Here is a 72089-nt window from a genome sequence, read left to right as displayed (position 1 = left end):
AGTTCTCACTTCCATGGTCCTTTGGAGAGGGTCGTGATCCCTCATCTGCCCAAGTTGCTGTCTGCTGAGTCTCTGCCTTTTTTTCTTACGGTGTTGCATCTTTGTATTTTCCTGTATTTTCCAGCTGACTATTACTGCCTCTACAATTTCACTTCTGCCTGTGTACTTACTTTCACATGGCTTTAGTTTACACTCCTTTTTGCAGCTAGACAACAACTTTCTGAGCAAAACTCAGCCAAGGTGTCACAGCTGTGTCACTGCAAAAGCAAGCGTTGGGTCACAGGCAGCTGAACATCTGGGCTGCTCTTTAGCGTTTGAAAGTTAGCAGCCCATTCCCACCAGAACAAAGGTAAAGGCATACTATTGCTGTCTCTTGTGACACCTAGACTTGTGTCATACTGCTCATTAACAGTGGGTCTTTTTAAATTATGATTAGGGCAGGTTAGACTACTATCTCTTTGGATGTTTTTGGTACCGTCATGAAGAAGTTCGGGCTAGACAGCTCGTCATAACACCAGCAACAGAGTCCTTGAACTAACCATTGATTATACCACAGAAAGTGTTTCAGATAAGCGCACTGGTTTTGATTTCTGCAAAAATCTTCTAGTGATAGAAAAAGTCCCACAGGCTCAGACAGATTGTCCAGATAGGGACAACTGCCCCTTAGGAGGGACCAAGTGTACCAGAACACTTTCAGCAAGACGTGCTGGTTTTAAAACAGGCTGTAAAAGATCTGAACAACAAATTTTGCGGTGGAGTCTTTTGTAGAGGACAAAGAGAATATTAGAATTCACCTTTTGAAAGTTCAGACATACAGGAAGAAGACCCAGCTTTTTGGACAGCAGAGCAGAAAAGACCCCAGGTATCTGGTAATGAAAAGAAGCACTTACTTATCAGAAGCCACACATACGATGAATGAAGAATGTGATCTTGGTGGGGCAGCTGGAAAAAAACCTCTTTGATTTGCTGGTTAATCAGAATGTACTGCAGAGAAATCAATATAAGGATAATCTCATTTGCTATTTATTTCTGGCTCGTATTTTCACAGGCTTGGAAATGTGCATTTCATCAGTCGTCTGCTCTGGAGAGGAACGGCATGAATTTCAACACTTCTGCTATTTTTGCCTGCAAAATATTCAAAATTGTTTCTGCAGAAGCTATGGGCAGCAGTGGGGGACATTTATTTAAAGAAATTTGGAACAATGGATCACTAGTGATTAAAATAAAAATGGAAATTACATTCTGGATGCAGGAGTGTTACGTCCCCGAGTAGCTGCATTTTGGAAATTTTGAAACCTGGTTGTCTTGTGAAACCTATGAAAAATGCAGATTCAAGCTCCTCGTTTTATTCTAATGTGAATAGGTGAAGGAGAATACCAGTTTGTTGAAACAAGGGAATTAGCATGTGAATGGGGAGTATTGGACTTCCCCCTCTTGAAAAGGCAGCTTTCAAAGTAGAAACTAGGATTTACATCTCACACTGTGATTCTTCTCTTTTCATATCCCCAAATCATGTTACTTGTAGCGCATTAACAGCCTTCCATCAGGCTACAGGTGCTGTCGTTTTAACTAATAGCCATAATCTACAAATCTAACGATCGATGACCCAACCTGTTTTCTCTCCCCTTTCCTGATTGTTCATTTGGATCTCAGCTTCATTTTTCAGGACTAAAGGTTATAAAAATACTCACAAAGAACCTGGCTGGGAGACCAGCCTGGACTCTCTCCTTCCTTGCATCAAATCCTTTTTTGAGAGGACTGCATTGTCAGCCTCGCCAGAGAGGTTTGCCTTTGGTGCTGATGTATCCTTTGCAAACAAAACAAGCTTGCAACAGTATGTTGCTGAGTAAGCTGGACTGCAGTGACACAGGAGAATTAGTGCCTACTGAAAGGAAAAGACTTGTGAAGATAGTTGCAGGAATGTTTCCAGCACAGGCAGCCATCCACATGTCTAAAAAGGCACAGCTCAACCTGGTTCCATACTGTAATGTGTCAAGCCACCTTCAGCAGAGACTATGACGTTCGTTGCTTACATGAGGTAAAAACTCAGGAATCTCTGCTGTGAATGCAATTCCCCAATGAAAGGAAATTTTTGCCGTTCCAGCTCTTCTCCTCCTTCTCCCCCATTTCCATCCCGCTGAATTAGCCATGGTAACCTGCCCTGCATTTCAAACACCTGCTTGCATTTGTGCGAGGGCGTGCATGTTTGCTCTCCTTCGTTGCATTTTATTTGCCTTTGATTAATGATTAAGGCAAAACAAAACCACTGTAGCTGGTTTTAAGTGCCTCCTTTAGCAGTGAATGGAGCTTGCAGTAAGTCTGCTCTGGTGGCACGACTACTCCTGCCTCTCCCAGCACCAGAGCTGGGCCACTCGGAGGTACAGAGCACAGCACCACTTTCCAGTCCAGTCCTGCAAATATGACTTGATAGGATACTCTCTGCCCCACCCAGCCTGCTTTTATCTGTGAATACATTCCCATGATTTTGAAAACAACATTTTATTTGACAATAACATGGAGTTTTTTCAGTTTCAGTCTGCTTATTTGTCTGGGGTAATCGTGGTAGTCTTTTTATGAAGGAGCACTAGTATGAGCTTTATAGCAACTGGATGCTCCCACTGCAACACCCGAGAGCGGTGGCTAAAATCCACTCCTGCTGCACTGCCAGTTGGAAAGGTGGCAGGAGGTGCAGTTAGATTATACTGCTTTAAAGGTTATAAAGCTCTTCTTTCTCCTGGCAATGCCAATGTTTGCCTTTCTGACTAAATGACTTTTTGATGCAGTAGCTGCTTTGTTCCATAGGGGGAATGTTAAGTCACTCAATAAAACAAGTGTTTACAGTCATAAGATTACAAAGGTTGTTTGTTTTTGTTTGTTTTTAAAATAGATGTGTACTTGTCTTGATTGCCCTACTGGGCAATAAAAGTTTTCTAATCACTTCAGTGAAAATCTTGATTAGCACAGGACTGGTGTTGTTCCTGACTTGTAATGAGATGCAGTGTCTCGAAAGGATTTAGCATGATACCTGTAATCTTCTCAAGAGAAGGCAATTTAGGTGGTAGCTGGTGGGAAAAAGCATGACACTTTTCAGTTCAAGTCGCCCTGCCCATCCTTTGAAACCAGTAACTGGTGTCACGTTCCTAAATCTGCTTTGCACTGTGCTGATTTAAATTACGTCTCACCTGATGTCTGAATCAGAACGCTACTTGCTACAGTTACAGTCAGGCTGTGCTTAAAGAGGAGATACTTTAATATGGATGAACAAATCTCACACTGAAAAGAGCAGCTCTACTATTACCCTGGTTCCTTCGCAGCTCTGGAGAGGATATGTAACCTCTTCTCTTTGCTGTTTTGGTGAGGGATGGGGAAGTAGGAGCACTTCCCTGCTGCTGCAAATTTACCTCCCTAAGATGGCACAGCCTGACACTGGGTTTGTGCCCTCCGTGGGGCAAGGAGGAACACCCAGGAAAGGGAGGAGGGGAGGTGGGGACAGCTACTCGCTGCGGCTGAGGTGCTGTGGGAAGGTGTGAGCCTGACACAGCCGCAGGCGCCAGCTGCACTTGTCACTCCTTAGACCAAGAGGCTCAAAATTAGGTGGAATTGCAAAGTCCAGCTGTTTGCAGACAGCGCTCCATGACAACTCAGTACTGGCTTATCTAGAGCCGTTAACTGCTGGGCGCCCTTTGATTCTTAAGCCTGAGCATTAGCAAGGCAGCCTAGTGACTTTCAGCTAGGACCAGGGTGCAGATTCTTCCATCAGAGCTGTCTCACCTTCCTATCTTCCTTGAAATTGTTTGCCAAGAGATGTCTTGAGCTATTTTTCTATATCATCAATAGTATTCTTAGGATCTCCTTTTGGTTTGTTCAGTGTGGCAAGGCAGAATACTGTGCTGTATTGAGCTGAATGTTTTAAGTGCACTTTTCTCCCACACCCTGCAAGTGTACATGCTTATACAGACGTGCCTCACATTTGTCTTTGTCTCTACGTGAACCTACATCAAATCATAAAGATTGAGTGGAATGTCTATATTTTATTAAAGAGAAAAAGAAGCTTCTGTGATATCAGTATATATAGTCAGGAGACTTTTTGGGAAAACATTTTAATAGAACACAATGAGCAGGGACATCTTCAACTAGATCAGGTTGCTCAGAGCCCCATCCAACCTGACCTGGAATGTTGCCAGGGATGTGGCATATACCACTTCTCTGGGCAACCTGTGCCAGTGTTTCACATACATTAATAAGGTCTCCCTGGAGCCTTCTCTTCTCCAGGCTGAGCAGTACCAGCTCTCTCAGCCTTTCCTCATATGAGAGATGCTCCAGTCCCTTCACCATCTTTGTGGCCCTTCATTGGACTCCCTGCAGTATGTTCGTGTCTCTCTTGTACTGGGGAGCCCAGAACTGGACACAGTACTTCAGGTGTGGCCTCACCAGTGCTGAGTACAGGGGAAGGATCACTTCCTTCAACCTGCTGGCAATAATCATAACAATTTAAATATTTAATTCATTTTCACAAATAAAATTATTTAGAAGGACGATACTAAATGATTTTGTGGAAGAAAAACATTTTCTATTTAGGTTTTCTTATAAATTAGTGAACTGAAACCTGTAAGATCAAAATTGCAACTATGATATTTATGAATACGTGAGACGTGATTTGGAAGGGAGATGTAATTTGAATGAAAAGGACAGGAAAATAACTTAGAAATGGTGTGCAGTGCCTAATGTTTCTACAGTCAGAATCTAATGCCTTGCTGACCACCACTGCAGCATATCTAAAACATTTCACACACATAGTAGTCACATCATCAGTTTGTGTCACTTATAATGTGTCTGTGAGAAGGAAAGGGGCTCAGTTTCATTTGTATAGTAAGGCATGTCTTTGGGAGGATCAATATTTAATATTCTTATGGCATTAAGTTTTTGGCTGTTTCTGAATAGTGATGAAAACATTTTTCATGTAAATATACAAACTACAGTAAAATAATCAAAGTCTAATGTTAACAGGTGAAAAATTAAATAATAGATCGAAGTGTGACAAACAAGCTGGTAAATACCATACCATTATAACCAGTGAATCAGGAGACAAAAGCAAAACACCTGAAAAATGCAGCCTTACACCTAGAATTGTTATCCTTCCCTTCACTGTGCCTGGCTCAGGAGGATTATTTTTCATATTAGCAGAATTGGACTCCAGCTTTCATTTAGAAACATTTAAAAAAGGTAGTGAGGAGTGACACTAGTCCCCTTATGTCCCCGTCAGAGTGATGTGAAAGTATCAAGCAAAGGACAATTTCTTAGAGCAACTTCCTCCAGCGCTGCTTTATCTTGGGTGATTGCTTATCCCCAGGCTGCTTGGACACTTTCTGTAGAGAAGTCCAGCTCATATTTGACACTGTCTCTTATCTGGAAACGTGAGATTCAATAGTTGTGCTCCTCCCAGGGTAATAGCCGTAGCACAAACAAGACACAGTCCCTCTGAGCTACTGGCTAGAGATATCTAGGCTTGCTTATGCTGTAGCTTCAGTCATGAGTACACCTGATGAACTGTTTTTCCCTTTCCTCTGACTTAGAAAAGTAATCTTGTATTTCTATCATCTTATTCATTATGCATGTATAACATCAAACTACCAGAAGTCAATATTGGTCAACTGGCTGGTGAACGTCTGCTGAACACAACTGAAAATGGCTTCTAAAGGCAAGCATTCAGCAACCTTAATAATAAAAATGGACTGTGCTCTTCATTCTGCTTTTTGCTGTGTCTATCACACACCTCTCCTTCAGATGAGATGAAAAGCATTAAAGGCTTCAGATGAGATGAAAAGCATTAAAACTACCGGGATGTGGAAATGTTGTTAATCATCTGAGTGTGACACCCTCATGTTTAGTATTCGGTTGCTTAATGAAGTGTAAAGGTGACCTTGGACCATCAGTAATTCCATTCTTATCCATGTCCACATCCGTATCCATATCTAATCTTTCAAAGCTAATCCATCCTACAACAAATGTGTAGACCTGAGTGATGGTGCAACATGGAGAAAGTTAAGACTTCCAGGTACTCAGGTCCCTGCACAGAATCTGTTTTTCACCTAAAGATTGGCAGTTTATTACTCCTGTTATCTCAAAGCACACATCTACAAGCAAACACTGAAGCAAAAGTTTTCTCCCCATCCATGAAGCTCTTGGGCTATGCTTTCCTACTGATCATCAGGATAAATTGCAAATTAAGCTGCATATTATGCTCAGTAGGTAGAACAGTTAAAAAAATCTTTATTTCTCTTGTTAAGTTCTAGTATTTTTCAGTTATCTTTTTTGACAAAGCTCTCTATAGACACCCGGGATATTTTGCCAAATGGTATTCCTTGAAAAGCCACCAGCTGTTGACAGCAGGCATTCAAGCTTGAATTGAGGCCTACTACATTTACCAAGATTGGATGCATGGATTTGCCAAATGAACATGATGCATTTACTTCTCCCTTGGACTATGTATATAAAGACGATTAAAAGGCTGTGGGATTCTTATTTGGCATTGGTCTTGAGCCCCACTATAGGCGCTGATCTGAGCAACCACACTTGGATCGTGATGTGACTCCCCACTGTTAAGAGGAACTGGAAACTAGGATCATGATGCAAGAACAGCTGTACAACATGTACCGGAAAAGCTTATCTCTAATTAAAAACTAGTGCTATTAAAACCCTGACAGAGGTTTCTTGTATTAGTGAGGAGACGCAATCTTCCTTTAATGGTTCTTTTCTTTATCCTTGCAGAACTTCATCTGCTGAAAGTTATGCTTAGGGATAATTTGTTAAGTCACTTTAAATAGACATAACCATTGTGTTTGCCTATTTTCTCATCTAGACCTGCCTATGAGCTACAGTTTCCAAACTATTGCAGAAAATCAAACTGATTATGTCTTGCTGTTCACTGTACAGTGAAGAGGAACTCCAGAATCTGGCAAAAAGCAGTATTGGCAAAAAGCAGTATCAGCAAAAAGTGCAAAAGTATATTTGAAGTCCAGGATGTCACGGAAAGGTTAAAGATGACGTTTAACTTGTGCTCTGTAAACCAGTTCAGTTTCTTACTGTGCACCTCCAAATCCATAATAAGTAAACTGAATAAATACATGAAAATGGGTACATTATTGGTTGAATAAATGCAGAAAAGTGTGTTTAACAGAGAAATTGAAGAAACTACAATCATTAGTTTAAACTTTCCATGGGCTCAAGTTAAAGATTAAAAAACCCACCAATTCATGTGTAAATCTATAGATTGGAAAAGCCCAAAGAACAGTAAGAACTGCAAGTTAATAAAACATATCAGGTCAGACAAATCTGATACCCAAACGCACTGTAATTGCATGTGTGTTACATAAAGGCATTCTAGTGCAGGTAATGCTTATTGATTTCAGAAAAGCACTTGATATGATACTGAGTTATAAAACTTCTAGCATTTTACAGGGAAATATCATAATGGGATGAAAAAGAGACTGACTGATACGGAGGAACAAAGTGATGTATCGCTGCATCCTCACTGGGCAGAAGTGCTATTGGAACAGAGGCTCTTCTCCTCAATAGAAGGTGGGATGACACTTTGCATTGCCAAAAAATGGGAGAGGAGGCAATGAGAAAATGCATTTGTACTTCCCTAAAATGTCATCTTTTTTTTTTTTTTTTGAGGAGAAAATGGCTGATAATTCACTACAAAGGGTGTATTTGGACTCAGAATTTTTTTTAATTTGTTTGTCTCTTGGCACACAGATACCTCTGGAAAGTGCAGCTCAGGAGCAGGAATTATTCTCCAAAATATTTTTAACATTCAGACAGCTCCACAATGGCAAGCATGACAGCTCTTCCTCCCAGTTTTTTCTAGAGCTGAACTTCTATACTATTTTGTTTAAAGAATCCCATGAAATGGGTGCACTCTCAAAGGAGAACGTTTTGATGTTTCTATAAAAACTATCATGTTTCCTGGAATCTTTAGTTCTCAATGGGTTGCAGTGAAACCCAAAAGCCCCAGCTGGAGGACAATACATATGGCAGAACTGTGGAAGATGGGGCATGAATGGACCTGGACAAGCTCGAGGAATGGGCCCATGTGAACCTCATAAGGTTCAACACAGCCAAGTGCAGGGTCCTGCACCTGGGTCATGGTACCCCCCAGCATCAGTACAGGCTGGGGCATGAAGGGATGGAGAGCAGCCCTGCTGAGAAGGACTTGGGGGTACTGGTGGATGAAAAGCTGGACATGAGCCAGCAATGTGCACTCACAGCCCAGAAGGCCAACTGTATCCTGGGCTGCATCCAAAGCAGCGTGGCCAGCAGGTCGAGGGAGGTGATTTGGCCCCTCTGCTCTGCCTTGGTGAGACCCCACCTGGAGTCCTGCATCCAGCTCTGGAGCCCTCAACACAGCAAAGACATGGACTTGTTGGAGCGGGTCCCGAGGAGGGCCAGAAAAATGGTCAGGGTGATGGAACACCTCTCCTGTGAGGACAGGCTGAGACAGTTGGGGTTGTTCAGGCTGGAGAAGAGAAGGCTCCGGGAAGAGCTTATTGCAGCCTTCCAGGACTTAAAGGGGGCTTGTAAGAAACATGAAAACAGACTTTTTAGCAGGGCCTGTAGCAACAGGACAAGGGGTAGCAGTTTTAAACTAAAAGAGGGCAGATTCAGACTAGATCTAAGGAAGAAAATTTTCCCCATGAGGGTGCTGAAACCCTGGCACGGGTTGCCCAGAGAGGTGGTAGATGCCCCATCCCTGCAATGTTCCAGGTCAGGTTGGATGGGGTTCTGAGCAACCTGATCTGGTTGAAGATGTCCATGCTCATTGCAGGGGGATTGGACGAGATGACCTTTAGAACTTCCCAAACTATTCTATGAAAGCCTTGGGAAACATACTTCTCCAGTCCTCCAGCCTGCTTGATGGGGTGCAAAGTACCAGCATAGACGGGAACAACTTGCTGTGAGGTTACGGTGATTTTCAGACAAAACTGGCAGTTTCTTCTTGATGATTTGAGTGCATGGAAAACAAATGTTATATGCAAAATGAACAAAAAGTGCATTTCTCTCCAGTTGAGAATTGAGCCAAGAGCTCCAGAGCCAAGATGGTTTAAATCTACTCCAATAAATGGCAGACTTTATTCCATTTATCTGAGGATACAAGAACTTCTTCTGCTGGGTGGTAAATTCCATGCAGCAAGATCTAACTCCTTTTGAGCTTTTTCTTCGCAAGGCCCCTGCAGTCTTTGATTTCTGCAAACAAAAAGGTGCTGAGATGATTTTCCCCAAACATAAATGTATGCCAGGGTGTGGTTACAGCAATTAAAACTGAAATAAAGTTTTAAATTTTCCCATAGGAGACTCCCTAACAAGGGAAGAAAAAAAAAATCAGGAGATGGATTTTCTTTCAGGGGCACTCCCCTCCTACTAATGCCAAACTAGTGCTGTCCTCCTCCTCAAAGTAAGTTGACAATCCCATTTTAAAGGATCTAGTACAAAACCCAAAGATGTATTTCTTATGTCTACCTAGTGACTCTTCCTCAGCTGGTGTTCCTGCAAACTGTTTCTGGAAGAGAAGATTACATGTAAATCCTTGGCATGTGTCCTGACTGCTGGTTAGATTCAGTTTTGCATGTTTTAGATACGAGTTAGGACCTGGCTGTGGGGTTTTTTGTATATTTGAATGGTAAAAGGAGCACCAAGACTAATCTTATGGGGACGATGTTGCTCTGGTTTGGTTCTGTGCCATGCAATCATACCTCTAACTCACTTCTTCCAATGGTCGGTCTTAAGGCAGAGATAAGACAAAATACCGTGGCAATAAGGATATTCCTCCAAGACAGCTTCCTTGCTCCTTTCTGACAACAGTCACTTTGCTTTATCCTGTCTGTTAGGTTAAATGGGACTTTCCACCTCACTGACATTTTTACCTGCCTGCTGGGAGAACAGCCTCCTGCCACAGGAGCGTCGGATTCAGAACTCTGCTCATGTCTTTGGGGCACTGGTGGGGCACTTGGACACCCACAAAGACTGGCTGCTGCCCGGAGCCCACAAAGGCTTGTCCTCCTTCCCCTAAAATGTATTTGAGAAAGGGGCAGATGTGAAACTCTGTTGAGGAAAGAGAGAGGAACACCCACAAAACAAAAGGGAAAAGTGTGGCTAATGGTGTAGTGTTAAATAACAGTGGGTAAACTCATAAACTTAAAGTGAGCTTTCCTAACTGCTGAGAGAAGTGGGTAAAGTCTTTTTCTCTGCTTTGCTCTCAGTTATTTCAGTGGCAGGGATTTTTTTTCCTGTGTGCCTTAGCAATTTCAAAAGAAAATCACCTATTTGTTTTTCCTTAGCGATGACATTTTTATGGGCTATTAGAGCATAATGCAGCTCTGCCCATTAATATTAGACACACCTGATAGAGAGCTGACATCACCACCATGGTGGCACCAGCTCTACTTTAAAGCAAAGTACTGAGGATAGCCATGTAACTGAAGGTGTCATGGAGTACATACTCTAAAAAACCCTAATACATCTGAGATGGCTAATTATAAAAATTATAATAATACTTTGACAAGCCATGGTATTTTAATTTACAAAGAGAGTCAAGAATTTCTTGAACTTCCTAACTCTTAGATTTAGATTAGTAGAACGTATTTTTTGATAGTCGCTGATGGTTCCTTTAGAAAGACTGCTGAACTTTGCTGGTTAATTAACTAGGATGAGGAACACTAAATGCAATCACTACCAGCTTTTCCTGGCAAAAAACCTTGGAAAAGAAACTCTGTTTTCTTGGGTATTAGACAAGAATGGCTGAAAATGTAAACTATGATAGTAAGAGAATCTAATACTACATGTGCATTCCCAAATGTAATGACCATATTTACTTTAAACTCATGCCTTTGAGTGTTGTCAATCTTCTGACCATTATGGGTAACAGTCCGTCCAAACTTACCCATCTGAGTGCATAAATACTACGAAGAGATAAATTATTAAAAATAAAAACAGATATTTTTTGAAGTTTAGAAAAGCTTCATTAAGAAACCTTATCCCTTTCTAACCCCATGTGTTCCCAATGTGGCTTTACACAATCTGCTACTTGAATCTACCCTTGAAAGCATGTGACTGCAGGTGGGCAAATACAGCAGTGTTATTGAGAAAAATTAGTACTATGAACAGAAGGAATTTGTATGAAACATCACACTACCCTATACTAGTTTTTCCTGTTCTGTGCTGTTTTTTCTGACATCTCGTAAGATATACTTTGGGACTATAATTCTTTGTGTGAATATCCCGCAAATAACTGTTATTGGTTATTGTTATTGTTAGTGTTTCAATTGTATCATACCCATTCTCAACGAGTGCTTGCTGAACTTCAAGATACAGGGGTTACAATAACTTCAAAACAGTTTTTTTTTTTTGTTAAAAAATTACTATGAATTCCACAACGTCAATGTGTCTAGAAAACACTAATAACCATGTTTTCATCGTTTACAGTTTAACATTCCTTTTCCCCTCCATTGACATCCATACAAAGAAGTTAATTATGCTGAATCCCCTGCAGCTATTTTATAGACCTACCGAGTATTCTACAGTGAAGAAAAACAAGCTTTGTTAAGGAGATTATGGCTCTGGTGTTTTAACAATCTGAAATTTTCTCTGAGAATAAATCTTAATTGGACAAAACATTAAATGCAAAAGCTTTGATCCCTGAAAACAGAAGTGCATGTAATACAAAGGTCCAGAAAGAATGAGATCTGAAAATGTAACAAAAATATGTCCTTCTAAATGTGTCTTCATCCAGATGAAGTTTTGCTACAAATTTCTATAGGAGTGAATCTCTCATTGTAACTAAGTGTTGAGAAAACTCAAACTTAGGGAGACCTTTCTTTTCCAGTAACTTAATTTTCTGACTACTAGTCGTATAAGTGTTCCTTATTTATCCTTGTGGCTCCACTGAATTAATGTATAAGGACTAGTCCCGTATATAGAGCAGCAAAGGCTCTTCCATGGACACTCGGCCATTAGGGTACACTCCCCCCATCATAGCCAAAACTCAAAACTACGGGAGACCAGTTTTTAAATATCAACACTGAATTCAGTGGGAAACAGTCAGCACTTAACATTTCTGAGGCTAGGAAACACCAAAAAGCTTTTGGTTATGTAAATATGCTCTACATCAGAACCCCTGTTTTAGGGAATCACTGCAGCAAAACCTGATGTCACTACTTTTTCCTCTCAAAGTTTCTGTGGTTTGCGAGTCAGAAGCATCAATTTTACACCAACTCAAATATAGAAAACCAAGAAAAATAATTAAGGCCAGATTGGCTACTCAGATTAAATCATGTCACAGTCCTTTTTCACAGTGACAACCCAAACAAAAACTGAAGTGTCGGTGTGCTGCGAAGGCTGGGGCTCTCCAGGGCTCCCTGGCAGGGGCGGGCAGAAGCAGTGGGGCCGGGTGGTACCCTCAGGGCCAGGACACTCCGGCTGTCTCATCCTCAGCGTAGGGTTCTGGCAAGCACCCGTACCAAGACCCTAATTCACTTACAGGTGATGAGGTTTCCAATTGCCTGCACACCTAACATTTTTTAACTGAACGGGGACTAAGATGTTCTGGCTACCAAAGGGCCATGTAAAACTGGGGCATCTTTGACCCCTAGCCTACTTCTAGTTATTCTGGCTTTGAATTTAACTGGAAAACATGAAAATAATACCCTTGATAAAAGCGAAATGCTAAGTACTCAAGAAATTTGGCAGTGTTAGCTGTATTATCAATGTTAAAATTAACTTTTCCTAAGAGGCAAATCCTTTCTTCCCTGCACACCTATAGAGGCTCTTTACCATTCAAACAAAAATTCTGGGAGGCACTCGCAGAATGAGCTGCAGGAAGCATTTCTGTACCAGGTACGTGCTGAAATACATAAAGGAGGGCAGGTATGAGGTACAAGAAATCCAAATGCTGCAAAAAACCTGCTCTTAGCAAAATTCAGCTTATACTTTAAGCCTATTGATCCCTGTGACATTTTTGGTTTTGCATGGTTTATACCACTAACTTCTCTTTATTTAGGCAAATTGTTTAAGAACTAGGTTTACATGTATACTTGTTGCTGTCTTGCATTGGTAAGACAAGCATAGATTTACTTACGTGCATTTTATGTTTTCTCAAGCAAGTCCTGCAGTCTTCTTACACACAACGTTAGGCAGAGTTCGTATTTGTCTTAAGTGTGTGTACGGACAGTTTTCAGAGAACTTGATCTACTGGTTACATCATCAGTTTCTCCAGTGTCGAAGGAAGCTGTCCATTTGATGAGTCCATTTGATCAGAAGAGCACACCTCTGTTTTCCAGGGACTTTGCTCATGTCTTCGTTATGGTTTTAGTCCATATCAGCATAGACAAAAACAATTCCAATTTTCACATGGGGTGGTTAATATGGGTTAAAAAAATTCTCAACAAAGTGATGCTGTGACACCGTTTATATTGCAAAAAAGGTTTTGTGTTTAGAAAGACAACTCAGTAGTTAACTGTTGTCTTGCTGTTTTTGAAGCTGAAGTGAAATCACACTAGGACTACTTAAAAATGTGAAAGGTCTATAAAATCAAGTGGTTTAAATTTTGACAGTGTCATCCTTTGAAGTTGCTACTTTAATCTTAATTTGGAGAAACATTGTTCTGGCTTTAGCACAAGAGGATATTATTTTCTGCCAGAGAATTCTGCAACTCATTTCAGAGTCATGCTATAGATAAATCAAAATCAAATCTCGAAGAGTATATAACAAAAGTTTTAAAACACTTTTCCTCATCTGCCAAGAAAGCTTCAGAAATACAGGAGATGATGTTTCATTTTGTCAGTCTTGATTACATGACATGCCTCTCCAAGGCGGTCATTTCTATAACTTGCAATTGAAGTGATTTTAAAATGTTTTCCAGCTATTAGCAGTTATTTGGTACATTAGGTCAGGATTTCTCAATCTCAAATTCTGTAAGGACAATCATGATAGGAAGGATGGAGAGAGACTTTCAGTAACTGAAGAGTACCTGTTTCTTTTGTGAGTCAGTTATAAAATTAGAGTAATATTATCTCATACGTGCTGAAGTTTATATTGAATTGGAGAAAACAAAAAGGAATTTGTGACCATTTATTTGTCATCAGATGTGTTTGTCATAAATGTACCTAAATCACATCATAGTAAAGGAGGAAAAAACAGACAGTGATTTCATTTTAGTGGTACATTTTAGGCCTCAAACGCCTGGCTTCACTTTTGATTTTAGCGATTAAAATTGATTTAACTGTATTCAGGTGCTTTCTCAGATAAAAATGGGCTTTTCAGGAAATGATAAGTATTATCAAGAGTTGAAACTTGACAGACACTGGACATGGATTGCCTTCCTAGGGAGTACAGGGTTGGAAGAGATTCAGCAGGATCCCACCTTCAGCCACAGTAGGCCTAGTGTTACGATATGGCGGAGTCTTCCACCCCTAACCTTGTTCTCTCCATTCCTTACAACTTGCTTTGTTACGTAAAGAGGAGGCGGCCTTTCTTCTGCCGTTCTCGCACAGACTGTAAAACCCATGGAATACTGGTACCGTGAAGGCCCAACGTCGGCTTGAAGCCACCCGTGCACGCGACATTTCATGGACTGGCTGAGGCAGGTTAACTGACCAATTCCACACGCCAGCCCAACGTTTGCTGCTGAATGAACGTCACAGGGTGGAAACGGGCTGTGCCGGGGGCGCTCCGCCCTGCGGGGGCACGACTCGCTCCCTTCCGTTAGCCTGGCTCTACCCGCCTTCCCACCCCAGGGGCCGGGGCCCGCTCCCGCCCCGCCCGCCGCAGCGATACGCCTGCGCGTTAGGGCGCCCCGGCCGTTGGGGAAGGAGAGCGGCCGGGCGACACGCGCGAGTCACTCGTGCCCGCCCCTCCCCTCCTTTCCCTTCGCGGGCGCGCGCCTGCGCCAGGCCGGGCGGGCAGCGGCGGGGCGGCTCCCTCCGCCCGCCCCTCCCGCCGGGCCGGGCCGGGCTGCAGAAGGCGACGGGCGCCGCCGGGCTGGCCGCTGCCCTGGCATGAGCGCGGGTGGCTGCGCCGCCGCCGCCCCAGCACCCTAGTGCCGCTGCCGGGGAGCGGAGTGGAGCGGCGGAGAGGAGCCAGGCGGGCCGCGCCATGCGGCTGTGCGGGGCGCTGCTGAAGAACCCCATCCCCAAGCAGATCGAGTACTACTCTCGCTTCTCCCCCTCGCCCCTCTCCATCAAGCAGTTCCTCGACTTCGGTGAGTGGCGGGTCCTCCCCGCGCCGCTGCGGGAGCGGGGTGAGGAGCGTGGGGGTCACCCTGTCCCTCGCGCCGCCCAGGAGCGGCGAGGGCCTGCTCGGGGCGGGGGGAACGGCGGCGGAGGCCGGCGCCTAGGCCTCGTCTCCTTGCCCGGCATCTGGGCGGCGGGGCCCGGCTCTGCCCGCGGCCTGGGGAGCCCGGGGTGCGCAGTCACGGCGGTGCGCCTTGCCGCGGTGGGGCCGGCCCGGCCTGGCCTGGCCGTGCTCCCCCGTCTCGGGAGGCCCCATAGGCTGATGGGGGCCGTCGTGTGGCCGGCGGGCGCCCGCGGTGATGGTCGGCAGCCGGTGGTAAACACCCTCGCTGCTCCGCCTGGCCACCTCGGCCTCCCGAGGTGAGGTTCCAGGAGGCTGGAGGGGCAGGCTCGCCTCTCTGACCTTGCCTTATTCCCGGGCAGCAAGTTCCGTGGGGAAGAGGGTCAAAACAAGGGTTTCTGATGTGAAATTTTGTGAGGGAGAGAGTAACTTACCATGAATGTGAAAGTTCTCATCTGCCATGCAGAGATTGGCATAATTAAACCTCTGGCGTGAGCTTTGACAGTATTTGTGTACGAGACCTGTTAATGGAAAATTCATGTGCTTTCCGAAGGGTTGCCGATGAATAAATAGCATTTTTATTTTCAGAAGCACTGGCCTGAAGCACAGGAGTGACTTGCGTTGCTGTTAGAAAACTTGACGTTTTGATCTAGATGACAATAAACTTCTCGTATCTGTATCAGAGGTTATTTCATTCCTGCTCTCTGACACAAGAGTCGTTTAGATTTTATTATCCTGTGAATGTCGCTGATAGAGTAAATATAAAGGCTGTGCATAACACCATAAAGTTTAATAGAGCGTTCCTTCATTCCAGTATTACGCTAAAGGTGCATGAAGACAAAAATGAGCCAGTAGTGTTAAGCCAGAAGGTGATTAAAACTGGAAAGAATTGCACATTTATGGCAACAGTATTAGTGAAAGAATGCTGCAAGTATAAAGAGACAGCACTGGGCTTGCTACCAGATCTTGGCGAGGCAAGGTTTTCTACTGGTTTTAAAAAAAGATCACACCTTGTCCTGCGTTACATTAAAAGGAGAACCCGACTAGAATCCATGCTTTCCTTCTCTGGTCTCTGCTCATGTGAGTCTGTTCTCACTTCCCCACCCCTTCCTTTGCTGCTGGGCTTTCCCTACTCTGGCATTTGTGCGTCTTATGCCATGTCTTTCTGCACTGGCAAGAGTAATGGCCTAGAATATCTTAATTTTAGTCCTGGCACTAAAGAAATAATTTCACTGTTATCTGTTTGAAAGTTGGGTTTGTAAATTGTTGCTGGGGAAATATTAATTCCATGAAGCCTTTCAGTTGTGACTAGAGAGATGTAAAGATTTCAGTCTTTGCTTTAATGACTTGGGTGTTGGGGCAAAACTTTGCTTTTTGATAAGGTTTTCTAATGTTCTAGGTTGTCCCTGCTTGCCTTTGGACATCTCCTGTGTGGCAGCCTTTTAGTAATGCTTTTTTTTTTTTAACCTTGTAGTATCTGTATTACTTCATGGTTTGAAAGGTGTCTCATGATTCTCGAGGAAGAAGCGGTCCCATTTCATGATTTTAAGCCAGTGGAAATGACCAGGGTAAGAACAGCACATGTTACAGCCTGGCCAGCCCGGTTTTTTGGATGTGCTCCAGTCTATTGTCACTGGATGTGTCTGTGGAATCTTGTGTGTGCATAGGCTATATATTTAAGTGTGTTCGTGTTGTAAGACTAACAGGAAACCATATAGCTGAAGAAAAAAATGCCTACAGTTTAGGCTTCTAAGATCACCAGGAGTTTCTAAGATTAGTAGTCTCATGTCAATCAGCCTTGCTAAAACTATCAGCTTGATCTTAATAAGCCTTATGGGCCACTTAACATCTCCACTTACTTTAGTGCCTGTGTTTGCTCAGGAAACCTCAAGTAGGAATATTATAGCAGTTTTCTCAAATAGATTAAAAACAATGTAGTTACTTAACTTGTGTGATCCTAGATGCTGATGGCTTTGGGTAATTTCAAGTTCTGTTGGAGAATTCAGGGGCCTAGAGGAGAAATTGGCAACAAAATGTAAGATGTTGGTGCAAGAATTTTACCACTTGAGGCGTGGAAGGCCTGGACAATATGCACTGTATCAGGGAACTACATTACTTATATCTGAATTTCCCAAAAAAGAATTTGCTGGTGGCACAGGACACGAGTATTCAAGAGAGCAAATATGCCAAGCATAAGGAGCATGATACTCAAGGTGCAGTTCAGTTGTGTGTACCTAGCCTGAATATTTGAGGGGAAGACACTGTTCGGTAGTCAGCTTATAGAGGCTACTTAATGTCTCACTTGAAATGGTGTTTTTGTTGAGTTATGTAAATGTTGTGCTTGTGTTACAAAAACATGACCACATTTTCAACAAATGTTAAAGAAGAATAAGCCCAAAGGAAATGTGTGAATTACCCTGTCATGGCAGTCTGTGATTTTTGTCATTTGATGTACATGTGTTTCTTGTATTAAAAAAAAAAAGAGGGATTTGCACTTACTGTAATTCAAATTTATTTGGAGAAGGATTTTCAACTTCATTTCTGACAATAATGAAACTACAGTATGGTCTTTATGTCTTTTTTGTATTGGTTTAGACTAAACTGGCTTCTAAATTTCTCTCTGCAAAGTCCTGGTGAGCAGGGGGAAAGAAACTTCATATTTCTTGTGGGCTGAAGAGTCTCTTCAAACACAGTTGGTGGCAATGTATATTGACATACAGCTTAGACTTTTTTTTATTACTGAATAAGTGTGGGTTGTATGGAATACAGTTGTGTGCACAGTGCGGCTATAGAGTCTCTATTCTTTTCCAGTGATAGAAATTAATGATGTTTATTTAAAAACTTTCTCAGGTAGCTTAATTCAGTTAATTAAACCACTGTAAAAGACGGTTTGGCTGTTTAAGCTAACTCACTAGTACTAAAAACCTGTGAAACAAAACAGAAAACAATACTTAAAGCAGAATCAGTTGGTTTTTATAGCTGAGTCCTATTTGTGTCTGCGTACCATGTTCTGCCATATGTGATTTACTTAATGTTGAGCTTGTAGCTGTCACAACTATGCAAGAGGTTACTGTGTCATGGGCTCGGGACCTCTATGTTGCAAAGTATGAGTGCTCAGATTGTCCTTTTTTTTTTTTTTGTCTGTGTGTGTGTTTTCCATTTGGACATTCTTCTTCAATACTGTTCATTCAATTTCTTTCTTACAAAGCGCAATTCCCAAGATCCTTGTGTAATCTCATTCTTTTGCAAAAGAATGACCTTCTCTAAGTGTGTTTTAATATAAACAAGTTTTGACCTTGTTTAATATTAGCATGTCACTCCAGGTTTATCAAGGCCTCCATTATTATTCTGGTCTGGAAAAAACCAAAACCAACCAACTGAATTCAGCTGCATACTTCCAAACTATGTAGTTACTCTAGAAGTTACTGTGGTAGATTTCGAAGTGCAGGCATTCCTAAATGACCCAGCCTGATATAATTACTAAAATATCTCTACTTACAATTTCATTTCAGAAAAGATATAGTTTAACATTCAGGTACATGAATCTTGGTACACTTGGGGGCTAGACTGTTTGAGGGGAAAAAAAGTGCTTGTACCGGAGATCCATATTGATATAGCATCTCAGTTTAGATTTGCTTCAGCGTGTAAGGTGGGTCTTAGAGGATCACAGGTTAATCCAAAATACCCAATAATCTTCATCAGCAGCTACATACATGTGTAACCAACTGATCACATATGCCTGGGGAAAGTAAATAACCCATCAGACAGATCTGTTTGAGGAAAGTAAAGTTTTTATATTAAGGAATGCCCTAGCATTTAAAAAAAGGCACAGAGACTTGAACTCATTCTGCCTGTGCTGCAACCCAGCTTGATAAGGGCTAGGTGTGAGCCAAAACCCTTGTAGTTGTACTGATGCTGAACCATGCGGAAGCTAGCAAGCTCCATGCAACTGCTTGGTTTGGGTCATGACATTAATGAACGTTTCATGAAATGAATGGTTGTACTGAAAAGGCCAGTTATAAAATAATTAAGCACAAATAAAGACACAGGTGAAATATAAATTGTGTAAGCCTTTGATCATGCATGAAAGAGTCATCTGAAATTGTGCTAGTGCTATATTGTGAATGTATGCCAGTATACAGTACTCATGTAATACTCTCATTGCTACTGCTCAGCTGCAGCCTGAGACTTTTACCTGGTGTTTGTTTCATCAAAAACACGTACCGTCTGATTTTGGAGCTTGTTTACTACTAAAGCTATCTTGGCCAGTTGTGCTTAGCTATATTCTATCCTTTTCTGTTTCAAGTCTCAAACCAAATGTTTTGGATGAATTTTGTAGTGTGAGGTTAAGCTTTACTTTTGGTTAGCTGTTTGTATGTATAGGTAAAACTTAACAAAATGGCACTTATTCCTCCTTCTTTGTCATTATGATAGTGTTCATACACCACATAGTTACTGATGAGTTTGGACAAAGAGTCATGTATATACTTAAGATAGAAGATAGCGATTCATAGAATAGTTTGGGTTGGAAGGACCTTTAAAGGCTATCTAGTCCAACCCTCCTGCAGTGAGCAGGGACATCTTCAACTAGGTCAGGTTCCTCAGAGCCCTGTCCAGCCTGACCTTGAATGTTGCCAGGGATGGGGCATCTACCACCTCTGTGGGGAACCTGTGCCAGTCTTTCGCCACCCTCATTGGGAAAATTTTTCTCCTTAGATCTAGACTGAATCCACTCTCTTTTAGTTTAAAACCATTACCCCTTGTCTTACCACAACAGGCTCTGCTAAAAAGTCTGTCCCCATCTTTCTTACAAGGCCCCTTGAAGTATGGAAAGGCTGCAGTAAGGTCTCTCCGGAGCCTTCTCTTCTCCAGGCTGAACAACCTCAACTCTCTCAGCCTGTCCCCACAGGAGAGGTGTTCCATCCCTTGGATCATTTTTGTGGCCCTCCTCTGGACTCGCTCCGACAGGCCCATGTCTTTGCTGTGCTGAGGGCTCCAGAGCTGGACACAGGACTGTAGGTGGGGTCTCACCAAGGCGGAGCAGAGGGGCAGAATCCCCTCCCTCGACCTGCTGGCTGCACCGCTTTGGATGCGGCCCAGGATACAGTTGGCCGCCTGGGCTGCAAGCGCACATTGCTGGCTCATGTCCAGCTTTTCATCTCCCAGTGCCCCCAAGTCCTTCTCGGCAGGGCTGCTCTCCATCCCTTCATCCCTCAGCCTCTATTGATACTGTGGGGTGCCCTGACCCAGGTGCAGGACCATGCACTTGGCCTTGTTGAACCTCATGATGTTCATATGGGCCCATTCCTTGAGCTTGTTCAGGTCCCTCTGGATGGCAGTCATAGTGAATTCTTGTTGTGAAATGTGGCTTAGGAGATCCTGATTTCATAGGTTATAATCAAAATATCTGTGGCAACTGCTACAGCTACTGGCATTGAAAAATATCACAAAGGTTGTAATTTAATAATCTCACTGTACTGTGAACAGCTGAGCATGCAGCAGATAATCATAGTGAGTGCATGCAGCTTGGGAACTGTTGTGTCCTCGGGCGTATCTGTACAAAAAGATGAGCAGTGGATCTTCCCCATTTTTAAATATAATTTTTTGGTATGAATTTGTTTACTTTAAATGGTGCCTATTAAACTTACCTGTCTTGAGAAAACTTGTAGGCCTCTTCCAAAACTGATACAAAGAGTAAGCCGGGTATTGGCATGGCTGTTGATTGCTGTCAGCTGTTACGTGCCGTATTAGATCAGGTTTCTGCAAGAGTGTTTACACTGCATGTTGTCTTGTGGGCAGCAGGTATGCATCAGCACTGGAACTGAAAAAGTACCATTGAAAAGGTAGCTAGCAGATACAATTTGAACAAGATGTGGGGGTAGGCAAGTAGAGATTCAAAGCAGCTTTATGTCTCCGAATAAAATTATTAATGTTCTGATGGAAGATGATGGTTAGAAGCTTTTTTAACAGAAAAAAATAGTAGAAGTTTTGTGTTTTTTTTAACAAAACGTTAGTGGAGAGACTGTACATCTAAGACTCACAAAGTTTAGGGCTCAAAGGTACTATTAAATAATTACCTGCCATTTATTGCCTGCAGCTGTGTTTTTTCTACTGCTGTCTGTCCACTGACCTTAAAACTTTATGCTTGATTTAAATGCATCTTCAGAAAAATTTTCCTGTTGACATGAATGCTAACCACTGAATCAGATCAGAAAGATGAATGCTAGTCAGACAGTACTGTCTTTTATTTTCATCTGACTGGCTTCAGCTTCCAATCAGCAATTTTGTTATAGTTTTCATTGGTAGGTTGGGATCCTTTGATGCCTGGAATTTTTTCACTATGAGGTATTTATACATTGTGATGGAGTATTTTGCCTTGATTTTGTGAAGTTCAACACATTCTTTAAATGAGTTATTTCAAGACTTATGAAAATACTATGGAATGAACTTGTTTAGTTTTTCCAGGATTTTCAATATTATTCTTCAGGTGTGTCTGTTAGGGATTTAAATAGAATCCTGATAGGAGTTTTGCCCAACATTCGAATAGAATAATTTTACTGCTGTTTTGGTTTTACCTTGAAAGGCGAGCCTTTTGTCACAGGTGAAAGCTGGCTTGTCTGTCTGCTTTTGTTCTTGAATTATTTTGGGGTTATTGCTTTTCTGTATCCAGTTCTTCATTCTCTAAATCTAAGCGTGGATAAAGTTTGCATGCAATATAAAAAAGGGTTTTCTTTGAATGGGCTGTAGCACAGCAAGTAGCTGGAAGCCTTTATTTGATTCAACTGTTATTTATAACCTGTTACTATTTACAACTCTGCCAGTCTCTGACAGGCAGTGATATTCCAATACCAAATATAACATTGAAGGTTTTTATAAGGCCTAATATTGATTGTTGTGAAGGTCTGGAAGAGTCATTATGATTAGAGAACTTGGGTCAGCAGTCACTATTGAGCTGTGATATGGTAGAGATATTTTTGTGTGTGAGTGTTGGAGTACTATGTAGTATTAGACTGTGGTCTATTTTGTTTGCAGAATTATCTGTATCAGTCACATTTGGAGGCTGTTTCAGGGATTAAGTGTGCTTGCTTGATGGTTACTTTTTTTTTTCAGAAAATGTTTGTTTTCAAATTTTATGCTGCTAGTTGAATCTTCGTTATTAAGTTTTGCAAAGTTCTCAAGAAAAAATTAGCTTTGGTTTAAATTTTAAACTATTTTGATTATGCAGTGAAGGAACACTTATTTAATTTCTATAATTGAGACTTCATATATTCTGAATTCAGTGTTTTAGCATAGTTATAGTACAAATTCTGTAAGTTGCTGTGAATGATTGAACTGGATCACCAAGGCAATATTTTTTTTTTTTGATATTATAAAGACTAAGCACAGGAAATTCTGCCTTCAGTAGGTGATTTGACTGGCTGTTTGTTGCCTGCAAGCATAGGCTAGTAGTCTGCAAGTAAGCATCCTCCAACTGGTGGGATTGATAGTGTTTTGTTTCCCTAAATGGCTGAAAATTTCTTGGTTTGCGTTCTGTTTGTCTTTGGACTGACCAAAGGTGTTGCTTCAGTCCTCTGCCTTCAGGTGCTCAGAAAGGGAGGTGATGTTATGCTGCACATGTACACGTGTGTTCATTCTCATGCATTTTTTTGCTGAAGTTGATTTGGAGTTGAAGCAGACAGTTGAATGTGTGTTGGTGACAGAAAAGAGGACAAGAATGCCTAATCTATATGCAGCAGTAAACAATGTGGGTTTTTTTGTTTTTGTTTGGTGGGTCTTTTTTTAATTTTTTATTTTAGCAAGTAACAGAAGTGATAGAGAATACAGCTTGACAGAAATTGGTAACTTGACAAAACTACTTTCTGGAAGGACAAAAAGATAGGATTTGCAGTTCTGGAAGATCTAAGAATGTTTGGAATACCTTTTTCTTCCAGAAACAGGTAAAATTGTTGAAGTGCCTGCTTTGGACTAGATTTGCACTAATAAGGAAGTGCTTGAAAATCGGAAACTTAATTAAATTTTTATTAAAATGATCAAGAATTGATAGCATTGCTTCCCCTCAGGAATAGAAGAAATGACAGCTAGTGATTTTAAAGTAGCATAACTTTTACAAGCTAAGCAAATATGTAGGTAGGGTCTCTCCTAAGGCATAAGGAATACAAGATGATCTGTTTATTTCTGAAAGAGAAATTCTGATGCAGGGAGAAGATAAGAGAGCAGTAGAGCAGTGTTAGGAATTGCAGAAATACTGTTCATTAAAAAAGAATCATATGGAAACTGGAAGCAAGGACATATATCTCGGGTTGCAGTACAAATAGCAGCTAAGGTGAAAAGTCAGGGGTAGAAAAGAAGCGAAAAAGATACTGAGATAATTTAGAGTAATTGGGGAGAACGCTGGAGGTGAAGGTGGTGAAACTCTGGCACAGGTTGCCCAGGGAGGTAGTAGATACCCTATCCCTGGCAACATTCAAGGTCAGGTTGGACGGGGCTCTGAGCAGCCTGATCTAGTTGAAGAGGTCCCTGCTCATTGCAGGGGTGTTGGACTAGATGGCTTTTAAAGGTCCTTCCAACCCAAACTATTCTGTGATTTTATGATTCTGTGAATTGTGTTCAGGTAGTCTGTTTTCCAGGTTAATTTGACGTTTGCTAAGGCAGTAGCAGTAGATGCTCTACCTGACTCTTTATAAAGTTTCGTCACAGTCCCATGTGAAATTCTTCATTAAAAAAAAACAAACATGCAAGAAACTATGCAATAACTTTGAAATGAGATTGCTATATAGTAGATATGCAGTGTTCTAGTGGGTTGACCCCATCCAGCAGCTGATCCCCCATGCAGGTTCTTGGCCCCCTCCCCCTACCCTACATTGGCATGAGGTAGAGAATAGGAAGAGCAGAAGTGAGAAAAGTCCTGGGTCGAGACAAAGACAGCTTAATAAGGAAGGAAAGAGGAAGAGGAAGAAGTGATGCAAAGGCAGTCACTCGGCACCTCCCACAAGCAGGCTGATGCCCAGCTGGTCTTGGTGTAATGGCTGTCTGGAGAGACAGAGCCGCTTAGTTGTTTATTGCTGGGCATGACGTCGTGTAATATGGAACATCCTTTTGGCCAGCTTAGGTCCACTGTCCCAGCTCTGTCCCCTTCAAGCTTTTTACCCACCCCCCAACCCTACTCACTGGGGTGGGGGCCCAGTGCAAGTACTACTCAGCAGTAGCCAAAACACAGGTGTGTCATCAGTACTGTTTTAGTTGCAAATCCAAAGTCTGGCACCTTATGGGTTGCTGTGAGGAATGATGATTCCATCCCAGCCAGGCGCAGTACACAGGTTTATGAAGAACACTCCATGTAGACTTTACGTTTCACTAGCAGCCATTGGTCTTCACAGTGCTGTTCTGTGGAGAGAGTAGTATTTCTCCATTCCTCATGGTCCGAAACAATATAATCTGTAATAGAATTAGGCATAGATTTAGGAATTGTTTTATCTAATTCCATAGTTACTATATTAAAGCAGCTTTTCTTGATGCCAGTTATCCTTAATATATTAGTGTTTTTTAAAACCCACCTTTTCCCCAAAATTGCTAATGTATTTTATAGGCTGCTTATCCTTTTAAAAATATGTTTATGATTTTGTGGGTGTTCCTGGAGTCAGTTAAATGTAATTTTTCTTCTTGGAGTAGTAGGTTGAAAGAATGGACTAGAGCACTGAACTGTGACTCTGAGATACACAATTTCTGTAATTTTTCTGATGCTTTGTGTGTTATAAGAGACTACTATAGTGATGCTTTTTTCCTCTGAACCTTTCTATGTAAATGTGACTTTGTCTTTTACATGTTTCTTTGCCCTGTTTAAATTATTTTCTTTGCCTGGGAAGAGGCTACTCTTACTCTGTGTGCATATGTGTATGTATATATATACACACTGTCACATTAGTTTGTAGTCAATGTAAAATAAGTAACACAGTATTGTAAACACTTCCACTGGCTTAATTCCTTAAAATAATACACTTGTGCAAATTTTAGTTGATATTTTTCAGAATTAGAAAGACTGTATAAATAGAGAAAGAAGCAAAGTAAAAAAGTTACAAAATTACTTTTTCTAAAAAAAAATTACATTTTAACTGCTACTTCTTTGTTTTAGTCCTTGTTTACGCTTTTCCTAAAGATTTTACAGACTGGATAAACACATTCAAACCCTGGTAACTAGCAGTGCCATAGAGGAATCCTCTAATATTTTTTGCAGTGTGCTTTGTTAATGATCAAAGCATTTTGCAACAAGATGGTAATAGTCCAATACGTTTCATCTCACTGAGACAGAAGGGAAACTGGACCATGTGGCATTGGCAATATTTTTATGTAATTGGTATTAACTGTGTGAGTCTTTGCTGTTCATTTTATTTATGCTGGAGATTTGGAATGTCTTTCTCTTTGGCAAGTTGACAGGGACTGAACGATAGAGCAGAGATTTGTATATTACGGATGTTTTCCATAAAAGTTAGGGAGGAAGTTGTCAAAGCTGTGAGAGCTTAGGGAGAGTGTTAAAAATCTGGAGTATCTAATTTCAACCCTCAATGTGAACTAGATCTTCACCTTTTTTGGCGGGGAAAAGGTGATTATAAGCTCAAAGGAGCAAAACTGAGTCTTTTCTGGTCAGTTTATTGTTACAGAATCTGATCAGAGAGCAACAAATGGGGAATAAGATTTCTTTAGCTTGGTGTTTTAAGCCTCATCTACATTAAAAAAGTTTCAAATTTGGTTTAAAATTCCGAGTCTCACTGGAACAACACACTAAATTTGTTTTGTCCAAGGTCTCCTGTTTGAAAGCCATAGAGCCCCTTCACAGTGTAGGCAAGGGCTGATGTGCTGCACAGTATGCACACCTCTGTCCTGCTCTTGGACTATGCCCTGCTGAGGTCTTGGGAGTGTTAGTGGAAGAGGAGCTGATATAGTCTGAAGAGCCACTTTTTTTAGAGGCTGCTTGCACTTTGTTAGGGAGGGAGGCCTTGGATTGTATGGATAACTCTAGGATCAGGAACCTGATCTGGGCGATGGTTTCTCCTACGAACATCTTGGCTCTTCGCCTCTCATACTGGGGGGGCGGTGTCTGTGATACAGGCAAGACAAAGCTTAGCTGCTAAAATGATTCATCCGACTTCCAGCCTACTCCCAAAATGTCCTAAGGAAAGGCAACCTATGTGAAGTGGTCTAAAAAATACTGCCTGTGGGTAATTGCTTGAGCACCTCCGCATTAAACTTTATAGATTCTTTTGATTACTGTGCTTTCTCTTGGCAAATGCTTTAAAATATATTAAAAAAAACACTCAAAAAGGTATTTCATCAGAACTGAGTGGTAAGCAGTTTGATATTAGTTTTAGAGCAGAGAAGCTTATTTTTAAAATTCTTGCTTTTATTTTAATTTGGGTAGGTTTGTTTAATATGTGGTACTGGTTTACAGCTTTTAAAAGTGGTTGCTAACTTAGAACTCTGAAGCAAGTCACACTTTTTGCTTGTTTCTCTCCGTGTGTGAAACAGCACTGCTTTCTTTTTGCAGATGATTGACAAGATATGTGGTGACCACCTTCTTCCGCTTGGGTCATGAGGGAATTAAGGCTACAAAGAATGTTAGGCAGTGTTCAGTCAAATCTCCAGTTCAGAGACTGAATCAGCTAGTTTAATGTAATTTTGGGCAGATGTCTAACTTCACTCGTAAAAGAGATGGCAAAAAAGCAGCAGGTTTCTGTTTTTTATGGTGTTTACTATCTGTCAAATTATGAATTGAATTTTCTGCAGTTTGAGCCTAATACTTGTTTGGTCCTTGACGGACTAGGTTACTGCTGCCTTCTCTGTAGTAAGCTGTAATGCTTTGAAGAGTGTTGCAGTATTCTTTGTCTGTTCCTTCTCAGGTAGATCTAGTCAAATTCATTCATCCTTTTGTCACAGACTGTTCTACTGTTGTGGTCATCTGGATTTCTGCTTGGACCGTATACCCTTTCTGAAGATGCTCAAAAATTGGTGTAATCCTCCAGCTGAGTCTCACCAGTATTGAGTAGAGTGGGTTATTTTACATGTGCTTTCCCTTCATCCTCTTTGGTCAAATTCTGGGTTTAAGTTGTAAGCACCGTAGGTATGATCTGGGCGTTTCTTAAACAGCTTGAAAATATAACTTTCATTAAGAAGAGTGAAAATCTAAAGATAATCTGGCCTCTTGACTCTGAATTAGAATCTAGCCCCTTAGAAACCAGAATTACTTTCTAGGGTTATTTTCTACATGAATAGTAGTGCGGGGCTGCTTTGTTCCTTAGAGCAGAGTAGACCTACAGCAAAGAGGTAGTATGCTGTATGGTTGGTTCTTTGTGTTACCTTAACGTGATACTCATTGAAGGAAACCTGTTTCAGTGCCTGATTTAAGAATTTGGTCTGCACAATTTTTTCACTTAAAGCGACAAAACTGAATTATTGTTCAACTGAAATCAAGTTTTGCTGTATTGTAAGCACTAGAAAATAAATGTTGATGGTGCATGTAAAATTGTGAAACCCATATATCATGTCATGTCTTCTTTTGTTTTCTTCTTGGCTTTGTGGATAAGAAGTGTTTCACTTAGAGTAGTCTTCTAACAGTTTCATTTTTTTAATTCAGTTTTTTAAAAGCATGCTTTTAAAGAACTTCATTTTTGTGTGTGTGATCTCCATTATCCAGAAGGTAGAGATCTATTTGCTTTGTGTGTTTCTGGTTATATAAATGTATATGTATGGAAAAAACCCCAATGCTGTCCACTAGAATGTCCTTTTTTGGCTGTTCTGCCTGCATTAAACATTGATTATCAAGTTGGGCAGAAGGAGTTTTAATGAAGTATAATTAATTCTAGAGATTAACTTGCATACTTAATGAAAGGGCCAAATTTGCAATGTCTGTAATATCTGTCCTTCATTCTTCACAAGGGTGTTAACAAAGCAGGATATTGCTTAGTTCTTCTGTGGAACTCTGTCAGAGTTTTATCCTCACAAAAATCAATGCAGAACTTGTGAAAAACTGAAATAATTGCATTTCTGATACGCTTAGGTATCTAACAGTTTACATACCTCAGAAATCAGAATCTTTAACAGTGCAACAGTTTGAGATGAGAACAATTATTCCTGATGGATTTATGTATCTCCAGAAGTGTGTATTTTCCTTCATTTTTGTTTTTTACATTAGTATGTTCAGGACTACCTAAAATATGCAATGAAATTCTGTTGGCTTTTGAAAGGATCTGAAGACTTGGACTGTTGGTCTGTGTTCTCACAAGTAGCAAGATATTGAAGGGTGATCTGTTACACAGCTTACTGAAACATTTCCAATAGATGTGTAGCTAGAAACAGTCAATTCAAGAAAGAGGATTCAGGATTTTTGGTAAGCTATAGAGGATCCAAGACTAACAGGTGCTTTGGTTTCTTGGGCATTCTCTCCTTTCTGGTGTTGCTAATCTCTGATACATGGCATTGGGAACTTCAAACTCCTGCTTCATTTGGTGTTTCTTTCATAGGTATAGCGTAGCATGTGGGCTGATCCACAAATCAGGTACTGACATTGGCAACCTATGCAGCTGCCAGTTTAAGGAAATAAATTTTTAGCTGTTTTTCTCAAAATGAAAATCTCCGTAACTTCTGACTTGCAGAAGATTTTCAGTATCTTGAAATGTCACTCCAAAACTTATATCTGCTTTAAAATCTTAAAAAACCCAAACCGAAACAAAAACCCCACCTGCTTTAAAATCTTCTCAAATGCTTTACTTTTAAGCAGTAAGACCACAAGTTGAACAATTCTGTTGTGCTCATTTGTTACTAGTGCTTGAAATCTAAATTTAAGTATTTGACAAATAAGCAGAGGTACATCATGTATCATTACTGACTGTAGAAAATGCTATCGTACCTCAACAGGTAAGTCTTCATTTAAAGAAAATGTGTGTATATATTTTATTGGAACACTCTTTAGGATGAAATGTCAACCTTGTCCTATATTCAAATAAACTCAGCATGAACAGAAAATTTATGCATAAATTCGTAGTTATTAAAGATGTAACATTTTAATGGAAGCACATCCAACATTCAGAGAAAGTTGAATTTAAAACTTTGAAAAAGTCTTTGAAATAGCTGTTTTTAATGTCAACATATTCATTTTACTTAGAAGAATGTAGATGGAGAGAAGGCAAGACAGAAAAGAACCCTAATTAATCACTAACAGTTAAATAATGGAGTAGTGGACAGTAAAAGTGAAGGCAAAGGTCTTTCCATAGGTCTCATATCAAAGTGAGAATGTTGTATGGATAATCTTATTAGCAACTCTTCTGCCTCTAGCAGCGTAGATTCTGTTTTGTCACTAGTTGAGCAGTGAGGTCCTACTTCTCCACCGTGGAGCTCAGTCTGTTGCTGGACATTGATGGCAGGATGGCTGTTCTGAAATGGACCCCACATTTTTTTGTTTCATAGAAACATGGAATAGTTTGGGTTGGAAGGACCTTTTAAAGGTCATTTAGTCCAACCCCCCTGCAATAAGCAGGGACATCTCCAACTAGGTCAGGTTGTTCAAAGCCCCGTCCAACCTGACATTGAATGTTGCCAGGGATGGGGCATCTACCAGCTCTCTGGGCAACCTATGCCAGGGTTTCACCACCCTCATTGTGAAAAATTTCATCCTTGTATCTAGTCTAAATCTACCCTCTTTTAGTTTAAAACCATTACCCCTTGTCCTACTCTCTTACTCTTGAATGCTTTTCCTATTTATATCCTGCCTCTGCAAGAAAATTATGTACAGCATTTAACCAGAAGTTGCATTGATGTCTGTAGAACTACTCCAGGCAGTAAATTTACACATAAAAAATGTAGGTTAAGCTGTTTCTTTATGCCAGTGATCTTCACATTGCACCTTTTGAGCAGCCCCTTCCACAGTATTCCTGTAGTTCATTCAGTGATTTATAGGCAAAAAAAATCGCAACTCCTCAGAGTTAAAAATGAATGTTAATTTCATGTCATTTCACAAGATAAAAGCTGTATTTGCAATGTGTTGCTTCAGGTTATAAAAGCAGTGGGACTCCTGTTAGTAATTTATAACAAAAGCTGTACTCCTAGTATTTTATATTGCTGTGTTAGCGTTCTACTTCTGTGTCATTACATTCTGCCTTGAAGTCTGCTGCTACTGTAGGTCTTCAGTGGACCATAATTAAACAACTGTCTGACACAGCACCCCTTGTTTCTGGAAATAAAGCTAATCACAGTCCTTCATGCCTAGTGCAGTGTAGTCAACACTAAGGTGTAGAATTACTATATTCTTTCTTCTGTTTGAATTCATACAAAGGTAAGCATGTCGTATTTGTATTATTGAGTAACTTCTTGGCTGCAGTATAAATCAAGGAGAGATTCTTTTGAAGTTTCACTTTCACTTTGGACTTACTTGTGCATAATAAATTGTATTAAGAAAATACACGACTTACAGACTCAGCTTTTATTTTTTGTACTTAGTAGAATGTCCCTCTTTTTGACGAGTGTGGCTGTATAGGTGTTGCTGTGAGGAACAGCAGCCAAGGAGCAACTGTTAGGACACCATATGCTTTTTGCTTCAAAAGCTGAAGAATGTCTAATTATTACTGATCCTGGTGAACAGTCATTTTCTCCTCCCCTGCATGTGCTGTTTGGCAAGCAGATAACTGACCTTACGCTAGAAGCCAAAGCAGCTCTCTGGAGGCTCTTGGATAAACGGCATACAGCTAAGCAGCTGATATTTTGACTGCATGCCCCAAACCAAAAAGATGTACTGAAGTTATGGTGAGTCAAGCCTTCAAGTTAGGCTTGAAACAAAACTTCTTTTCCTTTTCCCGCCCTGATCATGCAAAGGGACCCTGAAGGGCTCTGTACCTAAAACATAGCTGTACATTACAGCATGGCAACTCCTTGAAAAGACAGTTTAGAACTACTGGTGTGAGACAGACTGAGTAGAGATGTGCCCTTGCTGATGGGAGGAGAGGAAGTGGGTCTCTTCTGCCAGTCCTGCTTTCCAGTCTAGCAGCTTTTGTTGTCTGCCTTGCGCAAACCTGGGGACTGTGTCTGTGAAGGGCCCCCATGCCCTTTCACAGACTCCCACAGGCTATGGGTTCTGTTCACCATTTCCTCATTCTCTGTCTCGGCTGTCTTTCCTCTCTTTTGCTTTTTATTGCCGAGAAAATAAGTAAACTTGCTCTCAGTCACTCTTGGGAAGAAGCAGTTGTTGTCTTTGTTCTTCCTGAGGGTTTTTCCAGCCCAGAAGTTGTAGTGTGAGCTAGTCAGAGAGTCTCTCCTGCTGTCCAGCCATCTTCCTAAAGACCTACTATATAGAATGACTTGTGAGCAAACAGGTGGCTCTATCCTCTATTGTAGGTGAATTGGTATCTGACTTAGTTGAAGGATTGAACTCCAAAAACATCACTGGCTTTCACAGAAAACAATAATGTAATGTCTTGTTTCCTTTGTTTGACAGGATGTGTGTATTTGTAATTGAAGATGTGAAAATGCAAATAAGTAAAATAGGTGCAAATGTTTGCCGGAAGACCAATAATAGAATTGCTGACAGTAATAGATTTAATGATCCACTGATTGATGATACCTAAATGAGCAAGAAAAAAGGGAAACTCTAATCCTTCCTGCATATTTCCCCCAAGCTGGTGTTATGGTTTGGGAACTAGTCCATCAATGCATGTTACCTATGCAAAGAAGGTGAAAACTCTGCTGTTCAGCTGATTATAATGGGACTGTCTTAAAAAGTATCACGTTGATTGTGCTGGCTGCATTGTACTTGAGTCTTTCAAATTGCAAATCTCAGTGATTATGTGCCTAGTAGTGCTTTTAACACTTTCTGGTTTACTTGAACATAATTTAGCTCTTGTATTATGCCTTCACTCACAAATTTTGCAGGCAGTTGTACTGGTTATCATCACAAAAGACATTTGCTGTCTTTTTAGATGAAGGCAGAATACTGACTGTTCATTACAAGTAAAACATGGATGTTTTTCTTTTAATTTACCTGGACTCTTCAGAAATTGGTTATGGTGCGGAGTTCCCCGACTTGTGAAATGTGCAAAATAGAAACAAGTATGTCAAGTCAGGTTTGATCTTCCATCTGAACTATTTGGGCAAGAGTCTTAACATCTCATACTTTCAAATATTTATAGTTAAAGTTTTATAGGTATTGCCAGTAACTGGTTTAGATCAAGAATGCTATTAGTCATGTCAGTCTTCTGGTTCGTATAGAGTGGCTCCAGAGAATTATCACTGTTCCAGCTAGGTCTGCAGCAAAGTATTGTTATTTTGCTGGATCCCTCTTATTTGCTTCCTGACTGTTTGGGGTTTTATTTTATTTTATTTTCAAAATATTGTGATTGATAAAAGTTTGTTTTAAAAGTGAAAGTCCAAGATAATCTCAGCTACAGCTTTTCCAAATTGAGGTGTGGTGATGAGTACTGCACAGTGAGCTCACTGGCTAGTGAGCAACTTGTCCTAGGAGGGATGATAACCTTTGCTGGTCTTTCCAGGTGCTGTTGAAAAGTTTAACTACTTAGTAGGTTTGAAGAGCTTGAGACATGCAACACCAGCTAGCTGTTGCCATTCTGTTTTGTCCCTTTGTTTTCACTTCTTACGTCCATTGTGTGTGTGGCACACACTTTTTAAAAGCTCACTTTAGTAGAGAAGTCACACTGATAAAAGCTAGTATTTTGAGGTCTTATTTCCAGCTAATATCAAGTTTTTAGTATTTGATTTTTATTTAGAGGATGAGAGATTTTTTTATTTATAGGAGAGAGGACGAGATGATGTGAAATGAGGAAGAATGTCAGATAAAAGGGGTTAAGCTCTAGGAAGGTAAAAGTATAATGTGTGTCTTGGGAGTGGGAGGGAAGTGAAGGTGGGTACTGAAAGAAATTACTTTTAAACTGTTTTTACTTCCAGAAGTGATTTTCTTTTTTTTTTTAATCTTCTAGCACTGTGAAGTCTAAAATTTGATCTGCTGCAATGGACTGTTTTTTTTCCTTCTTTCTAACAGGTCGTGACAATGCATGTGAGAAGACTTCATACATGTTTCTGCGGAAAGAACTTCCTGTGCGACTAGCTAACACCATGAGAGAAGTCAATTTGTTGCCTGATAACTTACTTAACAGGCCTTCAGTTGGGCTAGTACAGAGTTGGTAAGTTTAAAAAAAAGTGGATTGAAAAATTAGTGTAAAACTAACATTTTATGTGTTGCTTTACTTGCAACTCAGCTTGAATTGTCTTGAACTGAAGCCTGTTTTCTGCCTTGAATTGTTTATAATGTGTGTTTCTTGTCAAACGAAGTTTCATTTTCTTCTGTTTAATGTTAAGTAAATACTCTAATATGGATTTTAGCGATAAAGATTTGTAAGTTAGTCTTGCAAGTTAGTAAAAGCATACTGTTGTCTCCCCGATAATTAGAATCAGTCAATAACTTACAAGAGCAAGCTTTTTAAATATTGCTTACTGTATTGCACCCATGATTTCTTGAGATACCTGTTCTTTCTCCTTATTCTTCCTTTGTCAAAAATACTGAAAAAAAATTTAAACTTCATCTGTTCTTCTCATTGCTAAATCTTTAAAAACATAACCTGGTATTCAGTGGAAGTTTTGGAATGGGACAAAAATCTGATGCTGTCCAGTAAGTAACATTCTCCATTGTAATAACTAGTGTATATCTGACATGATTCAAGGTCCTGCCATCTTTTTGACAGTAATTAATTTCTAGTCTACTTGCATGTTCAGTAAGGTTTGGGGACTGTGGGCTTGTATGTATTAAGCTCTAAAAAACCTGTTGTTCGTGGGGTATTTATTGTCTCTTTACCTGCAAATACTTGATCCAAAGAAATTATGTCAAAATATCTTTGCAGTGTACAACAAACTTCCCTGTGTGAATAACAGCTTATCTATTAAGTGTGTGAGTTGCAACTAATGTTGTAGGCTTCTGGTAATTTCAGTCATAGCCCTTGAGCGGGAAATTCCATGTTGACTGTATATTGACTGCTGGGTTTGGTCTCATATTTGTCAAGGTTCAGACTTAGAAGATATAAATTAGGATATGTGGTATTGTGTACTTTGGTTTAAACATATTTGTCTACAAAAGGTAATACTAGCTGTCTTGATGACCACTTCAAACATAGTGATTAAGTGCTTCAAATAAACGTAAATGCTGTGGAGCCATATGACAGCAATCACTTTGTGGTAAAGTGGCAGCTTGCAAAGATTGAAGGCTTGTGTCATCTCACTGGTGTTAGCAGAAGCTGTTATACCAAATAGAAAAGAGTAGATAATATGCAGGCCTTTTAGGCTTTTCTGATCTAGATGACTTGTGTAGCTGTCTTTAGTGAAATGTGGACAGATAGGTGAATGAAGAAAAGCAAATTTATTTTTCTGGAGTGACTCCGCAGTGTAATTCTTCTAATCCAATTGTATGTTCTGTGGCATGTGCTTCTGCCCCGCTAATACGAGTCAAGCAACGTTTGGATCACTTCTGGCAAAGGAACTGAATGGGTGTTTAGAGTAGATGCCCCCTTCAGAATTTTTGCGTAGAGGTTTGAGGACTCGTGGGATGACTTTTATGGCTGTAATAGATACTACTGATTTAAAAAACACCCCCCCCCCCCCCCCCAAACCCCAACCAAACAACAACAAAAAAAACCCACAAAAGAAAAAAAAATTAGTCTGGAATGTGTTAGAATGTATAATGACTGTATCATATAAAATATATGCTTTGGATAAGTATCTTAATGGAAGTTTGAAATAAAAATGTTTGTTGTAGTGTTCTTTTGATTTTGATCCTCAGTTAAGTAACAGTTTTTGCGGAAAGGAGTATCTTCACTGAGATTATGTAAGAATATTTTTGTGATCGTATGTCAGAAGTAACAAAAGTAACTGTATCATGTTGTTTTCCTGATTACAGATGTGGACTTTAAAGAGCTTATTTCTTATTTTTCTACTTAGAGGTTTTTAATTGTTTCTTAAACATTCACCTGTAGATTAGAAGTCCTAGTGATATACTGGTGATGAACCTTGGGCAAAATTTACTGTATCAGTTAGCTTTTAAAAAGACGAAAACAAAACAGTTTTATTAACTTCAGTGTGAATGACCTTGAGTATTATGCAGCTATGCTGATAGCAAGTTTGAAACATTTATGATTTCTTAACCTAAAGTTTAGACATATCTAGAGAGACTCCTGAATTTCTTGCAGTAGAATAAATAAATATGAATTTAGCTGTTCAGCTGTTTTGTGACCTTGTAAAATGAAGAAACATCTTCTTGATGTACTTGTTTGATATCACAAGCAAGATTTTTTTTCCAGGTCAGACTTCATGATCTTTTATTTTTACTGTGCCATAGGTTGAGGAAGCTTGGCAATTTATTAATATACAAATGAAAAATCTGATTTATATTTGCCACAAGTGAGCAATTTAATGCATTATTCACCTTAATCTGTTTATTTGCTAATTTTCAGTAATTTATGTAGTCACCAGCATATATATGATTTATTTACACTACCATTTTGCACTAGAAGCCTATGTTTTTATGTGCTTTTGGTGAGACTCCAAATTAGCTGGAGCTTTAAAATGTGAGTTCCCAGTCTATTCCTTAATGCCAAAAAATAAAAAAAGCTCCTAATCTTTAAAGTAGGTTTTATTAAACTTCTAAGTTAGAGTAAGGTGGCTCTGTAAATAGATGGAACTTTGGTTTGGTGGAGTAAGAAAATAAATTAACCCTGCCTACTGTACAGCGTGGATCCTTTCCTGTCAGTCTTCTGTCCAGCCAGGCAGAGACATTATGGATTGCATGAATTTCCTGTAGGACCCTTGGGAAGCAACCTCACCTTGTCACTTCAGAGAACATGTCCCCTGCTGCAGGCAAGACCTGTTCTCCTCTCAGTTCTCAAATCCATCTTCATGGTCATGCTGTAGGCATTTTGCTTCCTGTGCCACGTTCCTTGGCTGTGCTGTGCTGTCTAGCAGATTTTTGCAACCAATTGCTTGATTGCTCTCAGGAAAGGTGCATTTTTTTTCTCCTTCCTTCCTGGGTTCCTTAACCTGGTGTGTGCAGCAATGAGGATAAGCAATAGAGCTGTCCTTCCTTTGTGCTACTCAGCTATGCTTTTCTGAATAAAGCTGGCATTACCCACAGAGTGAACTAGGAACAAAAAAATAATTTTGCATTTCAGTCTGTGCAAAGGTAAAACATTAGCTCTGTCTCAGTTCGAGGTTATCACTTAGTTTATGTGTATGTTTTGCATGGTGTAGCAAGGGAAGGAATAAAGTGAATCTAAATAACAACACAGTTAATATGTTCTGGCTGTGAACTGCAGTGATTCCAAATAACAGACCAGATCACCAGCCAGCTTACTAGGGATCAGCAGCTTATTTTCAGTTTTTCAAAATTAATGGGCAACTTCTTAGTTCCAAAGAAGTGGGCCTTTTTTAGGGCAGCTTTCAGAGGGTGCTCTGTAGCTGAAGTGCACAGGTAGGATATTGAACATATGGCAGAATTGCATAATAAAGGATATCGTCAGTGATGTGATGTGACGAGGGAAAATAGTTGCAATAAAACCTTATACTGGATAAGGTCAGAGCTTGTAAAATACTTAGAGTATGTGAGGGTTGCACGGTATGCTACTCAGTCATATCTAAAATTCACGTTTTAATTAACCCTGAACAAATTTGTCTACTTTTCTTTAGTACTTTTCCCTGGAAAATGCTATCAATTTCCATTTATCTCCTTGGAAAGACCCATTAGAGAAATTAGTACTGTTTGGGAATTAATAATTGTTTTCCCTCTTTTTTTACATTCAGACTATGCTAACAAGATTGTGTTGCCATGGAGATACGTTTTATCTTTCAGTGCTTTGGTGTTAGAGAAATTCTAAAGGAATATCTTAGTGAAATACACATGGGGAAAAACATGTATGTTGCATGAGTTGAAAAAAAAAAAGTCTGGCGTTGACACTATGGGCATTTACAGTGATTTCATGTATGAAATGTGCCATTCTAGAATTACTACATTTGGCAGACTAACAAGGATTCAATCTACGTGGGAGTGATTAACAAAAGCACAAGGCTAAAGGGCGCTTGAAACCAAAGACCTTGCCCAACTAATTGTAATGTATTGTGATAAAAGAATTAAACACCAGAAAGAAAACAGATTTGAAGGTCATATGCTTTGATTTCTGCTTTTGATGACTCGCTGAAGATAGCAAAATATAACTGACATTTTTTATCTGACGGATGTTTTTTTTGTAGATTTGTCCTGTATAGTTGTATTCATTTAATAATAACAAATCATCCATTATTCTAGTACTTTTCTCCTTTATTCTAGCTGGCTGTTAATTATGTGTGAAGTGAGTTTAAAACCTCGCAAGGTCTTGCTTTTCAGTGCTTGATAAATCCTGCAGTTACCACCTTCATTATATCCATATCTGCACCCACAGTTCAAAGCAAAAGAAAATTCAAGGAAATAATTGTATGAAAGGGGCGTGACTTTTTTTACGCACACTCGCTGATACAGGAGTGAAGTGCATTGCTGACTGCTCACCTTTAGGCAGGTTGTACTGTTGGTGGTAGTTAAGACAACGTTGTGAATTAAGGGGGCCTGTAAGAAAGATTGGGATAGACTTTTTAGCAGGGCCTGTTGCAATAGGACAAGGGGTAATGGTTTTAAACTAAAAGAGGGTAGATTTTGACTAGATCTAAGGAAGAAATGTTTCACAATGAGGCTGGTGGAACACTGTCACAGGTTGCCCAGAGAGGTGGCAGATGCCCCATCCCTGGCAACATTCAAGGTCAGGTTGGACGGGGTTCTGAACAACCTGATCTAGTTGAAGATGTCCCTGCTCATTGCAGGGGGGTTGGACTAGATGACCTTTAAGGGTTCCTTCCAACCCAAACTATTCTATGATTATTTGATTTATTACAGCCAATCATAGTTATAAACTTCCTTTTAAACAAGTTTTTTACTTAATTTCTTTAATTTTGAGCTCTTTGGGAGGGAGTAGGGGGGTGAATTTTGTGTAAAAACTATAAATCACAACTGGATAAAAGAAAAAGTTGTATAGCATTTGCAGCTCTGAGTTAAGTGGAGACCTAGACTGGTATACCAGGGTATTACAACATCCCAGCTGGGTGACATATAGTGGTAGGTATTGGACAGTGGGTTAGATTCGTTTGACTTAGGCTTACTTTTCTCTGGTTTTATTTAGTCAATGCATTGGAAGAAATAGTAAAACTAATGGAAGAAATTTGAAAACTCAGATTTGAAGTTAACTGATGCTCAAGATTTAACATCTTGAGTCTCACCTCTAGTCTGTAGTAAAAAGCACCTGCTGTGTTTCTTCTCAAGTGTGGTGGTTGTCCTGGATCTTCAGAAACAGGACTTCAATAATATTACATGATGACAGATGGGGGTGAGCATCTTCCTAATGACCTCCTCTGAACTTTACCTTGCCACAAGAGAAGCTGTCACTTCTTTCATGACACAGATTTATTGAAGCGTCTTTCATATGGGAAGAAGCTGAGAGCACTGAATACCTCCTTAGAGCTATTCAGCAAGCCGTCTGGACTGTTCAGCCTGAAGAAGAGAAGGCTTGGGTGGACAGGGGGTGGATATTATCTGTGTGTAAATACCTAACAGGAGAGAATGAAGATGAGGGGACCAGACTTTTTTCAGTAGTGCTCAGTGACAGGACAAGGGGCAATGAATACAAATTAAAGCACATGAAATTCCATTTGAACATAAGTAAAAACTTTTTTAGTGAGGGTTATCAAACACCACAAAAAGGTAGCCCAGAGAGGCTGTGGAGTCTCTGTGGAGATATTCAAAACCCAACTGGACCTGGTCCTAGACAGCTTGCTGTAGCTGACCCTGCTTGAGCAGGGAGGTTGGACTAGATGATTTAAAGAGATCTCTTCCAATCTAAGTGATTGAGTGATTCTGAATTTCCTTGGAAAGCTGGCTTGCAGCCCTGGGTGTTCTGGGAGGCAGAAGGGGTTACTGTTGCCTTTATGAAAATGGATGTAGAAGAATGGGCTAGGGACATGGGGAAAAACAAAGAGAGGGCAAGGAAAAAAAAATAAAGGCCTCCACAAACAAGGAGGATGGCAACAGAAATTAAAGTAGGAAGGGGAAGGATTTCAAACCAGAAGGAAGGTTTGAAAGGATGGGAGAGGGGAGCATAAAGAGAAGAGGGGTCATTGTTGGCAAACTTGCTGATGCCTACAGCATTAGGTCTTTTATGTAATATGAGAAACACTTTACAGTGTGGAGGGTACTTGTGACAGTCCCTAGTCTGCCTCCTGGCATGGATTGTGTCCGTGTTGGAGAAATCATAGCGTTTCGGCTCACTCATTGGTTTGGTTCATGATGGCTGCCTTGGGTTTCACACATTTGATGCACATCTACAATAGCTTCCAGTTTAGTTTCTTCTGAGAAGAACCTGACCTTCTGAAGTGCCAAAACCACTTTGCAAATATAAGCAGTATGGATTAAGTGAGGATTATTGGGGGACTCATTTCAAAAACTATACTGCAGGTTTGGGTTTGGAAATAAAAATGCTAATGTAGGCACAGTCATTGAGTGGCAAGAGATCGACATGTATTTGAGGAATAGAATAAGACTCCTTCACAGAAATCAGGCAGGTATTTTTTGGGTAGATTGCTTTCCTCTGTAGAATCAAATAAGTATTTTGCCTGACTTCCTTTTACCATACAAACAAGTTTAAGACAGCAAATATTTATTTAATTAATTACAAAGGAAGATCTTAGCTTTCTTGTTACATTACAACCCACAGCAGGAGGGAGCTAGTCCAATCTGGCAATGCTGGTAGGCTTGACTAAGTCAAGTTACAAGGCATTTTCACTCCTAAATGTATTTACAAGAAAAGGATGCCACATGAATGGTACTCTCTTCACAGAAAAAGTCTGGAAAGTCAGTTTCCTCTTTGAGACAGTTATGGATGGAACGACTTGGATATGTTCTTATCACTGATCAAGGAAATGGTCAAGGAGGTAGCAAAGACTGATTGTGGAGTGTCATGCAGAGCAAAACTGGGCACAGGAATGGCTTTTAAGCATTGCTTCTGCATGAGATTGCCTGGTTTGGCAAGAAGTCAAAAACTCATCTTACTGCCTCCATAGAGCTGACATCCTGAATTCCCTCAGTGCCTTTTCCACCGCTTTCCTATCTTTCATTTTGGAATTCCTTTGCTGATTTTTTTATTAATGTGTTTTGCTCACTAGTAATGGTACCTTTTTTCCATCCTGAGTAGCTTGATTGACCTTGATTCAAATGAGGCAAATGATGTTGAATAACATGATCATAGTTTGTTATGTGTTAAGTCTTGCAGGTGAAGCAGCTGAGTTCAGAGAGTAAAGCGATTTTTTTTTTTTTTTTTTTTTCCCTCCCCTGGTGACAATTAATAAAAGGGGAGTGTGTGCAAGGACACATTCTCAAAGGAAATTAGTTCTTATTCAGTCTTTCAGAAACTCAGTCCCTTCTCCATCTGATGGTCATGGTGATTTTCCCCTGCCTCTCTATCCTCCACATCATGTATACTGTCCCTGCATAGTTAGAACTGCTTCAGTATCTAACTGCTAAATATTGCACTTTTCAAGAACTCATCTTCAGTGGCTAGTGGGCTATGGCTCCTTAAGTTACTGCCTGTTCCCTGAAGTGACCCTAGACAATTTATTGAACTCCTGGGGGTGTGGTGTGATGGTTGTTCTAAACTGGTACTACCTCTTAGCAGTGTAAAAGAACACGTTTTAAAATAAGCAGTAGTAGAGACATGAGCTACTTCCTGAACTTGTAACTGGCAAACAACATTTGGGGGATTTCTGGAGTCATTCGTGACAGTTGCAGTAGAGCAAAATCACACAGAGGGGCAAGAGCTAATGTTACTGTGCTGACCATGCTGAAAATGTCAGTCTCCCTGGAGAAATGTCACAGTGGCCTGGGATGGCTGCAACTGAAATGGGAGGTGGAGCAGCAGCATGTGATTCTGGAGGGAGTTGTGTGGACAGCAGTGCTCTCTTAAGCTATGCTGTAGCTTGAAGATGTAGGGTGAAGTTTTATAGCCTGCTTAAGCTGATCTTCACGTAGAACTGCTACTGAAAGAGGTTTTCTTGTAATCTGAAGTTGCCCAAGCTTCAGTGACTGGGGTCAGTCTCATAGGCACTGAGCTTATGCATAGACCGTTCTGTTGAGCTGACCTAAAGGGTTGCTGGTACTGAAAGGGGAAAGGCTTTTTCCTTATGTAGGCTTTATGGTTGTCTCTTCTCTCTTGTGCTAGCCTTAGCCTGTTAGACCTTTCTGTGAGCTCATCTTATGAGTGAGAATGATAAAAAAACCCCAAACCTATCTGGCTAGCTGTTTTGCAGTTGCAGGAAGCTACAGCCAGTGACACAAACACCTGATTAACATTGATGTTGTTATAGTGTAAGTGGCAGTGCTTAATCAGGAGTGGAGGGAGGGCAAAAGAGGGAGGAATGACAGCTGCTTCTGGTAACATTGAAACCCTACTTTTTTATGTCTGTGATTGATACCTTGCATAATTTACTTCAAGAAATAGGTCCCAATTCTGTAATCTTTAAAGCTACATTTATATTGTGAAATGTGCCTGCTTCAGTCGTCACACGCAGTGGTCTGAGGTGATGGCATTTATACTGGTGTTGGCCTAGTTTCCTACAGAGCAGGCTGGGCATGTTCATGTTGAGTGGTACTTTGCCTTAAATCCTCTTCGGGTCTGGTGTGGTACCTCTGTGCCTCTAAGCATCAATTACTATCTCATATGTGCCGAATGTCTGAACTAGAGAGAGCAATGTTGTGTAAGTGGTGTTTTTACAAAGCTGAGGGTTGTGTCATGTGGCCTGAGGTACAATGTGAGGAGGTGTGGGAGTGTGTGAAGGGGGGTGTTCTTCTGGAGTACTGTTGTAGGACCAGCTCGGTGCAGTCATGTTAACATGGCTTTTGGGGAGTGTTCTCTGGAGCTTTATTTTGGAAGGAAGGTTGGATTGTTCTCTGAGGAACATGGGCGCAAACTAACATCTGTACAAAGTGGATGACCAGGAAATCAAGATCCAGGGTTGAACTAAGTTACCTGAAATTACGGACCTACCTGAAGAGAAGGAATGCTCCTGTTAACTTCAGTTTGATTTGATTCAGGAAGTTGAGGGAGGTGATTCTGTCCCTCTACTCCTCTCTGGTGAGACTCCCAGCTCTGGAGCCCTCAGCACAGCAAAGACATGGACCTGTTGGAGCAGGTCCAGAGGAGGGCCACCAAAATGATTAGGGGGATGGAATACCTCTCCTGTGAGGACAGGCTGAGAGAGTTGAGGTTGTTCAGCCTGGAGAAGAGAAGGCTCCAGAGAGACCTTATTGCAGCCTTTCCATACTTCAAGGGGGCTTATGGAGAGATGGGGACAAACTTTTTAGCAGGGCCTGTAGCAACAGGACCAGGGGTAACAATTTTAAACTAAAAGAGGGTAGATTTTGACTAGATATAAGGAAAAAATGTTTCCCAGTGAGGGTGGTAGAACACTGGCACAGGTTCCCCAGAGAGGTGGTAGATGCCCCACCCCGGCAACATTGAAGGTCAGGTTGGATGGGGCTCTGAGCAGCCTGATCTAGTTGCCAATGTCCCTGCTTGTTGCAGGGGGTTTGGGCTAGATAACCTTTAAAGGTCTCTTCCAACCCAAACTATTCTATGATTTATATACCAGTTTTCCTGAATCGTGGACTGTAGGGTCATAAATAATAGTGTAACTCAATATAATCTATTGTAGTTGCTTTATTCCCCTTTGTTGCAGTGTCCCGCTTCATTTTAGCTTTTGCAGAGAACTGTGTACTATGCTTCTGTTGTTTCAGATGAAGTTGTAGTCTTAAAATTAAAAGTAATTTAGGTTTAAGTATTTTAACTCCTCCTTTATAATTTTTGCTTATTTCAGGTACATGCAGAGTTTCCTTGAGCTTTTAGAATATGAAAATAAAAGTCCTGAGGATCCTCATGTTCTGGATGAGTGAGTAATTTGTTTTCTTGTGACAGTTCATTTTAAAATAATCTCAAGCAAGTGTTTTTCTGATATAGGATAACAGTAATGGTATTTGTAAGGTAGAATTCGTGCAGCAAAGGCCAAGATTGTAATCTGTAGCAGAATATAGGAATCTAAGTGCTTCTGCACGATATATTTGCATTTATACAGTCTTGTAGTTTAAGAAATGGCATAAAATGCTTCCTCCAAGGCTGTATTTAGAAGACAACATGCATGTGGGAATATACTTGTGTATCAAATACTTATGACTAAAATGTCATTTTAGTACATGTTTAGCTTAGTACTCTGTTGTATATAGTATATATGAATCATTGTTTTTGTCTAAAAGATTTTTTAATGGATTTCCATTATTGGTGTTCACCTACCTCACTGAATAATATTACTTATGTTTTGAGAAGAAAGGAATGCTTAGCCAATTTTCTTTATCAACAAAATATTAAAATTGTCATTAGAATGTTTCCTTGAAATTTGTATGAAAAAAACCCCATGTGAGAAAAACAGGTGTGATATATGCATCAGAGACTTTAAAACAAAAAAAAAAAACCAACCCAAAACCAAAAAAGACAACCAACAAAAAAACCACCCAAAAAACCCAAACCCAACACTAAGGTCTATAGTTATCCCTACTGTATAGCAGTCAACATTGTTTCAGGAGATTACTTCTTGCAGGTTTCTTGTTCCGTGTATTAATTTTCTTAGGGTAGCTTGTCTTTTAAACCTGAATTTCATTTTAAGCTCTGGAAATCTTGCCTGATCAAACAGTGCTTTATAGGTATTGTTTCATAAAACATCTTGCAGTCCAACAAATGCTGTTTGTCCAAGATGTGGCCTGTGCTGTGCAAAAATGGTGTTTTGTCTTCAGTTAGTTTCAGATACATTAACTGCTGTGTTATGTTAAGCAAGGAGTTTATTAGGTAATGCATTTTTAGATGTTATGCTCTTTTGGTTGTGGGCATGTTATGTGAGATCTTTACCCTTTATTTTTTATCAAGCAATACATGCAGGAGAAACTCAAGTGCATGAGTACCAAATTCCCTGCATGGCAGAACTGAGTGAATTGTAGTGCATTGAACAAGGGGAAGGTAACTTTTCTCAGTGCAAGTCATAAGCTGGAATACTTCAGTTCTGGGTACTACCCATTAGGAAATTAAAACACATATGGACAGCATTGGTGTGAAAGGAACAAGAATTAGAGACTTGGAGAGTTCCACCTCTGAATAAAGTTGAAGACATTTTTTTAGACTTTTAAAAAAGAGATTGAAGTGCGAGACACTGGAAGTTTGAGTGCACAAAAAAAAAAGTAACTGTAATAAAGGATGATTGTTGCTTGAAGTGGAGAATTAAAAAATTGCTGATATTAAAGTTGAGATTGTATACAGGGCAAAAAGTACAAATTTTAGTATTAATTTTCAGAAGGCTGTAGACCATCCCATTTTAAAAAATAGATTAGATAACTTTCAGTGATGATCTAGGCATGCTTGTTCTGCAGTGGTTAAATTAGATGAACTTTTTGACTACTTCTAGCTGTTACATTTTATGATTCTGGATTTATAACCTGTTTGCTGATGGGACAAGAATTTCTGTTTGTGACTAGTTTAGCAGTAACTTTTCCTACTGCTTGATTTAAAAGAGTATTTTGAGTGGGATTAAATTACCAAAACTTAGGTGTCTGTTGCCTTTTGAGATGGCATAAGCTGTCCTAGACATCTAAGCAAGCCTGGCAAATGTAATACAGATCCTATTAAGCCTGTAATGTCCTGGATGTGCAGGTGGAGGTGAGGTAGTTATGTAGCTTCTGGTACCATCTTAGTGCTCTGTATTTAGTTGAGTATTTCTGAATTTCAGCTTTTTATGGACTTCAGAGGTTCAAGGTACATCACTATATATATATTTTTTTTTCTTTTTTAATATTGGATAGGCTACTTAAGATTAGAAAGTCAGATTTACTTTCCTGCTCTTTGCATGTCATTTATTCCTCTTTCTGAAGGCTATGCCATTTAAATGGATATTGAGCTGTAATTAGCAATTATTTTAAAATTCTTGGCAAACTGCATCTTTAAAAAATACTCTTAACTACATCCATATTTATCTTTTAATAACCCACAGATAAATCTAGCAAATTTCTCAACTCCTGTACCAGTATTCCATGTTGCTGCTGTCTAGCCCTATCCTACTTTTGTCCCTTATTGTCAGAGGAGAAATGTCGGGAACTCTAGTAGTTAATGAACTAATTCTTCATTTATGTTTACATAACACTCTTCTTTTGTAGTTGCATGTATCATTTCATACAGTGTTTGAGCCATTATCTGGGACTTTGTGGAGAGTGTCTTTAGGGCTGTGTGAATAGGAACAGTACTTTTCCTCAACCAGATTGGTTTGTTTAGAGAAGGACACATGAAGGTTTGCTCTGTAAGGTATGCCCAGCCCTTTGAACCAGAGCCTTTCTTGTCCGAGCAGTATCTGCAGTCTACCTCTGAGTACCTTGCATATGAAGAGGGGTTGGAGCATTCTTCATCTCTTGGTTCCTCTCGGCTGTCTTGTTCCCACATTGAGCACACTGCAGAGACTAGCTTCAGATTACAGAAGACCCAGTCTTGCATCCCTTGGTCATCGTAGTGCTCATCCTTGTTAGTGCCCTGTGGGGTACTGGATGACTTACAGCTTTCATGATGGCCCCCAACTCTTCTTCCCTTAGCTTAATTAGTATCACAAAATGTGAGACTTGCCTGGACGGAAGTACTTCTGCTGCGGTACCACCCCAGCAGCTTTTGTTTTGGAGCCGAATGTGGCATTTGCCTCAAGCATGCAAAAACCATGAAGACTTACAGAGCAGTTGATTTTTGGATATGGAATCAGCTAAGGTGGACTTCAGTTTCTGTTATGGGTAATCAAGCATAGGAGGGGAGCTAAAACGATCTTTTAAAAAAGTTTGTTATCCATAGATGGATATGCTGACACTAGTTCTTCAATTAATGCTTTCTAAAATGGTGGAATGACTTGGTCAGCTGGACATAAAACTGTGCCCTGACTATTTGTGTGATATCTCTGCTTGTTTGGGGAGCCTGCTCTGGTATTCTCAGAATTTGAGCTCTCTTTCTGAGGAAACCATTTTATGTACCAGTGTTAGAGGATTCTAGACGTTACCCATGTACTGGCACAGCTGTCTATGAAGCCATGCAGTGAAGTGAATTGGGAAATTGATCTTGTGGAAAAATTAGCCCACTTTCAGCCCTGTGGTCCCTAAGGTCCCTAAGCTGTTACACCATGTGGCCTACATAGACGGAGAGCAGTGCCAACGCAACAAAGAGGATGAATGGTTAGGAGGAAGTGTGGAGACTAAACTAATGCCGATGCTTTTTAGAGTGGCCCAGCTTATCTCTGCTTTTAGTGCAGGAATTTGAGGACAGATGTATGTTCGTGAGTGTTAACTTTTTATGAATGTTGGACAAAATCCTCTAATGGGATTTTTTTTTTGTCTCAGCATTTCTGTGATGAAGAGATTCACAGGTGCTTCAGTTTCTTTATTGCTTTCTGTTCGTTAGCAGACCTTATAAAGACTTACTACAACATTGCCAGATCACTTTTGCTGTGAGTAGTACAGGCATATGCCAAAAGGTCAGGTTACTTTTGCATTTTTGGTAACACGAATATCTTTCCTCAAGCTGCAGAGCGGTCAGGTGGAAGTCTTTCCACGGTTTTGTCACACAGTGTGATTGCAGGAGCGTTAAGATAAGGTGTCCTCACTTGGTAGAGGGTGTAAGCTGGCAGAAGTGTTGGAAATTTCCCATGGTGTCAGTATGCATCCAGATAAACTTAGAGCCAGAAGTCGTTTTTCAAAAACTGAAGGGTTTGTAAAATGTGCTGTTCACATGTACTTTCAAAGAATACTTACTCCACTCCCCCGTACCAGTGAGTTTCTTTGCTAATTTTTTTATCCTGTGTCCCTTTCATGGGAGGGCAGGGGTGTGTGTCCTGGAACTGAGAACAACTGTAGCAGTAAGCTGCCAGCATATCTGGAGATGACAGACACACAAGAAACTTAGTAAACAAGAAGTAGCTTTCCTTTCTGCAGCACTAAGGTGAAAACAGTGATTCTGTTAGCAATTTGAAATAAGTAAATACTGGACTAGGTTTGATTAAGAAGGTGCTGTTTTGTTACTTTCAAATAATCTGAAGTGCTAGTTCAGTGACTTTTGCACTGCAAACTAACTATACTTTCTAGTAGAGAAATCTTTCAGAGTGAGAACTCGTACCTGTCTTTCTGGTGATTCTCAGCTGCCAGCTAGCACTTCCTTAAAGAGCGGCCAGTCAAAAAAAAAAACAACCCATTGCATGTCTGTTCCATTTAACAGGAGGGGTGTTTTTTTTCAGTCTACTTATCACTTTCTTGTCCTTAATCTTTCAGCTAATACTTTCCATAAAATAGAGATAGCAAAAATTCCCTTTGTCTTTATAATGACTTAATTATAACTTCTTTTCTTGCACTGTGATAATAGATCAAAACAGAATAATATATACAGTCATTAGGGAGTTAAATAATAACTTGTGTTGTGACATTCATTAACTGTCTTTGCAGAAGTCTATAGGCTTAATTTGTTTAACAACAATGGTAACGCCTTAAGTATTCTTCTGTTAATACAGAAGCCGTTGAAGCTCACTTGACTAAAATAGCTTCATATTAATAATTTCTTATCTGTCAAACCAACTGCATTATTTATTCATTGTGGTTTTGAAAATACAATACACTGAATTCTGAAAAAACAGTCATTGCCAAATGAAATTTTCAGAGCTATTCTGGAGTATTCCCACCCCCCAGCTAATGCCATGAGCATTTTAAAAATTCCTTGATATGGTCTCCCGCTGTTTGAGTTCAGTAAAAGCTTTGTGTCTTTCCAGGGGTGTGTGGGGTTGGGGGGTAGTAAGATTAAGGAAATGTGTTTTGATTTCTGCTCTGCTGTTTTGAAACATACCTATATACTTCATGTTTGGTCCTTTTAAAAGTATTGGCTTGATGGAAACACTTGAGTGAGCTCAGGTATCTTTGCAGGTGGAAGGGGAGGTTTGTCATATCACTGCAATAATGAAGAATTCCTTTATTGTGTGTATTTGCACACTAAGCTTCACTATGGTTTGCTGGTCCATAGCAGATAAACCTCCTAGCCCTTTGTTTGCCCTTCAGCATGCTCTGTGTGTTTAAGTGCTTTGGTAGTGGGATGACAGTGAACTCAGTGACAGTGCCCTCATGGAGCATGTAGGCATCCTGTTGTATATATTGTGGATAGTGGAAGTATTTAAAAACAAATAGCAAAGCTGTCAGCAAATAGCAGTTAGTAGGGAGTGTTGTCACTTGTCTTTCAGATGTGATTGTAAGTGTTGCTTCTCGGCTCTGTTTTTGGCTAGTGTCTTGTTGCTCTGAAACAGAGCAGCAGTGTGAGTATAGCCAGGCACTAGTCTTGTCTTGAAAACTAGCATCAGATCTCGGTCGTTATAGATCACACACAGTCAAGACTTGATAAACATGAAAAGAGTCTACGCACCTTTTAAGCATTAAAATATTTTTAAGCTGTCCAGTCAGCAAGATTGGTAAGCAAGAGAACAGTCATTCTCTACTGTCATAGTGTTTAGACTGGGGAATTAGGCAGTTAAAACTTCCCCTTTTCTATGCAACAAAATAGTGTTGAAAGACTACTGAACTGTTTGTTAACACATAGGCAAAAACTGATGGGTAGACTGAGGATGGTGAAAAAACTATTAAAAATAAATCCTACATTCCTGTAGAGCTGGCAGTGTAGAGTGGGAGGCATAATTTTAAAGTGTATCACTTGTTGAGAATGGTATGTTGTACTATTAAATGATTGTCTCAGCTAAGTGGTTATGAAAAGGAAGGAAGCATCTGCTTTAAATGTGGTGACTAACTTTTACTTTTGGTGGTCTTCATGTTCTTTCCCCTGCTCATTGCAGGGGGACGAGACTAGATGACCTTTAAAGGTCCTTTCCAAGCCAAACTGTTCTATGATTCCTTCCTTAGCTGGTTTATATTCTACTTTTGATAAAAATAATTAATACATTTCTTTTCAGTGTTCATTATAAATCTACTGAGAATGTTTTGTTGTTGATGTTTTTTGTGTTAAAAAAAAAAAAAAAAACAAAAAACAAAAAAAACACAAAAACAAACCCACTCTGTAGAATTGCAGATACAGGCATAGCTGAACAAGCCTCCCAGCTGTATTTTCTTTTGGAAGATGCATTTGTGTGTGTTTTTTTTTTTTTAAAACAATGTCACATAATCGTTGTGGTGTTAATATTCATTTAATGTTAGAGAATGTAGCAGAGTTGAGTAGTGCTGTTTTTCCATGTCTAGGCTTTAGAAAACTATTAATAATTACTATTTCAAATATGCATGTGGGGGGAAAAAAAGAATGAGCACTTTGAAGATCATAGGTATTGAGCTGCCTTGGCAGGAGAAACAAAAATCCTCCAAGCTATTTCAAAGTGCATGTGTGCTTGTTAACAGGGACTTGTTAAAAGCAGTGGAAGTGATATCCTAAAACTTGCCAAGCTCCCAGAGAGGAGAGTCCATCAGAGCACCGTTGTATGCGCTCTGCCATCCAGCGGTGTAAAAGGAAACTGAACAGAGCTCACACTGATAATATTTGCCTATCCTGATATTCAAACTTAACAGAATAGATGCCAGGTAAAGGAAGTGTGTTCAGAAGTTACACTGCAGGGGTTGAGGTGTTGGGAAGGAAGTATGAAGTGTAAAACTTCTTGGAAAATTATGAAGGGCAATGAGGTTGTTTCAGCTGCAGAGAACGATAGTTACCATGGTGCATATGACTGCAATAAAAGAAAATCTTTTGTTCTCCATTAATGGTGAAGAAAGATTTAATTTAATGGAGTGTTTTGGGGACGGATAACTTAATTTGATGCCCTAAATATTTCGCAGATCTCATGAGTGAGAGGTTGACCAAATATTTCTCTTTAAATGGATTTGTTTAGCTACCGCTGTATTTTTACTCTTCTCCCTCTGATAATTTTTTTTTTGTTGACTGGGAGGGATAGTTAACGGATAAAATGGTTATGCTGTGGGGAGTTGAAAACAGAGGTGAGAGGTTCAGTTTAATTATACTTTTAACAATCTGTTTCTACTTTTGTTTCCTCTAGCTTTTTAGATGTTTTAATTAAAGTCAGGAACAGACACAATGATGTGGTTCCAACCATGGCCCAAGGGGTGATTGAATACAAGGAAAAATATGGCTTTGATCCATTTGTTAGCAGTAACATCCAGTATTTTCTAGATAGATTCTACACCAACCGCATCTCTTTCCGTATGCTTATTAACCAACACAGTAAGTAATTGCTTTTTTCATCTTTGAGAACTCATTAGTTACTGCTTGTAAACCTGAAGCTGTAGCTTTGTTTTGTTTTTTCATACTTATTACTAATTCTTAATATTCTGTGCTAATTATAGTAAAAGATATACTGGCAACTGGTTAATTTGGTACTTCGCAGTTACCAGAAATCGATCCAAAACACCAGTAAGCTTTCTTCTAGAATTTTCAGGTTTTTGTCAGTGTGGCTGTCGCTTTTAATCTTCTTGGCAGAGACAGCTCGCGAAGTGATACATGAAGTATTTTTAGACAGCAATAGAGTAGCTGTATCTTTCTGCTCACAAATCTCTCAACTTAGTTTGTAGAGCTGACATTTCTTTCATACTGAAATGCAAGGATGCCAAAAATTTTGAATAGGTTATGCACGATATGGATTTTTATTGTTTTTTCAGCAAGTTATCTAGACTTTCTGCCTTCTAAAGAGGTTGAGTATTTGTAACTTAGTTTTCAAATTACATCACTTTTCTGCCTACTTCCTATTTACTATTTATGAATAAATGCAATAGTTAGTTATCCTTTGTCATTAGGTTCTGTTTCATTTTTTGTTACTAATAAACTTACTTTTATATTCGTATTACAGAGTGAAAAGAGTTACTTGCACGGTATTAAGCAGTATGTGCAACCATGCAGAAAGTGATCTGTATAAAGTTAAGGACAATCTTGTGATCTCTTTTAGTATGACTTGTACTTTTTAGCTCTAGAGCTTCATTCTCTGCCCAGTATTCTGCTTTCATGAGCTCTTAGAAATTGTAGTACACAACAGTACTCTAGCATCCGTGTTATCTGTAGTGTTAGGTATTTTACTACAAGGTGCGTGTCCAGTAACCTTTTATGTGACTAGCATGTGCCTTGCTGGGTGTGTACAAATGACTTCCATGTGGCAAAGCACACAAAATAAATGCACAGCTTGTTCTTTACTTGTACCTAGGCAGACCAATGACAGACATAAAACCAAGTTAAGTTAAAAGGCTCTTGTAGAAGAGTTCTAGCAATAAGTAAAAATAGAATTATTAGGCCAAGTGTTAGCATAATTTGCACTAATTCTAAAATATCAAACTTACTTAATTGAACGGAAGTGTCTTTTCCTATGGACACTCCTATTGAACTGGTTGAAACTTAAAACCACTTGTAGATGCTTAAAGGTTTATTACCCTTGTACAGTTTCGCTATGCTAAGCAATGTTGGTGACCCATCTGTGATGGCAAATATTAATCTTGAAGCACTGATGAAAAAGACAATTGGAAAGCAGAATGCAGAAAGAGGTTTTTATGTAACTTGCATTTCTTCTGTACATTATTGACAGACTGTTCTTACAGTGCAATTTTGCAAGGTGCAGTATGCCAGTGTATTAGCTCACCATGACCGGAATAGGAAAAGCTTTCAGTCTTTTGCTTACTTCATACTGCATCTGTTTCATATCAGAGCTGACTGACTTGCTAAAATAGCAGAAAATCACTTCTGCAAAAAAGTGTAAAACCTTTCTACTTTTTTGAGAGCTAAACTCTCGGTGAAGGATCTGGTGAGTGCCAGACCCTTGTGCAAAGGAGGGAGTGGGGAGCATACTGCTGAGAGTCAGGGAGAAAGAGTGAGAGACCTCTGTGCCAGCTGTGAAATTGCAGCTTAGGTGAGTCTAAAAGGCTTTTAATGCTGTCTTACAGTTCCTCAGCCCTTTTCACTGTAACATTTTCATTGTTGTGCTGCTGTTCTGATATCATGGTACAATTGAAGCATTCTACATTTTAGTTCTATTTGATTGTTGATAGTCCACTTTGAAATGTAAGTTTTCACCTTAATCCTCCCACACCACTATTTCTGTATTAACTAGTCTATTAAACTAACTATTAAAAATTGAAAAGGGGAAAAAAAAAACAAGCAGGAGGAGGGAGGCAAGTAGCCTTCCTAAACAAGGATTTTGGCAATTTGCAAAAGTATCTTTTTACAAAATGATGTGCTATCCAGTAAGTTTCAGATACCATCAGATTTAAAATTTCTGGGCTGCCTCAAGTGTAAAAGACAATTTACTGCTATTTCTTTTTCCTTTTAGCACTTCTCTTTGGTGGAGATATTAATCCTGCACATCCCAAACATATTGGAAGTATTGATCCTAATTGTAATGTGGCAGAAGTGGTTAAAGGTAAGATGAAGTTAATATTTTTGTTGATTAAAAAAAAAAACAAACAAAACCACAACTTAGAATATGCATAAATATGTTATTGAGATACAAAAGACTGAAAGTGATTTACGTTCAATAAAATAAAAAAGAAAAATGGAAGTTCTTCAGTTGTTCACAATAAAGCCATGGGCTTATTGAGACTTTTTAATATACTTGTTATTGAGAATGAAGAAACCTTTGGTATGTTAACAGAACTAAGAAAACGTATTTTTTTTAATAACTTTAATCTGTCCTTTTAAATATCAGATCAAGTGTCTAAGTGTTTTGTTAAATTTTAGATGTTTTCTTTCCTAAAATGCTTAGAAGCAGGTTCTGATGTACTGCTTTTTATCTGATGCTGGTACTAAAGAAAATTTAGAATAAGTGAAATTTTCCAATTTGTTTAGTTAGGCCTTTCATTAAATGTCCACAGGTGTACAGATATTCCAGTGAAACTCCCCATTACTATGTGCATCTGATCATATCTCGGTCTGTTCTCTCTTATACAGAAGATGTATATGTGGTGGCTGTAACTGAATGAGCTGGCACGGTCATGTTAGAAATCCTGTTTCCTTAATGTTGTGAATGTGCATATGCTTTCAGAATGTTAGTAAGTAGGCATGAGGCAATGCTGTCTGCTTCAAGAACTTGTTTATTGAAGGTTCGCACTCTGAGTGTATCTGTTTACAAATACAGGTCTTGCTGTAGGAGTGAATTCCACCCTCTATCCTTCACTGCTGTTTGTGTAGCTGCAAGAGGGGAAGAATGTGTTTCTTCCCTTCACTTTCTCTCAGCCTTTGGTAAAGTAAGAGGGGGAACTTTTCTCATGTCAGACTTTGACCTGCATGATAGCTTGCTTGTTATGAAGGCTTCTTGGATTGTAGCTCTCTTTGTCTCTAGGGCAGACTTTTTTTAGCATCTTTCTTTTCTTTTGATCTTTCTCCACTTTGACCTCAGCATTGAATATGTTACAGCTGTGTTGTTTGTTTAGATATTCCTTCTAGTAGCAATGTTTGCATCTATTTTGATCATCAAATTCATAGTTGCTGCCTTGGACAGAGGAGTCGGAAGTGTCATAGTGTCGGAAGGTGCTCAGTCCAGTTTTCAAGCTAGCAGCTAAAATAGGTCTTCCACATCTGAAGAAATAATCGCTAACAAAACGAGGGCATCATAAACAGTATCCAGTGTTGTCTTTCAAAGAAATGAAGTATCCTTAAAGACAAAGCCTGTTTAGACTCAAGGTGATTGAGGCCATTTCCTTGTAGAATTGGTGCAGGGTTTAATTTACGTTCTGTATACTGTGCTAGCTCCAAAATGTCCTAGTTCATAGGTGACATTCTGAGCAATTTGTCAGAGTTAAGATGTCGACTTTGGCACTGTATGTGGCAGCTACAAGCTCTGTGTGCCCTTCAAACATTGAAGAAATTATTTAAACAGTCACGTCTTCCTTCAAGCAGCTCCACCAAGTGTTGTGTCTGTAACTGCCTGAGGTGAGTCTCTATCTCACTGACTATCCTACAATAAGATTTTTGAGCTGACAGCAAATCCAGGCTTATTCCTGGAGCTGGGATTTTAGATATATGGATAGATCCTTCACTCTTGCTACTTACCTCCAGCTATGATGTGACGAGTGCTTTGAACTTTGCAGTCTCTTTTACAGTCTTAGGACTCTGCCAAAGAGTTGGCTTTTAGAAGGTGGTAAAATGTAAGGCTCCACTCAGGCTCTATTTGACACTGTTTTGCTTGGAGCTGGATATTTTACTGGATGATGAAGTGATAGTGACTTCCTGTTCATGTCAGGGGTGTTAGGGTGGCTGCTTACTGAAAATGGATGAGAGTTCTACATTAAACTTGGGGAGGGTAATTGGATGTATTCAGAGCCTCTTTGTTCTCTCAAGGTTTGCATAGTGGCTTTGCCTGCTCCACATCCGTGTATTGAGAGCTTTTGGTTTATTCCCACATAGTTAGTGATTTGCTTTTCAGAGGCCTTGAAGTTTTTGTCCACAATAAGAACCCAGCTTCTGCCCCCTGGATCCATATCTAATTGTCATTTATATGATGTGGAAAATCTTTGAAGTGTGCTCATGTATACCTTTCTCCATGTAGATGGCCTTATGGTCATACTAGCTACATTGCTATCTTCAGCTTTTGATGACTCGGTCAAGATTGTGGCTGTGCTTCTTATGCCCCTTTTTTCGAAAGCACAGGATTACTCCCGAGGCCATCAGAAGTTCTGAGATGATCTTAGACTATGGTGTAAGTGTAGGTATTCTTGCATCTTTTTTCCCTAAATTATGCATATCCTGGGCTGAGGTTCTCTGTACAGCTTGGGTATTAAATGGGGTTTTGATCTTTTCACTAGGGCACGTTTTACTGTGTTAATGACTGTGTTTTGAAAGTCCTTGGAGCTGACCATCTTGACACAAAAGATTCCTACTGGATAGCTGATTTTGTGAGACATTAACAGGACTTGATCAAGAATCTTTCCAGTGTTGATTAGCTTCATTTTACATGGAGCAGCATTTGTGTCAGCCTTGTGTGATATGTCCAGCCTTGCAGATGTCAGAACAACTGATAAAATTTTTTTTTTCAGATAATAGGGCACATTATAGATTATTTCCATAGACATCTTGAGGGAGAACAATTATAGGTAACCTGCCCTTTCTGGGGACTGGTGATTTTACGTTCTTTGTGTTTGTCACATAGCTCTGAGTTATGACAGTGACTGTTTTGTTTTGTAGTGTCACTTTGGACAGGAGGAAGAAGATATATGTAGAGTGAGGTCAAATGCAATTGTTATGCTATCTTAGCAAATTCCTGTCTGTCTGCAGAGCTGCCCATTTGTTTCTGTGCTTGCTCTGAGCCCACACTTATTATGAGGAAGCCACTTCTGTTAAGGTAGCTGAAGCAATGTAGTTAAAACATCTTTGAGTTTGTGTATTGTTCTGTTGCTTTGTAGATGCTTATGAAACAGCTAAGATGTTATGTGAACAGTACTATCTCGTGGCACCTGATCTGGAAGTTGAAGAATTCAATGGTAATTGCGAAATTAATTTAAGTGATGTATGTAAGAAAATATCGTATCTAATATCTATGGTTTCTAGTTTTGTTAATTAATTGTAAGTTACAATTCGAACTCTGCAGTCCTGTATGCAGAGTTACTTTTCTTCTACTGTGTCTACATGGGCACCTGAATTATAGTTTATCATCATGACATGGTTTTTTCTTTTACTTCTTAATGCTGAATGCAGAGTGCTCTCTGCTGAATTTGCTATCAGTCTAAGGAAAATAAAGTGGTCAAGAGTCCTTATAACTGGGAAGGAAACATGCCTGCCTTCTAACTAATCTTTTAATAGAGCTGAATTTCTTTCTTTTTGAAGTGTGCTTGTAAATTCCACTGTCAGTCCCTGCACCAGTGGAGAGCTCTTCTGTGTAAGATGGCAAAACTAGAAACCTTTTTTACATAATCTATGCTTTAAGTCCTATCATAAACCTGTCACATGGAAATCTGTTTCAAGTTGATTGCAAAGATGAAAATTAGGTGCTACGAAACTGATGAGACCATCCTTGTCAGTATATTGACTGACTTTTGTTCACCTTTTCTATTGAAAAAAGGTAGATTTTTTTTCCAATTAAAAAAATAAGTTGAGTGATCATCTTGCAAATATTGGACAGCTATCCAAACACAAGACTAAGATGTTTCCAAACTTCACCAGAAGAGTTGCAAAAGTCTCAGAAATAGGTAATATTCAAAATGCAGAGCATGATACATGGGAACATAGGTTGCTCAAAGTACTATTTAATATTGTAGAAGTCCTTCTCTACACAAAGTGATATTGTGAACACTGATACACTATTACCAGCCCCCTCTCCCAAAATCAAAGGACCCAACCTTCCCCTCTCCAAAACTGAATGATTTTAGAACTAAAAGTACTGACTGCTGCAGCAGAGGAATCAGTGCAAAATTAATTCGATGGCCTAAGTAAAAAGATCCAACAATAGAGAAGACAAATTACTGGATCTCATGAAAAAAGAAGCAAGGAAGGAATTATTTGTTTCCTTTAAATAGCTTATCAACATGAGGAAAGAGACTTTGCATATTACCTCACAAGACCAACAGTAATGTGTTTTCTACATGTAGTCTATGCCTCAGACAAGTACAGATCAGTATGCCTTGGTTTTGGTGATGCATAAGAGTTGGAGTATGGGCTCTGACAAAATTAACATAATAAAACAGCAAATTGCCTTGCAACTAATTATGCAGAACATTGTTTTGGTCGTCTTTTCCTAGGAGATTTCACCACTGTGTCTCTTAAAGTAATAACTGGTATTATTATCAGTCCTCAGTGCCAAAAAGGGTGAAGTTGACTCCAGTCATGTTCTGTGTGCATGTGTTTACCTTCCTGCAATTTATGAAGCAGGCATTTAGACACTTTTCTGAATCTGAACTGCTGCTGAGTCTGACAAGCTGTAACTGTGTAATTTAATCCAGTAGAATTTTGAATGTTCAGGGATGACTTCATCTTCAGCACCAAAACTGTCCTGGAATGTATTAAATGCAGCTGTATTATTTCCTGCCAAATCAATTAGCACCCTAGCATTCAGAGCTGTGCCAAGCCATATGCCTCTGCTGAAACACTAATAACAGGACAACAGTTGACAAACAATTCAGTTATGATTTGGAATAAGAAAATTCTGATATTGTTTGTAATATATTTTGCAAATTTCTATGAATACTTTACACTTTGTTTTAATTAATGGAAATATGTAATTGTTTTTGAAATATTTAAACAGGTTTTTTTTTTTTAGTTTAAGAATCTTTTTTTGTGCAGCAAATATTATGCATAAATATTGTGTGTGTTAAGAAAGTTTCCCACTTAAGTGGGAAAGTTCTCTTAGTTAACATACATTGTTAGTACTAAACCAACCACTGCTTAGTGAAGTTTCGTATCTAAACAAAGTCTGCTGACATAGATGTCTTTGAAAGTAATGATTAGAATGTGTTATTTCAGGTGATAGCAGTAAATGAAATTTATGTTTTTACCTCATGGAGCTAATCTTGCAGTTGGAAAATTAGAACACGCTTACATACTTGTCTTTGCGTACTGTTTCATGTTATTCCTGTAAATAGAAATGCTACAAAATTCTGAAAAAAAAATCATTTGTTGTCCTTTTTTTTTTTTTTTTTTTTTAGCTAAAGCTCCAAACAAGCCTATTCAAGTAGTCTATGTACCTTCTCATTTGTTTCATATGTTATTTGAATTATTCAAGGTAGGTTGCACTTGTTAATGTTTGGAAGGGGTTTGTGAACTTACATTACTGTTGAAACTGAGATCCTTTTCAGTTACTGCCCTAAGATGTTATTTCAGTTTTCCTTTCTTAAGCTTATTAACAGTTTCAAGCCCTCTTCACTTGTTTAAAAGCTAGGCTTACAGCTCCCTCTTATGCCCTTGTGTACTTAAAAATATTTCTGGGTTTTCCAACTTCTCCTTTTATGCTTTTGCAGCTGATTAACTTAAAACGCTCATCATAGTGTATTTTTGAATGTTGACATATTCATTATCTTGCAATTTTCTTAAGCTTGCTTCTTAATTGTATATTTGAGGACTGGTTAGGATCAGTGCCTTTTGTTGTGAAAACAGCCCATATGTGTTTGAATAGTGTAAATTACATGCTTTGTTTTGGTTTTATTTGTGTTTTCTGAATAATTGGAACGATACTGAAAATGAAACATGTGAAGGCTACTGTATGCTTTTGAATAAGATAGGTGGTCTCTAGGTGGTGCAGTTGAACACTAGAAATTCAGGAGAAAATGCATTTGGTCGGAGAAAAACTTTTCATAAATAATGGTATTTTGGGTTTGATTTCTGTCACTTGTCAAGTATGGTCATTGAAATCTTCCCCTATTTTGCCATTTGTAACATTAGTTCTAGGGCAGAACAGGTGAGAATTTGTACACCATGTGTAGGTACGTTTTGGTATGAGTCATGAAACAGTATGAAACCAGTAAGTTGTAGTAAGTTGAACTGGCAGTGGAAGCTCTGTTAATAGATATGGTAAAGTCAGATTTATAGATAGTTACTTAACAATTATGTGACCCAGGCTGAGAAAATAAAAACTTGTTCTCTGTGATGAACATCACTATTGGTGTTCTGCAAGATGGAGGTGAAGGATGTTGCCATCCTTTATATATAATTACTTGATTTCACACAGAAAAAAAAAATAATTCTTGCTTTATGTTCTCTGACTCTATATGAAATAGATAAATGTATAACGGAGTTCTGATGTAAAAGTTTAATTGGACAATTCATTGACTTGAAAGTACTTCTTGAATTTAAGTATGGCCTTTTCTGTCTCGTATACAAATGTAGGACAAAGTATCTAGTATCTATTTTAGTATCACAAGATAAATGCAAGCTCTAATTTGTCACAAAAAACGTACATGGTAAAGTTAGAATCAAAGACACTGTTTTTTGTTTTATCTTCAGAATTCAATGAGAGCTACAGTGGAATTGCATGAAGGTAAGAAAGAAGGCTATCCATCGATCAAAACCTTAGTCACTTTGGGGAAAGAAGATCTATCTATTAAGGTAAATGCCTAAAAATGATACACAACTTACAAGCCTGCTAGGTTGAGAATAGTATGACTTGTAATTTGAAAAGGCAAATTAATTACTGTAGCACTTCTGACACTTGCTTCATATTGCTTCAATAGAATATTTTCAGTAGGAAGGGACCTACAAGAATACTCAAGTCCAGCTGCCTGACCATGTCAGCACTGACCAAAAGTTGAAGCACGTTCTTAAGGGCATTGTCCAAATACCTCTCAAACAATGACAGGGTTGGGGCATCACCACCTCTCTAGGAAGCCAGTGTTTGAGCACCCTCTCGGTACAGAAATGCGTCCTTAGGTCCAGCCTCCACCTCCCCCGACTGATGCAGCTTTGAACCGTTCCCACGCTTCCTGTCACTGGATACCAGGGAGAAGAGATTGGCATCTCCCTCTCCACTTGCCCTCCTCAGGACACTGTAGAGAGTGACAAGGTCGCCCTTCAGCCGCCTTTGCTCCAAACCAGGCAAAGTCAAACTCCCTAGCTGCAACTTTTAATATTTCTCAAGTCATTTAGACCTGAGACTAAGACGCTGCTTGGTTTGCGGTTTTTTTTTTTCTTTTTTTCCGTAACATAGTGTTTAACTCTTTAACTTTTCATTCCTTAGATAAGTGATCAAGGTGGAGGTGTACCTTTAAGAAAAATAGACAGATTGTTTAACTACATGTACTCAACAGCACCCAGGCCTAGTTTGGAGCCCTCAAGAGCTGTGCCTTTGGTAAGCAATTGCAATATGAATTTAAATGTCCCTTTGCACTACACTAGTTGTACGTTTCCCTTCACTGCAATGAACTGGATCAGGTTTTCCATTGAAGAAATTGTTTACCATCAGCAATTCTAGGCAGGTAAAACATACCAGGAGAAAACAGGTTCTGTTACTGTCACTTAGTCTTTGGAATAGAAAATTGCTTTTCTTTGTCTTGACGTTATATTCTTGGAAACAAGCATGTCTGCGTAAGCACAATATTTTCATAGATTAACAGACAGGTTTTTTACTGCTGAATTGCTGAGAAGGTGGATAACCTAATGAGCTCCTCCTTAGTGTGTAAATTACTGTTTATCTAACCTTCCTATAACAAATATATTGAAAAGGTGAGCCAGATTGTTGGAATAATAGCACTTGAGAAACACCTCCTGGTAATGCACAAGCTTATACTGAAATTTGAAAATTATTTTTATATAAATTATGGACTGTAAAAACACATTTAAAAAAAAAAATTCCCAAACCTCCATGTGATATGAACACTTTTGGTATGTTCCTGTTCACTTGGAGGTATCTCATGTGACCCTTCTGAGATGTTTGTTTGAAATCTGACCCTGATACAATATTTCCCCATAGTTTCTTCTAAGCAGGGAATTATTTCAGCATTGAATATGTAGATTCTTTTAGCAAGCATGATTTTTAAAATTGTTAATAAATTACATATTGGGTCATTGTGATTAAAATGATACAGCTCTGTTCCATTTGACTGGCTTTCAATAAGTGGATTAATGCTGATACTGTGTTCTTGCTGCTTCTCATCTTTGTTCTCTATAGCTTCTGATGCAATCCTTTATCTTCAAGCATGTGGAGAAAAAGTTGATTCTTTGAGAAATTTATTTTTCCTATTTAGGAACACTCATCTAGCATGTTCTTAAGTGATTGTTTTTTTCTTTTTTTCTGCTAATACTTCTGTGCTTGAAGTGCCTTTAGGCAGCTAATAAAATTTGGTGCAGAGAGTGTGTGCCTGTTTCTGATGTAAAGTAATTAACAATGAACTGAGGGTGGAACCAGTTCAGAGTGGTTCAGAGGTAACAAATTTCCTTTTAGATTTTTAGCGGAAAGACTTTATGGTACTGTCTTAGTCCTCAGTTCATAGCATTGTGGCACGTAAGTGTACCGCGTTGTTTTCACCAGTGCTGGCTGCCACCGCCGTAGGTGTGAAACCCAGTTGTGTATCTGCGTGGGCTTGATATTAATCCTTCATGGCTCCTAACATTACAACACATCTTAGTAATATGTTTCAAACAATGATGTGGCTTTTTCATAGAAAAAATTATTGAATGGGATGAGTGATAGGTAACAGGCCTTAATTCAAATACAAACTTTTTTCTTTGTCAAGAATGGTAGAATCTTTCTTGATTCATAATCTGCCTTTGTTCTGTCTCACTTTTGATCAGTAATTTACTGTATCAGCCTACAAAGGTTTCCTGAAACCTGTTCTCACTATAAACCTATACCTTGATTAGCAGTTGTATTCCTTTGTGGTTCTCTGATTGTAAAATGTGTTCGGTTTAGGATTGACACTATTCTTCACTTGCCCCACCCCCACCCCACCCCCCTTAGCATGTTTATTTCCTCATCTTCAAGACTGCTTACTTTGATTCTGTGGTATTTATACTTAGTTTTCTTCTAGTGTACCCCGTTTTCAGGATTTGTTTTACTCTTCAGTCTATATGTCGCTATAGTCAGACGTGCAAAGTATCCCTTTCTCATGAACCTGGCAGCTTTTGCCCTGTGAGTCTGACTGATGCCCATACATGACTGAATGTTAAGAAGAAGTGTTAAGCTCTGTTGTTTATATGTGTGTGCAGAAAGAAGAAAGTCAAGAACTGAGAGTCTGTGGTATAACTTTCCACTAAAAGGAAAAAGGACTTTAGCAGTGAAGCTGGACACATTATGTATTATGGCCCAGATACAGTTATAAAAACAATTATGCTATACTTTGTATGTCAGTTTAGAAATAAAAGTTCTTCAGCAGAAAGGTTCTGCATAAATCTTCTAAGAAGTCCATGCAGAAGGAGAGTTTCTTTATTGCTTAGTGCCAAAGACCAAACCACTTAAAAATTACAGTGCTTCAGAAGATAGATAGGTCTGTGCTGGTGTTATTCTTGACTTAGATAATTTTCATAAAATAAATTGCAGTGCAGTGTAAATAGACATATTTTTCTACCTAACTCTCCCTCCCCTTGTTATATGATCCCCTGTCTAGTTTATGAAACATTCATGGGCTTGGGGAGTGGAAGAGAGTGATCTTTTTGTTGATTGGTGAAAATTCTTTCTCAGTGTCATTACAAGTGTTCTTTAAAAACTGATGAGAAACCTTGTTACCATGGCAGCATTCGGATTCTAGCAGGTCTTGCGCTCATCTGTACTGCTATACACATCTTGGAAAAAATAGAAACGTGGTAATGTTTAATGATAATTAGGTTTTCTTAGAGAATTTAATGATTCTTCCTCTGACAGCATTTGTTTATAGTGGGAGAAACGTGGCTTAAATTAGGCTTAATTAAACCTGTAGACACTAGTAACACAGAAATTTAATGTCCTATTTGTATAAAGCATACTGTAATATTTAATGAGAAATTCACTCTGAAAAGCTTTCTCTTCTCAAGGAAGATGTGCCATCATTGACTGTATTCTGTCCTCGACGTCGAGCACAGAGCTATGTAGTAATCACTTCTTGTTAATTGTCTCTTGCAGAACAGACCTTTTGCAAGGTCTTGCCTTAAGAGATCCCAGATGAGTACCTTGTTATCTTCATAATTCTTATAAGTTGGCTCTTTTTGGAAAATACCCTGAAAACAAGCTAGAGAAGAGACTGACAGGAAATTTTTGAAGGAGGGAAGTATGAAATAATTATGTGGGCTAGCACAGAGCGTAAAAAGATTTTTCCTGGAAGGAGCGGAGGCAAATAGCAGTTGGGCATGGGTTTTCCGGAAGCATAGTTCTGGAGAGAGGGAAGTACAATATGTTTTCAGGATTGCTTGATACTGCCCTTTAACTTGAGCTCTTCCTGGGCATATCTGCTATCTACAATTTGCTTTTCAGTTGCTGTGCTTTTTAATTTCTGGAATGTATTTATTGTCTGGTCTCCAGAAAAGATGCAAGTCAGCTTTGAGAATTTTTTTTTTTAGTTCTTTCAAATAACTTCCAGTTTTTAGAGATTAAGAAATGGATCTAGTTTCAAGACCAGATGTTTGAAAGTATCTAATGAGAGTCTTTGAGAATTACATTTTTAAAGCATACTGTTGTTTGAAAAAGTGCAGCTAAGCAACAGTTTTAACTGTGTAAATGGACAGTAATAACTATGACCAGCAATGTGAGTAGAAAAGGGCATCTTTGGCATTTTGGTTTCTCATTTTGCTCCGAAGAACTGTTACAGTCATCAGTGTGAGCAACTCTAATCGATTTAAGATCACTGAATTTAGACTTCTGTAAAAACAAGGCAGAGGTTGAAAGATACTGTAGAGATAGTAGATGACAGCAAGAGAATTTGTGATGGATACCGTAGTACAAAGTTCTTTAATGTTCACCCCTCACTCAAGGGATTTCTCAAAGTCATACCACATATTAGCTGTGTATTACACTTGCAAGTCTTGCTTCTTAGCCTTCCCTTTTTTTTGTATCATTTTGGGGCTTTGGGTTTAAGATTCAGGGCATGATTCTCAGTAGCTGTCAGGTTGCCTTCGCATAAATATTACAGTGGAATGAGCTTGTTGGTTTTCTGAAAACTTTAGGTGTCTAATTCTTCCTGTAATCCACCCTTATGGAAAAAAAAAAATACTCCATTGCCTTATATATCATTGTTTTCAAATGCTTCTATGTCTGGAATCCTTCCTTTATTGCTCTGAACATCCCTGAAAAATTCAGGGGGCGGGGTCAGGTGAATAATCGACTACTGAGGTTCTCAGCACATACCCAGTCATCTGAAAGAGACCAAATCGTATTCCCTGGCTGCAGTGAGGGAGGCTTGGGTTTTTTTATAACTTTCTGACAAGAGTGGATTGGAAAAGGTGCCAGGTGTTGACCTTGTTGCAGATATTGTTGTGAATATTAGTGTTGTAAATTGAAAATCTAAAACTTGTACCTCTCAAGTCTATTGTGCTTTCAAAATTGCATGGTCTGCACAGGGTCTCAGTCCTCAGTAGCTCATTCAGTGCTATGGAATCCTGATCTTTTGTTATATGGGTAAACAGTGAGGATTATTTGCTTTGTATTGCTTTGTATGTAGTCTTTTTGCAGTAGCCTTCTGATCTCTATTGCAGTATGGCATCAGCAATCACTTAATAGTGTGACCTAGATGAAGTAAACAGAGTTGTCTCTGGCTTTCTTGTGTAGTCTCCTAAGTGTGGAAACATTTGACAATAATAGTCCCAGGCATGGCGATATTGGTTTGCTTTGATGATTGGGGGCAGCATGTACTGTATGTTACACCTACCTGCCTCTTTGACAAAATGCAAAATGGACAAGGTACCCCTAACAAAGGACTCTGATATTTTTCCATTTTCTGTACTTAAACTAAAAAATTACACCTTGGAAAAAAGGAGATTGCTCAAAAGGTTGAATACCAACTTGTAGTGCAGGCTGCGTAATGAAGGAAAGCTTGAAGAGTAATTTGATGCAAATCTAATTTTTATGTATCTTCTGTTTTATAAATGTTCTGTTGCATTTTTTTTTAACTTTACGCCATGTTCTTCCTTTTTGTTTTCTTGATTTTTATAGGCTGGGTTTGGCTACGGCTTGCCAATTTCTCGTCTGTACGCTAGGTACTTTCAAGGTGACCTTAAACTCTACTCAATGGAAGGCGTTGGTTCAGATGCTGTAATTTATTTGAAGGTATGAATTTGACCCTATATAAGCTATTAATGCAGTGCAATTTGATAATTTATAGCAGGCTGAATAAGTGAACTTTCTTTTCATTCTTCAACTTGTTTTCAAATCTGTAGTTGCTATCTTCGTTATATTTTATTTAAATCAGTTATATAGAATCTTAAAAGCAGAAGTTATAGATGTTAACCTGGCACTAATACTAGTTAGCTTGCTTTGATCCATTCCCCACCCCCCCACCCCCCAGTCCCATGTTGGATCTTTGCATTTTCTTAATCCATCATAAGTGCTGAATTGTCAAAGAACTGTGAGCTGAGAGATAATTGTGGTTAATACTTTTTTATTCTGAAAGTTTTGACCAAAATAACACTGTGAAGACTATTGACTGACTCCTGACTAGTCCTTTTTTTTCCCTATGCAGTTCTTGACTTTTGTGCAATACAGTCTATTGTCCTGTTGTTATTTTTTGGGAGATTGCAGGCTACTCAGGGCCTTAAGGGTGACACTGCTTGAATTTCATTGCAGAGTTTAAAACAATATAGCATATAGCTCATGTGCAGGTCGTTGACTTAGCATTGTCACTTTGCCTTGCTGTATGTGGCGAGTGAGTTGTGCTAACTGTGCTAACTTTAGTTCCTGATAGGTTTAATCCTATGCATGTATGTGTGGAGAGAAAAAAGGTATGGTCTTTCTCAGAGGAAAGAGGCATGCTAATGGACTGAACTAGATCAGTCCTCACAGACCAGTGTGCTGACAGACTCAGAGTTTGTTGAAGTGAACTGTTTCAGGAAAGAAGCTGTCTGCCCAGTGTCAGTGGCAGATCTCCTAAAATGTTTTTGACCAAAGCTTTTTTTCTTGCTATCTTTGTAGACACCACTTCCCAGAAAGAAGGGCAATATTTTAAAGTGTTGTTATTTTCTTTTAACCTTTACTATGACTAGTACTTTGACTATGACTAGAATGATTAGTCACAGCCAAAGTATTTTCAAAATAATGTCGTGGCATGTAACACTTGGATAATTGAGACTCTTGTTTGATAGAGAAGTTGTAACTGTAGAAGTCCCCAGAGTATCATCTTGCTCTTGGTATCTCTTATGATATCTTACGTTGCTTTTGTTCTTCCATAGGCCCTTTCAAGTGAATCATTTGAAAGACTTCCTGTTTTTAATAAGTCAGCATGGCGACACTACAAGACCACACCGGAAGCAGATGACTGGAGCAATCCTAGCAGTGAACCAAGGGATGCATCTAAATATAAAGCTAATCGATAATTTGCCACCTTTTGTCTCTGTTGGAGATGACCCCTGCATTCAGTATAAAGTCTCTGCTTTGTTCCAAAATCCTTCAAACCACAATAGCTAATTACTTCCAAACAAAGACCTAATCGGGGCATTGAAAAATGGTAAGAACAAAGTGATGATTGGGACTTAAAGGAAGGCACTAAGCACGTTTGGTATGTGAATCCTGTCTGCTTCACCAGAATATGCTTGGTTGCTTCAGTCATGCATTGGCAGAAGGGACTGCACTTAAGAATACAGTGTTGTAACAAAAAGATACTATTTGAAATGGCCAATTTTTATTCTAATATAAGGATTGGCAAGACGTGCAGAATACCTTTAAATGGTGAATAGTATCTTGCACAGCAATATGGTATAAGAGAAAAATTCTAACGTAGTTAAACATATGCTTTCAAAATCCACTCTTTGCTGCATTTTTTATATTGCACAGTGTCACCACTTACAGAAAATCCCTTTAAGCTCTTCAGATTTTAGTGTATCTAATGAGCTTATAAATGTGTAGTACTGAAGAGGGTTGTGCAGCTTTAAACTGATGCTTTCCCCAAATTCCCAAATCCATTTGTCAAGTGCATACAAAAATTATGTTGTTATAAGACATTGGGATTTCCAGTTCTTGGTATGCACCTTAATGATTTTCTGGACACCCGCACCCAGAAATGCATTTCTGTACTTTTTTCCTTGTTTTGAGGAAAGATTATAAAGAGTTACATTATTTCTCCATACATGAAATTCTGTCAGTATAGGGACAGGGGGTAACTCAATTTCATGTTTATTCCCTATCATTTTGGGGGGGTTGGGGAGGGGAGAGAAATGCTGAAAGGCCAGACAGCCAGTCATACAAATGAAATTTGCCTTAAGAGTGTTGGTTGCTTGGAACCTGATTAGTTTAAAACCTGTAAATAGTTTGCAAAGTTATTTATATATTCAATGTCTGACTACAGTCTGGTAATCTGAATTTGTAGTGTATATAAAGATGTTGTACACTAGCTTTTGGAAAGTGTGTTTGGTCTAAATACATGAAACTGGAAATACCGTAGAAATGGGAGATACAAAACATAGCTGGTACCTGCGTTAAAAAAAAAAAAAAGACAAAAAGGCGAAGTGTTTTCCCCTTAAATTTATTATAAGGGCTGCTGCTGAATATTAGGAAACTGTTCCTCACCAGGTCTTTGCCAAATACTGTTTCTGATACTATGGCCTTTCAGAAAAATTTGGGAAGTTTAGAAGTTCTGGTGTAGCCGTGGGAATAAAGTAGATGAGTTGTAAGCAGCTCTGATGCACCCTCAGTTTCTCTTAGGTGTTTTGATATTTTTGTGAAAGATGATGAAAATTTTAGCATGGAAAAATGAAACTTGTTTACTAAAATTGGGTGGGGGGAATGTCGCTTTTGTCCTCCCAATATTTATTTTTATAAAGAACTGATCTGTTAGGTAAACAGGGAAATGCTGAGAAATTTCTAGATATTTTTTAAAAAGTCTTAGTTTGACTTGGCGATAGTACTTTGCACTTACATAGCACATTTCATCAGAGGATTACAAAGTGCTTTGAGCAATAAGCTTCATATAGCCCCATTTCTGAAGAGTCGGAGTCCTTACCATGCAAACCCTTACTCTTACCTGTTGCAGCTGGTTGAAGAATTTGTATGTGAATAGTTCATGAGTTTCCAGGGCTTGAGGTTCTGTGTGCTTCTCTACACCATGCAGTGAAGTCACATAGGAGCGCCCGCTTGTTTTAGCACGCTGCCATACCGCTCAGAGGTGGCGATACCAGGACAGCTGCTGAAGGCTGTCTGACTTGCTAGCTGGTATGCGGTGCCCTTCTGAGCCCCCTCAGGTAGGAAGAGGGAGCGTGCTGATGGGGCTATCTTCTTCTGCTCCCAAACTGGACTTGTTTGACCCTTGCTAGGGGATCTTTACGTGGCACGGTGAGGGTGTAACGCGTGTGGTCTCCAGAGCAGTAATTTCCCATGACTGCAGGCATTGCTGCAGAGAAGGCAAATTGCTATTCAAGTGATACAGCTATGCTGCTGGGCTGAAATCAGAGTCATAGTTTGACTGAAACACCAGCTGGAAGTCACATCTACTAAAATTTAGTCACTTCTGCCCTCACCCATAACTTCTTACTGTTCTTTAAATTCATTTCAAGTTGTGTATGTTTTCTAGTAATTGCGGAGGAGGGCTTGCTTAAAAATAGAAATCTGTGATGAAAGTTGAGTGGGGTCAATTTTTCCTAGAACATTACCTAAAACATTCCAAGGAATAAGATAGCTTATATAAGAAGCCAAGTTTCAGCTTCTGTTAAAAATCGTATTTTGAAGTAGTAAATCCTGACTGGGTGCATCTTTTTGGCTGTCTCCTTATACATGGAGAGGAGAGGGGAGGGGACAGAAAGAAAAGAAAGGGTGTAGGCGTACTGAACTTGTTTTCATGAAGTGGATGTAAACCATGGAAGCCAATGAATGAAAGCTGAAGATACTGTGGAGGGTGTTACGGTATATTAGTCATTTCACTTCTTTATTCACAAAAACGACTGGCCGGCTTTCAGGACTGAAGTGCTCTAGTACTCAAATACTGAAGTCCCCTGAAATGGCACTTATTTCCAAGAACCCTGAAGACGTGTGAACAGCTTAAAGCAGGGAGGTAGGGAATGTGTTTTCTTTACATTTCCTGAGGTCTGTTCGTGGGCATTTCGGTGAATATGAGCGAGAAGCAACTTCTCTCCTCTCCAGCCTTGTCTAGGCAGCCTGTGCTTTAGTGAAGATCCCAGGTATGCCATAAATGGTTCTTCAGTTGTTGTCCTCATGCCATGTTTCTCCTTAGGGGTATTAGTCTGAAAACTGTCTTAGGAAACAGCAGCAGACCTTCGATTAGAATAGAGTTTTTCAGTGGATATGCCTGAAAAATGAGTGTTTTCAACGTGGCTAGTTTAACTACCGATACTGATCTCTTTTCAGTTACTTCTACCTTTGATTGGAGTCTCTTGTAATGGTTTGTTTTAATACCTTGGGGCTGTTAATTCCAAACTTCCTGATGATAGAAAAGTGTATTTCTTTTTTATGGATTTCAGATGTATGGCCTGCTAATGTTATTGCAACCTGCTTGTCTTGAATTACAGGACACATAAATAGAAAAAAAAAATTTTTTCAGTGAAAATGCTTCATATCTGTTGTGTTCAGTGATTAACAGAAACCGAACAAGAGATGTTTGCTCCTCAGTTCTTCCTGAGAATTTACAAACAATTTCTATGTGTCATAGTGTAACAAATAGTTTAACTTTTTTGTCCAGTGTGCATTTTTCTGGTGTACATGTCTTGAATGTAATCTATTAATCCCCTGCCTAATTTAATATTAATAGATTTTAATATTAGTCTCTCCAAATTATATACATGCTTGTGCTCCCTACTTTTCTAGGCTTTGTTTTGAGGCAAACAAAGAGTCTTTCACAGTCAGCGCTTGATGAGAAATACTCAGAAGATACTGAAATGCTTCTTTTACAAATCAAGCGTACAGTCTTTGCCTCTGTACTTGACTGTGGTGACCTAGGATGGTCTTTCACTGAGAAAGTCTTTGTCCTGCTGCAGTTTGTGTTACCTTGTGGGCAGTGTTTAAAGCAGGTCCCTTGGCACATGCTTAAAGAATATGGATATTAATTGTAGTGTTCTTGGAAAACTCAAGCTACCTTTTGTCTGTGTGAACTACACTTGCTGCTCCAACTGGATAACATACTTTGTCCTCAGTGGCACGTAGAATTTGCTTTGAAGCAGCTGCTCACTTTCTCCAAAAAGTGAGCAAGAGTGATCTTTCAGTGTAGGGCAATCTCCTATTCACCTCCACCCAAACTTAGTATTTAGGGTGAAATCTTGACGGCATTGACATGGAAGATATTCCCCCTTCCATACCTTTTAATAAGCACTTCTAGATCCTTATGTGTTAGGTGCTGCAAAGTGCAAAGTGGTCTTGATTGATAGAAATAATTTTGTAGAAAACAGCCTAAATGTTTATTGTTAGTATCTCTCTCAAGGATAACCATGTCTGATTGTGCGGTGTTCAGTCTCCTTGCATGTCTTCTCAGTTGCCATATAGACACTGTGGTTTCTAATAGCTCTTCACCTCTTCTTCCTGACATACTCACCTGCCTATGAATTGATATATAAATGTGTTTTTGCAGAACTTAAGAGAATATGATGGCACATGACAGAATGATGTATTACTGAGTTCAAAGGTGAGTTTATTCACAAATGAGGAACATACAGTTATAAATTGTGTAACAACTTCAGGGCTGAATCTTGCAGATACTTGCACAAGTAAACAGTGTAATCCCACTTAAATTAATCTGTTCTCAGGATCAGAACTTGAGCTGTTGACATGAATTTGAAACAATGAAGATTTGTGTAACTGAAGTGGCTTTCTAATTAAAAATAAACAAGAAAATTTAAAGTTCACGTGCTTTAATTGCAGTATTATGTTGCCTTAAAAGAAATTCGCATACATTCGTTTCCTAAATGTAGATATTTTTTTAATGTAGTATCGGGATTGATGTTTGTGATAATTCTGACATTGCTAAACTAATATTAATTGCTTTATTAAAATTTTGCCTTTGAATTGAATACTGCCGAGAGGTGCCAGATTGACAGTCCTTTGAAATTCATACCCTCTGTAGATGCTGTCAGGCAGTGGGCAGGGCGCGTTTCCAAGCAGTGCACTATCAGTGCCCTCAGCAGTTGAGCAGCAGTTGAGCAAGGACTGTCCCTATGCGAGGGACCCGCTATCAGTTTCACGCTTGCCATCTCTGATGAACTGTTAACGGTGTGCTAAACTATGATGTGAGTTTCTGACGTGGGTGGAAATCAAGTCAATTTGTTCCCAACGTCGGTTATGGGACAGAACTCCTACTGGTGAGCTGGCCTGTGCTGCACCAGGCATCCAAGAGGGAAGGAGGTCTCGTGTTGCTTTTCCTCTGTGGTGGCATCATTTGAATCAACTGAACCTATAATGGAGGAGTGGGAAGCTAATTTTTCATGAAATTACTTGGTGATGTTTTAATTTTGCGTCTTCTGTAACTTGTGTTGGAGTTGTTTCTAGTCCAGTACCTGTGTATATAATTTATGTGTACTCTTATTTTCCTTTTTTCTTTCCATTGCTGACAAATAAAAATACGTAAAAACTACATGATGACATTTTTAAGGGACTGATTCGGTTTCACACACTATGGAGTTTAGGTTGTGGTTTGGCAGCCCACAGTCAACTTGACATGTGCCTACCAAGGGACACCCTCAGAGAGCTGCAGTTGGGAGCTCACAGTAGTTTTAGATGAAAGTGTTTTTCTTGCCTGTTTGTCACAAAGCAGTTTGAAATATTTCATGGAAACATACATTAGAGTGTTTCCATGTCCATCTCCCTCCCTGCCGTGAAATTTATTGTTAATATCGCAAGCATAATTTATTCTTTAAGTTGGTTCTAGAACTATATATTGATGCAATTGCTTCCATATTGTATTACTCTGAATTTTCAGGTACATTTAATCTGATCTGGTTTGTATCAGATTTCCAGGTAGATTTTAAGATTCTAAAGCTTTTAAAGTCTTTCATAAATGTGTTTTATTCCTGTCAAATGTGAGTCTTTAC

The 72089-nt window shown here is 39.3% G+C and overlaps 1 protein-coding gene across 1 annotated transcript; it reads left to right on the top strand.

The window, feature by feature from the left end:
- Positions 1-14940: 14940 nt before the first annotated feature.
- On the top strand, positions 14941-66440 carry PDK3 (pyruvate dehydrogenase kinase 3; the record flags this gene model as incomplete). Its single annotated transcript, XM_082013640.1, has 11 exons — positions 14941-15253; positions 33377-33518; positions 43321-43392; positions 50590-50774; positions 52861-52950; positions 55928-56005; positions 58163-58239; positions 59457-59558; positions 60187-60297; positions 65065-65178; positions 66297-66440. Exons 1-11 carry the CDS (start codon positions 15148-15150, stop codon positions 66438-66440), a joined length of 1221 nt encoding a protein of 406 aa, XP_081869766.1. The 5' UTR covers positions 14941-15147.
- Positions 66441-72089: the final 5649 nt, after the last annotated feature.

Source organism: Phaethon aethereus (assembly GCF_964289735.1).
Source record: "Phaethon aethereus genome assembly, chromosome: 1".
NCBI lineage: Eukaryota > Metazoa > Chordata > Aves > Phaethontiformes > Phaethontidae > Phaethon > Phaethon aethereus.
This window is presented reverse-complemented; position numbering and strand designations above follow the sequence as displayed.